Raw genomic sequence first — 72,089 nt, forward strand, 5'->3', positions numbered from 1 at the left:
AATCAAAAATTACACTTAAAAAAAACTTGTAATTTTAATAATTGCCATTGTAAATGGATTAGCATAAACATTACACCATCTAAAACAAGCTTTAAAACATCAAAACAGTTTAGGGTAATGTTTCTAGTCCATTTCCAGCAACAAATGTGCAAACTTTCATACGAGCAGAAAAAAGAAAAACGATTTTTTTTCAAGCTGTTTGCACACAAAAAAAACAACAAACAAACCTAGGCTCTGATACCACTGATGGGTTTTGAGCATTCTAACACTTCCTAAGTGTACATGCAACCCTAATAACCTTGGATCTATGTTTGTCTAATAATCATGGAAAGTTGAATTCCAAGGTTATATTCCTATCTAGCATACATGGGGAACATTTTTAACTTGAATGAAAGATATAATAACTTACCTTGTTGTTGATTATGATCCTTGAAACCTTGTGAGCCTAGCACCCCAAGTGTGATGCCTCAAATGCTTCACACAACACCAAATGCAAAGGAGTAAACTTTGAGAGAATCTTACACTTGCAAAATCGACTCTAGCCCTCTTGTTTCTTAGTGTCGCCGATTTTGGTGGAGAACATGTTGCTTATATAGTGTGTCACATCTAGGGTTACACCATATAAACCCTAATGTGGCATGACTCTTCATTTCCATGACCCATGGGTTTGTAACTCCCATGGAGCCTCCATGGAGCATCCTATGGGTGGAACCCAACTTGATAATCCATGGAGCCTCTTAGCCCACTATATAAGATATGGAAGATTTACATAATCTACCCATATATTTAATTAGTTATCTTTTGATCACTTAATTAATTCTAAATTAATTCTTGATCAAACTAATTAAATAATATTATTAATATATTAGAACTTATAATATATTAATAAACCATAAGTGTTATTTCTCTCATTTTAGTTTATCCAATTGCATGGTGCCATGCAACCCAAATGGACCATGCCGGGTCGGGTCAAGTACATACCAGAAATAGTTATGGACTTATACACCTTATCCAACAAAGGAAACCGCACTATTGCTGTCACAGAAAATCTCCATTGGCTCCTTTATAGCTGGTACACCTCCAAGGTCTCCGATGAAGTTCTTTAGCCATATAGCCTCCTTTGCTGCCTCGCTTGCTGCTATATACTCTGATTCACAAGTGGAATCAGCCACTGTCTCCTGCTTGGAACTTTTCCAAGTAATTGCCCCTCCGTTTAGAGTAAAGACCCAGCCCGACTAAGAGCGGAAATTATCCCTGTCAGTCTGAAAGCTAGCATCACTGTACCCTACAACTCTCAAGTCCTCACTGCCACCGAGGGTAAGGACCCAGTCCTTAGTCCTCCGTAGGTACTTGAGGATATTCTTTACCGCAGTCCAGTGTGCCTTGCCAGGGTTCCCCTGATACCTGCTAACCATGCTCAAAGCAAAGGCTACATCAGGTCGAGTACACGTCATAGCATACATGATCGATCCTACAGCTGAAGCATAAGGTATTCGACTCATTTCTGCTATCTCAGCCTCAGTACTAGGGCTTTGTGTCTTACTCAATCTGACGTTACTTTGGATGGGTAACTCTCCTTTCTTGGAGTTATGCATGTTAAACCTTTTCAACACTTTGTCCACATAGGTGCTTTGACTAAGTCCAATTAGTCTTTTACTCCTGTTTCTCAAAATCCTTATCCCTAGGATATAGGCAGCTTCTCCAAGGTCCTTCATAGCGAAACACTTCCCAAGCCAGGACTTTACTTCCTGCAGGGTTGGGATGTCATATCCTATGAGTAGTATGTCATCCACATATAGTACCAAAAAGCTGACTATACTCCCACTAGCCTTGATATAGACACAAGATTCGTCTTCACTCCTTGAAAAGCTAAATTCTTTGATTTTCTCATCAAAGCAAAGATTCCATCTGCGAGGTGCCTGTTTTAATCCATAAATGGATTTCTCGAGCTTACACACTCTATTGGGGTACTCTGTACTGACAAAACCCTCTGGCTGAACCATGTAAACATCTTCAGCCAACTTTCCATTAAGGAAAGCGGTTTTGACATCCATTTGCCATATTTCATAATCATGAAATGCAGCAATGGCTAACAGAACCCTAATATACTTAATCTTGGCCACTGGTGAAAAGGTCTCATCATAATCAACTCCCGGAGTTTGAGAATAAACCTTTGCAACCAGGCGTGCCTTATAAGTGTGTACATTACCATCCATGTCGGTCTTCTTCTTGAAGATCCATTTGCACCCAACTATCTTACGATCAGGTACATTGTCAACCAAGTTCCAAACTTGATTGTCATACATGGACTGTATCTCGCTATCCATAGCCTCTTTCCATTTAGCAGCCTCAGGGCCTGCCATGGCTTCTGTGTAGCTGTTAGGCTCATCCAGATTTACCAGTGTGTTATCACTGATAAGTGTCTCACCTTCTGCAGTAATATGAAAACCATAATAATGCTCAGGTGCATTCCTAACTTTGGTGGAACGCCTCAGAGGTATAGATTCTTCAGTCGGCTCAACAGGAGTTTCCTCCTCAGGTTGAGGGCTAGGGTTTGAGGTTCCTTCACCACTTGACTCTTGAATTTCCTCAAGGTCAATTTGCCTCCCACTGTCTCTTTGGCTCATGAATTCTCTCTCTCTAAATAATACTCTTCTTGCTACAAAGACCACATTATCACTGGGTCTGTAGAAGATGTAACCAAAGGATTTCTGTGGGTAGCCGATGAAAATACACCTTTCGCTTTGGGGTTCGAGCTTATCGTGAGTCTCGCGTCTCACGAAAGCCTCGCAACCCCAAATCTTGATGTGGTCTAGATTGGGAACTTTTCCAGTCCACACCTCGTGAGGTGTTTTGGCAACCTTCTTTGTAGGGACTAGATTAAGGATATGGGCGGCAGTCTCTAAGGCATACCCCCAAAATGAGATTGGTAGCGAAGCTCGACTCATCATGGAACGAACCATGTCCAACAAGGTCCGATTACGCCTCTCAGCTACACCATTCAACTGTGGTGTCCTAGGAGGTGTCAATTGTGAGACAATCCCACATTCCTTAAGATAGTCAAGGAACTCAGTACTAAGATACTCACCACCACGATCGGATCGAAGCATCTTAATGTTCCTGCCCAACTGATTCTCCACTTCTTGCTTAAACTCTCTGAATTTCTCAAAGGTTTCTGACTTATGCTTGATTAGGTAGACATATCCATATCTACTAAAATCATCAATAAAAGTCACATAGAACCGATTATCATCTCTTGTGGCGGTTCTGAAGGGTCCACACACATCCGTGTGTATGAGGTCCAACAAACCTTCACCCCTAGCACAAGTGCCAGTAAAAGGTGACTTTGTCATTTTACCAAGCCAACAAGATTCACAACTATCATCTGACTTTAGGTCAAATGACTCCAAGACTCCATCCTTTTGGAGTTGGCCTATGCGTTTCTTGCTTACATGTCCAAGACGACAATGCCATAAGGATGCTTTATCTAAGCTAGTAGAAGAGTTAATACACAATACATTATTTCCTAGACTATCTACAACAGATACAGTTTCATACACGCCATCACAAGGTAATGCTTTAAAATAAAGAACATTATTAAAGAAAGCATCAATACTACCATTATTATTATCAAAATAAAAGGTAAAACCTTGTTTATACAATGCATGAAAGAAAATAACATTTCTTGCCATTTCTGGCGAATAATAACATTTATTCAAATCTAATGTAAACCCACTATTTAGCACTAAGGAATAAACTCCTATCTTGGTGACAGGTGAAGCTTTCCTGTTTCCCATGGTCAAGTTTATCTTTCCCTGCTCCACATTCTCATTTCTTTTTAGTCCCTGCAAATCACAACATATGTGAATACCACAACCTGTATCAAGGACCCAAGACTTAGAATGAGGTGAGTTATTAGACAATATAGTGTATATACCTGCATGGTTGGGTTTTACTTTCCCATCCTTCAAATCTTGCTGGTACTTTGGGCAGTTTCGCTTCCAGTGCGACTTTTCATGGCAATAGAACCATCCAGCCTCATTAGGGTTAGCAGAAGGAGTGACAAAACCTTTCTTGGTTTTGCTTGAAGAGGCGCCTTCAAGAGTCTTACCCTTGGTACCCTTAGAAGGGTTCTTTCTCTTCTTCCCTTTGCCATGCCCGATTGCCAAGACATTGGCCGCAGTTGGAGTAGGAGTAGGAGTAGTAACAACCGACTTACCCTTTAGACCACTTTCGGTGGTCTTCAAGAGTCCTTGAAGTTTGCTGAGGGTGACTTCTTCCTTGTTCATGTGATATGTCATGCGGAATTGATCATAACACGATGGCAAGGAGTGCAAAATGATGTCTATTGCTAACTCCTCAGGGAAGTTCACATTCAGCTTCAGTAAACGGTCCACATACCTTTGCATTTTCTGCATGTGGCCCGTGATGGGTTCACCATCCTTCATTCGGGTTGTTATCATGGAGGAGCTTATTTCATATCGCTCTTGACGAGCACTTTGATGGTAGCGGTCCATCAAGTCCTGGTGCATCTCAAAAGGATAATAGTCCTCATAGGACTTTTGGAGCTCGGCTGTCATGGTGGCCATCATGATGCATGCCACTTTTGTAGCATCTCTTTCATGTACCTCGTATTCAGCAAGCTCTTCAGGAGTAGCAGTTGGCTCGGGTACCTTCAGCTCCTTGTCGAGAACATATTCTTTGTTCTCATACCGAGTGACCATCCTCATGTTTCTGATCCAATCTGTAAAGTTGGACCCATCAAAGATGACTCTCCCACAAAGATTCATGAGAGAGAAGGAGCTAGTAGGGTTTGAGCCAGAAGCATTGTTATTGGAAGACATCTGAAAAGAAGAGGGAATAGATTAGATTAGATATAGAGATAGTCCTTAACAAAACACCCAAATGTAATATTAAGGCTAGGACCCAACACAATATTTTATAACTTAGAAGAGGGATGCCGTAATCTAAGCTATAAGATATTTGAAGGTAGGTGAATGACGATTCACCAATTTCCACCATGAAAAACGAAATATTTAATTAGGTTTTAATTGGTTTAGAAACTCCTAGATTCTTTGAGATTCATTGAACTTTCTTCAATGGCATGTTTCAATCTCGAGTGTGCCCTTCAAGTTTTGTGACTGGGATGCCGAGGACTAGTTATGGACTCCATTAAAACACATAAAGACTCTTCATTAAAACACATAAAGACTCTTCATTTTTGTAACCTATGTGTTCTTTTAATGGTTATTTATAAATGTGACTTTTGGTTATCCATAACTTAAGAACTAGTTATGGACTCCATTAAAACACATAAAGATCAAGAATTAATCTAATCAATTATTAGCACATAATTTCTATGATCTTCTAAACTCATATGTTTATGAATGTTCATATCAAAAATTTCAAGAATCGTCAGTACATATACAAAACTTGAAATTTTGATACGAGCTTTTCAACAAAACTTCGATTTTCAAGTTTTTTTTTTTTTTATTTTTTTTTGCCTCAAGTATCAAATAAACAAACCTGGCTCTGATACCACTGATGGGTTTTCAGCATTCTAACACTCCTATGGTGTACATGCAATCCTAGAAACCTTGGATCTATGTTTGACTAAGATACATGCAAATAATTATTTATCCAAGGTTCTTATCCTAACTAGCATGGCATGGGGTACTTGAATCAAATAAAACTAGTAGAATTACTTACCTTGTAGTAGTAGTTGATTGCTTGGAGTTTGAGAGCCTAGCACCAATAATGTGGATGCCTCAAATGGAAGTCACAAATCACCACAAACTTGGAAACTTGAGAGAATAGTCACAAACTTCTTGAAATCGGCCCTCTTAGTTTACACACATCAACTAGTACAATTTCAAGAACCAAAGCCTCCTTTATATAGTGTGGTGGATTAGGGTTACATCCATGTAAACCCTAATACCCATGTCTTTTCATTTCCATGAGATCCATGGGTTAAAGCTCCATGGAGTATCCATGGACTTTCCATGCAAGCCTAGCCCATTCCAAATAAGCATTAGCCCACACTATATAAATACAAGAGCCCATATTTAATTAGTCATACTTTTGATCTCTAAATTAATTCTAAATTAATTATAGATCAATACTAATTAAATAATATGATTTTATATTAATATATTAATAAATCATAACTTATACTATTCTCAAACGATTATCCATAAATTGTTCGGGTGAAGTGCAACCCAAATGGACCATGCCGGGTCGGGTCAAGTACATACCAAATATAGTTATGGACTTAGACACTATATCCAACACGTTGGGCGTACACCTCGTACACAGGGCGTACGTGAAGATCATGAAAACCCTAATTTTCAGGGTTTTGGCCCTATATAAACGTTGTTATAACCTCATGTCCCCTTCCTTCTTCAGCGACCCTCTGTGAGAACGACCCCCAAGCAAACCCTAAGTGAAAGAGTGCCTTTTGGAGCCTATTGGAGTGTTTAGAGGGGTTCCTGAAGGTGAAGAGTGAAGTGTGAAGAGCTTGGAGTTGGGAAGCACCTTGGATCTATGATTTCTACCTTGATTGCCACCTCCAGGAGGTATAAAGCTTGCAACTTTACCACTCCATGTTGTAGATCTAGATTTTTGTTCTTTTAAGACACATTTTGGTCCCAAAATGGTGATTTTTTAGCATGACATGTTCTTGACCCATTCATCCATTTTTCCAAACCTTAGGAAGGGTCTTGAGTTATAAAAATGGGTTCTTAATGGTTGGTTTTGCTCCAAGCATTCTTTAGAAGGTCTTAATGTATTAAGATGTTGAGTTAAGCACTTAATGGACATGCAAAGTCATAAAGGTGGAAACTTTATGACTCTTGAGGATGATTTAGCCTTGGATCTGAAAGTTAGATGTAAGAGCTTAAGGCATTAAGCTCTTAATGAAGTTTTGAGAAGTCTAGGCGTACGCCCTGCGTAACTTGAGTACGCAGCGCGTACGAGGTCAACTCTCCCTTCTACGGTCAAGGTTTGGGTACGCCCTGCGTACCTTTAGAGTATGCCCCGCATACGCGTTCTGTGTCGACTCGGCTGAGTTGACTCAGCTAGGTTGACTCGGCTGGGTTAACTCAATTGACTTATTAATTTTGGCCTGTTTGACTTTGACTTTGACCAAGTTTAACTTAAGGGTATTTTGGGTATTTGGGATTGTGGTTGAGAAATGGTTATTTGGTTGGATAGGTGACGATTAGAGATGAGATTCGGAGTCGAGACCTCATCAGCTATTGTTCAGACTATGAGGTGAGTCTTCCTTACTGTACTTACGGGTCGAAGGCACTAAGGTCGGCCCATTGGATTGATATCCTGGTTTACCATATGTTGTTATGCTGTAGTGATCTGTTACATCTATATCCTAGTTATAGGGTGTTGCTATGTGGTAGTGATCTGTAGATCTGCCTGTTTGTTTGTTGGCTGATTATATGTTTATCTGGTATGTATATTTCGACATATTTTGAGTTGTGGTTTAGGCTTTACTGCTTTGTCCGTGAGCCAACAGACTAGAGGCATTCCAACCTGATGGTTGATTGGGCCCGAGGGTGTTCCATCCCGAGGATGACTAGACCCGTTGTATATTATCATTCCAACCTGGGGTATTCCATCCCGAGGATGACTGGACTCAGAGGTTGAATGGGCCTGGGGTATTCCAACCCGATGGTTGATTGGACTCGACATGATGTTGTATATGTTATCTGTTTGTGTGTTGGTACTTTGGGGGAAACTCATTAAGCTTTGGCTTATGGTTTTTAGTTGTTGTTTCAAGTACTTCTGATGATCACGGGAAGGTGAAGGCATGACCGTACACATCCTCTGTTTATAGCTTTATGATTTTGGGATACTCTGATATGGATAAACAATTTGGAAACGATGATTTTGTAAACATTTTATGACTATGGGTTGTTTTTAAAAAGTTTAAATTTGTTGTGATTTTATGGATGTTACAAGTTGACATTGGAGCCTTGGTTTAAGTGAATTAGAGGAAAACTCGTGTGCATCCAGTCTCAAACTAAGGAGATGAAAAGGTTTTAAAAATGATTTTTAAATTGTTTTCAAAATAATCAAGAGAGGATGCGATGTGTACGATCAGCCGAAGCCATAAAGTAGACCCCAAATTACCACACTTTTATTTGATATTGTGATTTGTTAGAACAACGTGCTAGTGATATGCTAGAGATCTTCAGGAATCGCATGATAGAATTGCCTGATTATATGATGCTTGATAACCTAGCGTTTTCCTTATATGAAATTGACATCATTACTATAGTTGCTTAGTGTGTGCATCAAAATTGTACATAACTAAGATTTTATAGCCTGAGAATGTTTGGTTTAGCCTTATTTCCTGTTCCTTGTTTGGTTTTAGGCATAGGGTATAATCAAGTATTCGACTGTCTGTGGGATCCAGTGTTATGTATGATTAGCATACACGAGTGCTATAGGGTTGGTGGAAGTTTTATGGATGAGTTATGTGGGGTCAGCCGACCAGTCGAGGGATGTCCATCCTTTCTCTAGGAAGTGAGAATATGGTGTATGCGTATTCTAGTGAGTATTGTTAGGGTTGTTGTGATGATCTTCTAAGACAAATACAGGTAGGTTTAGAAGATAGTATGGGCCTGTACTACTAGAAGCACAGGACCCGTACGCGTAGTAGGGAAGTCACAACCCCTAGGGTTTTGTTGGGAATTGGTCCCTGTGGTAGTATGTGAGTTTATGTCACACCCCCAAACCAAGGATGGCGGAAACGTTCGGGGGTGGAGGATTTCATGTATAGTATCACAACAATGAGTATAATAGTGCTCAAAGTAAATACAACCATCACAAATATAATTGAAAAAAAAAAGTTACACCAAAGTATATGTTTTCATGTTTCAAATCAATTACATTATGATGACAAAATAAACTGTTTGACGATTTAACGTCCCATCCTCAAAATGCTGTTGATTTCCTGTTTCACTGATTTCCTGAGAATACAAGTAGGTTTGAAAAAGTGTCAACAATTAAGTTGGTGAGTTCATAAGAGTTTTGTTTGAGAAAGAAACCGTTTTCTTTGTAAAAGCGACAAAGTATGTTTCCAGAAAACCCAATATTTTCTTAGTTAAGTGTGGAATGAATGCTCCTATGTTATGCGATAATGAACCCTAGAAGGACCCATAGATTCCTTCTATAATCGCCCAGCGTATATAAGTTATATAAAATTTAAGTTAAATAAACCGTTAAATATAATGGGTCTGCCCTAGGTCCACAACCAAACAAGGAACAGGAGATAGGGCGGACCCACCAATTCTAAGTCGATTGTGACTAGATTCTTATATAACTCTAGCATATACACTTAGCACTTATAGCTGAAGTCTAACAATTCTAGATGAAATAGTTTTAATAGAAATATGTTTCCAAAGAAAATCCAATATTTTCTTAGTTAAGTGAGAAATGAATGCTCCTATGATATGCGATAATGAACCCTAGAAAGACCCATAGATTCCTTCTATAATCGCCCATCGTATACAAGTTATATAAAATTTAAGTTAAATAAACCGTTGAATATAATGGGTCTGCCTTAGGTCCACAACCAAATAAGGAACAGGAGATAGGGCGGACCCACCAATTCTAAGTCGATTGTGACTAGATTCTTATATAACTCTAGCATATACACTTAGCAATTATAGCTGAAGTCTAACAATTCTAGATGAAATATAGTTTTAATATCATAAAAACCATTTTGTGTGAACCTGGTACTTTGTATTTGTACCCCTTTTTGGTATGAAACCGATACTTTGTATTTGTACCCCTTTTTGTATGAAAACCTGGTACTTTGTATTTGTACCCCTTTTCGTATGAAAAACCTGGTACTTTGTATTTGTACCCCTTTTTGGTATGAAACCGGTACTTTGTATTTGTACCCCTTTTCGTATGAAAACCTGGTACTTTGTATTTGTACCCATTTTCGTATGAAAAACCTGGTACTTTGTATTTGTACCCCTTTTTGGTATGAAACCGATACTTTGTATTTGTACCCCTTTTCGTGTGAAAACCTGGTACTTTGTATTTTTACCCCTTTTCGTATGAAAAACCTGGTACTTTGTATTTGTACCCCTTTTTGTTTAAAAACCTTTTGTAATGAATTCGTAATGTAAATGAACATAAACTATACCTATTATAGTCTATCAAAATGTTTGTAATGTATATGCAACCTAACTATACCTATTATAGTTTAGTATGTTTGTTTGTGGTGTATCAGAACCCTTTTTTATGTACGTCGAATGTATAGCAAAATATAACTATGTTTATCATGCCTTGTTTTGTACTATTGGTAATGATGGAGGATTCTTAAAATTCAGTGAGTATTTTCTGTTATACAATTATTCCACAACAAGAAACACATGTAAAATATGAAGTCATTAAAGATTAACACTTTGCTCAACATATTACAAAGTGTGTTGAAAGTTATACGTTGTTATCTAGATTTTTATCTTTCTACACTGTTTTAGAAAATCATAGAAAAATCATACGAAGTCGAAAACTGAATCCGTAAATTCTGTGAGTTCACAAAATGTGTCTAATTTATTCATAATTTTTATTATGATTTTTAGAAGTCTTTAACTTGTGTTAAAATTTTCATATTCACAGACTGGTTCGAATTCGTTTCTGAAATGATAGGCAGTTTTGTAAAAATCACCATAAATCGTAGAAAAATCGTATGGAGATGTGAAAGTAGTCATTTTAAAGGTATGAACCTGAAATATTTGAATATTAATAGTTTTGAAAGATATTAAGTTTAAGATAGTCAAAACAGTCCGTGAATAAGACTCAACTTTTCTGATGAAAGCTATTGTTTGAGTTTAGTTAAGTTTTTGGTGTTTTAACTTGTATTCCCCCCCCCCCCCCTAAAACTTGAAGAAAACATGAAAATGTAGGGGTATGAACTCACCTTATATGATTTCAGTGGGTGAATGTTGAAGAAGAGAAGTGTTCAACTCAAGAACACTTGGAGGATTGCTTGAAGATTCGAGAATCTAACACTAATGTGATGGAATTTGTGTAAGCAATCTATGATTTTGAGTAGGAGGATGTGTAATAATCATAAGAAAGATGATGATACTTACCAAATGAAGGAGAAAAGCCTTGGAGTATGCCTTGAAGTTCTCGAAATTGAGAGAGAAAGATGAGAGAGTTTGGAGTGTGATTCTTGGTGGAAAATGAGAGAATGAATGAAGTGTGAGGAGAGAGGGTGGATGTTCCAGTTCTAAGAACATGGCAAATGGCTGGAAATGATGAGAAAGTACATTGACATGACCTAGGTATGGTGGAATGAGTGTGGCTGGTCATGGAGTGGGTGTGGGGGTGGTTGCTTGTGTCATAAACTAAAGAAAAGTCAACACTCCACCTCTTGTACTTCACCCACTCTTCTTGGATAAGATTTATCCCCAAAAACGTGATTAATTAATAAATATGGGGCCTTATATGTTAAAATAAAGTTTTGGGTGAAAATCCCGCGTTAAAATAATTAAAAACAGGCCTAAAATGCAAAACTAGTCGAAAACCGGGAAGAAAAGGCTTTTCTGCGAGGCCTCTCGCATGAGGGACCGAAAGTGACCAGGTTCGGTCCTTAGAGGCTGGAACCGAAGGCAAAGGTGGACTAGGAAGCGAAATGGACCGAAGGGATCAGAAGCGAAATGGAGCGAAGGGTTCGTCTGGCAGGCGAGGTTCGGTCCGAGAGAGAAGGTTCGGGTTCGGTTCCTTGGTTCGTAGGGGCTTCGGGTCAGCAGGGTTCGGTCCCTATAGGGGACTTTCGGCTCTAAGAGGCTTCGGCCCAAAAGGATGGGTTTCGGGTCCTTAAGCCTATTTTACTCGTTTTTACCCCGTTTTAAGCGGTTTTTGACCCGGTTAAGGGTCGGGATGGCCCGAAAGACTATAAAAAGTTAAAGGAACTTTTGAGAGAGATTTGGGAGAGATTTCACATACTTGGAGAGATTTCTCATACTTAGAGAGATTTGGGAGAGATTTGAGAGAGATTCTAAATAGAGAGAGATAGAGTGAAAACGATTGAGAGAGGTTTCGTGTGTGACATTTGTGAGTGTCCGGCTTCGCAACGCAAGGTCCGTAAACCTCGTTAAGCCATGTTTAAGGGTCCTACACACTCCCGATGGGTATGCAACATTGTTTTATCGGTTTGGTTCATTACTTACCACAGTTTTAGGTTAAGGAAATTTAGATACACGAACTTTTCAATTGATGATTTCTCATTAGAATAACGAGTTGTACAGTAATTACATAACGTAAACCCTAGTATACAAGGGTTAGTTGAGTTGACCGGTTTGACTTGTTGACTTTATTTGACTTTGACTTGACCGGAAATTGACGGTTGTCACAGTTTATCTGATATCTCCCTTGTTTATTTTCAGTATGGCGGTTACGAGGCGATTTGAGACCGGATCCGGATCAGGATCAAGAGTGGGTGGCCAGGATAGGCCAGCTTTGACAGAGGATCGGGTTAGGGAGATCATTCAGGACGAGGTCGTTTCTATCATCCGGGGTCAGATACCGGAGTTGTTTGAGTCTATTAAGACCGCTATGATGGAGTTCTTTGATGATCGATACACTGCACTTTCTGAGACTGCTGTTGTTGCAGCCACCGCAACCGTTGTTTTTGTGGGGATTGGCGCTAGGAGGGCTTTCCAGTACTGGGACTTCAATGATACAAAGCCTGTTAGGAAGTAAAACGGATAACTAGCAAAACCAAAAGCACACAAGACACAGTATTTACATGGTTCGGTCAAGGAGACCTACATCCACGGGCAGGAGGGGAGTATTCTTTACTTAAGAGCTCTCAACACAGAGGTTATAAGTACAACTACACAGAGATTCGCCTAGCACTCTAGAATTCAAGATACTAAATGACCTATCATGCATCCCTATTTATACTTGAGGGATCAGACCTAAAATCCTAATGGGCGAAGCCCATTGGCCCATAGTCCCATGAAGGGTGTCAACCAATCACAATTTGCCATGAAACATCTTCTAGAACATTATTGAGCATTATCATCTTCTAGGCATACTTGGATCAACATGGCACATCAAAGGAATCAATATGGCGCATCATATACCAAGATGGTCCATGATGGCACAATAGCTTCTTCATGGCGCAACAGCAACCCTAGTTGGTGCAACAGGGATCTAAATGGCATAAGAGCATCAAGTATGGCGCACAACATCAATCTTGGAGCAAAAGCATCACCATGAGCAACAGGCACATGCATGGCTCAACAAGAAAACAAGATGGCACAATAGGAGAACAAGATGGCTCAAGAGCATCCCTCTTGACCCATCTCTTCATCATGTGGCGCAACAAGGACCCCTTGTTGCTCCATATCCCTTCCAAGTGCTCCAAACTCCTTCCAGGTGGTCCAAACCCCTTTGTACACGATCCGTTCCTTTGGTGCTTGATCAGTTCCTTTGTTTGATGATCCACTCCTCTCTTAGAAGATTTATTCCTTTGTCACATGCTCCATGAACCCCATGTGCTCTATTGAGGTCCAAGTGCTCCAAATGCTTCATCAACATGATCCAAATGCTCCAAATGCTAGAGTCACATTTAACAATCTCCACCTTGACTTGAGCATCCTCTGAACTCCACCTCGAACAAGAACTTCCTCTCCCTTCCTGCCATTCGTCCCCGAAGGGACCTACCTCATGCGAACATCAACCAAGTCCAAGCAAAGCTTGAACTTCTATGTGGGCAATGAATTTGTCAACATATCTGTTGGGTTGACCTTGGTATCAATCTTTAGTATTGAAAACTTGTCTCCTTCCAGAATATCCCGAATGAAATTCATCCTGACATTAATATGCTTCGTCTTCTCATGATACACATGATTCTTTGAAAGACTCAAAGCACTTTGACTGTCACAATAGAAGATAGGTTTCTCCACCTTCACACCAAGACTCTGAATAAGCCCTTGCAACCATATCTCCTCCTTTATTCCTTCCGTCACAGACATGTACTCGGATTCAGTTGTAGACAAAGCAACGATATCTTGTAATGTTGACTTCCAACTGATGGCACATCCGAATAAAGTGAATATGTAGCACGTCCGCGACCTACGCTTCAACAAGTCACCACCATAATCAGAGTCAGAATATCCCACAAAGTCACTCTTCGTATTTGCTCCATACACCAGGAAAACATTCGCTGTTCCCTTCAAGTATCGCAAGATCCACTTTACAGCTTCCCAGTGAGTCTTCCCTGTATTACTAATAAACCTGCTAACCACACTAACTGCATGAGCCAAATCAGGTCTGGTACAAACCATAGCATACATGAGACTTCCAATAGCACTAGAGTATGGAACCCTGCTCATGTACTTCCTTTCTTCATTAGTAGTGGGTATAGTGCTTGGACCAAGTTTAAAGTGAGCACCAAAGGAGTTCCAACTAGCTTGGACTGATCACAAGTGAAGGATTGCAGAACTTTCTTAGTGTACTTCTGTTGAGAAATACACAACCTCCCTGATTTTCTATCCCTTTGTATCTCCATCCCCAGTATCTTCTTTGCTGCTCCCAAATCCTTCATCTCAAACTCATTCTTCAGGGTCGCCTTCAAGTCATTTATTCCATCCATGTGTTTGGCTGCGATGAGCATATCATCAACATATAGCAACCGATTTATGTAGGAATCTGGTGACAATTCCTTTGAGTAAACACAATTGCCAAACTGGTTCTGAGTGTATCTATTCGAGATCATGAATGAATCAAATCTCTTGTACCATTGTCGTGGAGACTGCTTCAAACCATACATGGATTTCTTCAGCAAACATACATGGTCCTTCTTAGCATCAAGGAACCCTTCTGGCTGGGACATATAAATCTTCTCTTCTAAATTTCCATGAAGAAATGCAGTTTTCACATCAAGCTGTTCAAGATCCTTATCAAATGCACTCACCATGGCCAAAAGAACTCGAATTGTCTTGTGCTTCACGACCGGTGAGAACACCTCGTGATAATCAATTCCTTCTTTCAGAGAGAACCCTTTTGCCACCAACCTTGCCTTCAACGTAGCAGGTTCAACTCCTGGTGTCCCTTCCTTCTTCTTAAAGATCCACTTGCATCCCGCTGGCTTTGCTCCCTTTGGTAATGGAACAAGATCCCATGTTTCATTCTTTTCTAAAGATTGCATTTCTTCATTCATGGCCATCAACTAGTCATTTGCTTCTTTACTCGCCACAACCTCTTTATACAATTGAGGCTCCTCGGTGTCAATGTTTTCTCCAGTTGCTAAAGAAAAAGCAATGGAGTCAAGTTCACCTGAATTTACACATCCCACATATCTGTCAGGTTGTCGAATAACCCTCTTCGATCTTCTATTTGCTATAGATTCAGACCTATCATCTTTCCTAGCATCAACCCCACTAGACAAAGATCCCATGTGTTGCTCTTGGGTTTCATCTTGTCCAGGCTGTTCACTGCCGCCTTGCTCTTTTTCACTTATCATAACTCTGTCTGGAGTTTGAGATGCAAACTCCACCTTCTGGCTAGCACCATGATCTTTGTTCCATGCTTGACTTGTTTCACCTCCTCCCTGGTTACCCATGGCAGATTCATCAAAGGTCACATCTCTACTCATGATAAATTTAGGAGTTCTTCCTTCTTCTGTACACCACAATCGATAACCTTTTACTCCTGTCGCATATCCTAGAAATATGCACTTTATTTCCCATGGCTCAAGTTTACCATCATTCACATGAGCATATGTGGGGCATCCAAATATACGTAAACCAAAATAGTCAGAGGGTTTCCCGGTACATACCTCTTGAGGAGTCTTCAAGTCTATTGCAGTTGATGGTGATCTGTTCACCAGATAGCATGCAGTGTTAACTGCTTCCACCCAGAATTTATTGGATAAGTTAGCAAATATCCGCGTGCACCTTGCACGCTGCATGAGTGTTTGGTTCATATGTTCTGCTACTCCATTTTGTTGTGGTGTGTGCCGTATAGTACGGTGCCTCACTATACCTTCTACCTTGCAAAATTTATCAAATGGAGCATTGCAGAACTCCAACCCATTGTCAGTCCTCAAAGTCTTGACCTGTTTTCCAGTCCTTTTCTCAACCATGGTCTTCCACTCCTTGAACTTCCCAAACAACTCATCCTTCGTCTTCAGAAATTACAACCAAACCTTCCTTGAATAGTCATCAATGAACGTCACAAAGTATGAGCATCCTCCTTGAGACTTCACTGGTGAAGGACCCCACAGATCTGAGTGAACATACTCCAGGATTTCCTTGCTTTTGTGTTAACCGGTACGGAACTTCACTTTGTGATGCTTTCCCTTGACGCAAGCTTCACAAAACTTTATCTTTCCAGTAGCCTCAACACCAAGCAATCCTTGTTTACTTAGAACTAACATGCCCTTCTCACTCATGTGCCCCAACCTACGATGCCACAACTCTGTCTTGTCATCACCTTCATTCAGAGACCGTACTACCTTCTAGGATATATATCCCTTCATGATTCATCTTCCCTTTCATTATAACTATAGATCCTTTGGTCACTTTGACCCAGTCGCCTTCACCAGCGTACCTCATTCCATTCTTAGCCAATATGCCAAGAGAAATTATATTCTTTCGAAGTTTTGGAACGTACCAACAATCTAACTTCCCGACCATGCCATCATGCATCTTGATCTGCACCGTGCCATTACCTTTGATACTGCTCACCCAATCATCACCCATCTTGACTATGCCATCCCACTCTTTGAAGGAGTCGAACCTGTCATGATTATACGTCATGTGATAGGATGATCCAGAATCTAAGACCCAAGCATCAGCGGAACTTGATGTATACACAGTCAGTACATCACCATCATCCCCTTCATCAGAACTTTCCTGAACCACAGCAACAATGTTATTGCTGCTTCATTCAATCTTGGACTTCCCATTCCTCAGATGTGGACAATTTCGCTTGAAGTGCCCCTTCTCCTTACAGTTATAACATTTCAAGTTTGAGGAACCTTTAGACTTCGATTTTGAACGTGATCTCCCTATGTTTCCCCTATTTCCTCTCTTCTGTCCTCCCCCTCCCTGCAAACAAACCGGAACTGGACACCTCCTCTCCACCTGAAACTTTTGTTTTCAGTTCCTTGGACATCAGAGAGTCATTCACATCATTCACAGTAATCGTTGTCCTACCATAAAGCATGGTATCAACGAAATTCTCATATGAGTTAGGAAGCAAACATAAGAGAATGAGCACCTGATCTTCATCTTCAATCTTCACATCAACACCTTGTAGATCCAAGATGATACGATTGAAGTTATCCAGATGATCTTTCACTTGGGTACTTTCAGACATTCTGAGAGTGTACAACCTTTGCTTCTGATACAACCTGTTCATTAGTGAGTTGTTCTGGTACTTGTCAGAAAGTTTATCCCAGAGCCCAGAAGCAATTTTTTGATCCACAACCTCCCTCAGTACTTCATCTGTCAAGCTAAATAGAATGGTACTATGTGCCTTCGTCATAATATCCACCTTCTTATCAGCCGTCATGTCCTTTGGCAGTTTTGCATCTCCTTCCAGTGCCGCTGCACATCCTTGTTGAACCAGAAGGACCCTCATCTTCACCTTCCACAAAGTGAAGTCATTTGAGCCATTGAACTTCTCCAAATCAAACTTGTGAGTAGACATCTTCAATCACAGGAATACGAACCGCAGCTCTGATACCACTTGTTAGGAAGTAAAGCGGATAACTAGCAAAACCAAAACCACACAAGACACAGTATTTACGTGGTTCGTTCAAGGAGACCTACGTCCACGGGCAGGAGAGGAGTATTCTTTATTTCAGAGCTCTCAACACAGAGATTACAAGTACAATTACAAAGAGATTCGCCTATCACTCTAGAATTTAAGATACTAAATGACCTAGCATGCATCCCTATTTATACTTGAGGGATCAGACCTAAAACCCTAATGGGCCAAGCCCATTGGCCCATAGGCCCATGAAGGGTGTCAACCAATCAGAATTCGCCATGCAGCATCTTCTGGAACATTCTTGAGCATTATCATCTTCTAGCCATACTTGGATCAACATGGCACAATGTCACACCCCAAAACCGGAACGTCAGAAAAGTTCGGGGGTGGAGGACGTCATGTACAGTATCATAACAATGCAAAGCAGTAAATAAGCAACAACATCATCCATTGCATTAATAGTATAATTTCATACAAGTGTGTTCTTTAATAGTAATAAGACACCAAAAATGAATAATCAAAATAAAAGACGAGTCTTGAACATGCTCCGTCTTCTCAAAACCTGGTCATCGGTACCTATCTACTGGTGACCTGAGAATACAAGTTATTTTGAAAGCGTAGATCAGCATTTAAGCTGGTGAGTTCATAAGTATTTAGTGTCAATGTTTGTATAAGTTTGATGAAAATGTTTGTAAATGTTCAATGTAAATGTTTGTATATGTTTGAAAACTCCTAGAAAATCCTATATTTTCTACTAGTATAAAAAGTAGTCTTCTACCAAGACCCGACTGTTTTGTATGTTTGTTTCTCTGTAAAAGTGGATGCTTTTCCCAAATATGACTATAATTACCAAAATATAGTTTTATATTACCCTTTATGTGAGAAGATCACAATTTGAATATAATGGGAAAATGTATGTGTACTGCAGTATTATTTGTATTAACTACTGAAGTAACAACTACCTTAAAATCAATGGTTTAATTAAGGCAAAATGTGATAAGATTGTTACCATACTAAACTGACTATAACACGACGATGTAAGACGTCGGAAGAAATGACATTTGGCACCCGTAGACTTGCAAGTCCCACTGTAGCGAACAGCAAGGTGTAGGATAGTCAATCCAGTATAGATCTATACGCAAACTCACGCTCTCCCTCCAGGAGATTCTGGTTACAAAACGTGACATAACGAAATGGTCGATGTGTCATGAAGTAGTATCTCACATTATGTTATCTCTGAATCTTGTTATAGTATACTTGTTATAGTAATAGTATTCTATGTATAGTATTCTCTATATAGTATCATTTGTATAGTATTATCTGTCTAGTATTCTCTGTTATAGTATTCTCTGTTATAGTATTCTCTGTTATAGTATTCTCTATTATAGCATTCTCTGTTATAGTATTTGTATATGATAGTATTCTCCTAAACTATACCTATTATAGTTTACTAGTAATATCTGTAGTTTAAATAAAGGAAGGTATGCCTTTGCTACCCAAAGGTATTGAACTGATTGATAGTACTTTTATATTTACATATGTATACATAATATATAATTGATATTTAAACGACCTTCGGACAAATAACCAATACTTTCAGGCCACATCCAAACAACGAAAAGGAAATTAAGCGAGTTATCAGTCCTAAGTCCTTTAAACATTACTTATATAACTATACAGATATAGACATGCATTTGACAATATATAAGTTTAAAAAGAAGTTTTGTAAAACATTTGAAGAGTTTCATAATAAATATTGATGACTTGATGTCAATTTATAAAACGATTTAAAAGCAGTTTGATTGATAATACAGTTTGAAAGTATAAGAAATCCTTTGTCTAAAACTTAGTTATAAATCACATGTGATTGATTATATAACTAACATGTTTCCTACTTGTATTCCCCCCCCCCCCCATAAAAGCATTTAAAATCATTTAAAAGATAAGTTAAGGGGGTATGAACTCACCTGTAATGAGTGATATGGAAGTATGTTTGGAAATAGGATGTAGAGTGTCAGGTGAAACTTTGAGCAGACACAAAGATCCTAATAAACATATAATGACATATATGTGTATTTGATTAGTGTATAAGCAACTAGTTATAAGGGATAACACCCTAATAGACTAAGAAACTCTTAGATTGAAGGGATACAATCACATATGATTGCATAGCTAGGGTGTATGGTCACCCTATTGAGTTTACGGTCCAAATGGCATGACCTAGGGAGTTCACGGTCCAAGTGGTTTACGGTCCAATGACCTTACGGTCATGGAGTTTCAGGTCCAATGACCTTACGGCCATGGATTTTACGGTCCAATGACCTTACGGTCATGGAGTTTATGGTCCAAGGAGATCCAACCGTAAACACCTTGTTCTTGGCTCAAAATGATGTTTTCAAGGTGATTAACTAGTGATTCTAGTATATAACAAGCTAAGGGTAGTGTACTTACTTATTAGAAGCTTGTAAGGGTGATTAGGATCCAAGAACATTAGTGTGTGTTCTTGGTGTTCTTGGTGAAATGAAGAATACTTGAAGATCTATCAAAATGAAGAGATTTCATGGATGAAATCATGTATAATCACTAGATAATGAGATGTAACAACAAATCAAAGGAAAGAATTCTTACATTTTTGGAAGATCAAGATGAAGATCTTATGATACTTGAGAGAGTTTTCGAGATATTTGGCTTGGAAAGGAAAGAAATGATCAAAATGATCATAATTTATGCATATATAGGGAGTTTACGGTCACCATGACCATAAGCTCTAAGCTTCCTGACCGTAAACTCCTTTTGAGGAGGTTTACAGTTTGCTAGATGGTTTGGAACATTAACTGATAAATCCAAACACTGATTCCTTTGATGCACTAGGCTCAGAATGCTCAAACAGACTCTAAACAATGCTAAAAGTTAGGAGATACAAGTTTGACTTTGATTGAAGTGAATGGTTGTACAAGATAGAATTTTCGGGTTGTCACATCATCCCCCCGTTAGAGAGAATTTCGTCCCGAAATTAGAATTTAAGCAATTAAGTTACAAATAACTAAGCGAAAAGATGAGGATATTTCAGTTTCATCTGATCCTCGCGCTCCTAAGTGAATTCAGGTCCTCGCTTGGCGTTCCAGCGAACCTTCACTATCGGGATACGGCTTTGCTTCGTTTGCTTAACCTCTCGGTCCATGATCTCTACAGGTTCTTACATGAATTTGAGGCTCTCGTTGATCTCGATCTCGTCGAGTGGGATTACAAGAGTCTCGTCGGACAGACACTTTTTCAAGTTCGAGACGTGGAAAGTAGAATGTACGTTACTGAGTTCACACGGTAGATTGAGTTTGTAAGCTACAGGGCAGATTCTAGCAAGAATCTCGAAAGGCCCTACGTATCTTGGATTTAGCTTTCCACGCTTTCCAAAGCGTATCAAGCCCTTCCAGGGTGAGACTTTCAATAGAACGCGGTCTCCGACCTGGAATTCCAAAGGTTTTCTCCTTTTGTCCGCGTAGCTTTTCTGTCGGTCTCTTGAGGCTTTCAATCGTTCACGAATCTGAACGATTTTCTCTGTCCTTTCCCGAATGATCTCTGGACCTGTGAGAGTGATGTCAAGAACTCGTCCTTTAGCTAACTGGGTGTCACCCACCTCAGCCCAGCACAGAGGGGATCTGCACTTCCGGCCATAGAGGGCCTCGAATGGAGCAGCCTTTATGCTCGTGTGATAACTATTGTTGTAGGAAAATTCGACAATGGGTAAATGAGTATCCCATGCCTTCGCAAAGTCGATCACACAGGCTCGCAACATATCTTCCAAGGTTTGGATAGTTCTCTCACTTTGTCCGTCGGTCTATGGATTGTAGGTTGTACTCATGTCCAGCCTCGTTCCAAGGGAACTTTGTAGCGACTGCCAGAACCTCGAAGTGAATCTACTATCCCTATTGGAGATAATAGATATAGGAACACCATGCAGTCGTACGATCTCTCTAATGTATGTTCTTGTTAGTTTCTCCATCTTGTCAGTTTCCTTGATAGGTAGGAAATGCGCGGATTTGGTCAATCTATCGACGATGACCCAAATGGTATCAAGTCCACCCGTTGTCTTGGGCAACTTGGTTATGAAATCCATAGTAATCTGCTCCCATTTCCACTCTGGTATCTCCGGTTGTTGAAGTAGACCTGATGGTGTCTGGTATTCGACCTTGACCTTTGCGCAAGTAAGACATTTACTTACGAAGGTAGCAATCTCTGCTTTCATGTTAGGCCACCAGTATAACTTTTTAAGATCCAGATACATCTTATCCGAACCTGGGTGAACGGAATATCGAGTGTTGTGCGCTTCGGTCATGACCAAGTCTCTGAAGCCACCGTGTTTCGGTGTCCAGATCCGGTCCATGAGATATAAGGCTCTGCCACCCTTGACTTCCATGTTCTTATCCATCCCTCTTAGGGATTCACCCGCCACGTTTTCAGGTTTCAAGGCTTCGTGTTGAGCCTCTTTAATTTATGTGGACAAGTGTGAATGGATAGTTATAGTCATATATTTGACTCTCCAACCAGAGTATTCTTTCCGACTCAGGGCATCAGCTACTACATTGGCCTTGCCGGGGTGATAACGAATTTTGCATTCATAGTCATTGAGTAGCTCGACCCACCGTCGTTGTCTCATGTTGAGTTCCTTCTGATCGAATATGTGTTGAAGGCTCTTGTGGTCTGTGAAGATAGTGCTCTTTGTACCATACAGGTAGTGTCTCCAGATCTTCAGAGCAAATACCACTGCTCCTAACTCAAGATCGTGTGTTGTATAGTTGACTTCGTGTGTCTTAAGCTGATGGGAGGCATAGGCAATGACCTTTCCTCTTTGCATAAGAACACAAACCAACCCTTGGTTGGATGCATCGCAATACATAACGAAATCTTCTATCCCTTCTGGGAGGGATAATATCGGTGTAGTGCACAAGGCTTGTTTCAGTGTTTGGAACGCCTTCTCTTGTTTCTCTTCCCAGTCAAAGGCCACGCCTTTCTGGGTCAGTGTAGTAAGCGGCTTAGCGATGCTAGAGAAGTTCTGTATGAACCTGCGATAGTAGCTAGCGAGACCTAGAAATTGTCGAATTTCAGTAGGTGTAGGTGCTGACCAGTTCTCAATGGCCTTGATTTTGGAAGGGTCCACGTGAATTCCTTTTTCGCTAACAACGTGGCCCAAGAATTCGACTCTTCGAATCTAAAACTCGCACTTAGATAACTTCGCATAGAGTTTATCCGATCGTAATGTTTCAAAGACTCTTCATAGGTGTTGACTATGCTCCTCCTTACTACGAGAGTAGATAAGTATGTCATCGATGAAGACAATGACGAACTAATCCAAGTAAGGACGACACACCCTATTCATTAGATCCATGAATACAGCTGGTGCGTTGGTTAATCCGAACGTAATCACTACAAACTCGTAGTGTCCATAACGAGTTCGAAAGTCTATCTTGGGGACATCCTCCTCTAGCACTCATAACTGGTGATACCCGGATCTTAGATCTACCTTCGAGAAGTAGTTCGCTCCTTGAAGTTGATCAAATAAGTCGTCAATGCGGGGTAGAGGATATCGATTCTTGACGGTAAGTTTGTTCAGCTCTCTGTAGTCGATGCACATACGAAAAAATCCATCTTTCTTCTTCACGAACAAGACCGGTGCTCCCCATTGTGAGAAGCTTGGCCTAATAAATCCCTTCCTGAGAAGTTTGTTAAGCTGACTGGAAAGTTCCTGCATCTCTGTTGGTGCCAGACGATAAGGCGATTTGGCTACTGGGGTAGCCCCTAGAACTAAGTCGATTCGGAATTCGACTTGATGCTGTGGTGGTAATCCCGGTAGTTCTTCTGGAAAGATGTCAAGAAAGTCGCGTACTTCGGTGATATTCTGAATGTCTTTCTCTTCTTGGTTTGTATCGACGATGTGTGCAAGGAATGCATGATATTCCTTTCGTAAGTACTTCCGAGCTTGAATACACGAAATGATGTGAAGGTTCGTACTTGATTTGTCGCCGTAGATAACTAGACTTTCGTTGTTAGGGAGGTTAAGACGAACTGCTTTATCAAAACACATGATGTCGGCGCGTAGATGACTTAACCAATCCATGCCGATTATGACGTCGAAACTTTTAATTGAGACCGGCATAAGGTCGATTTGGAAAGAATGACTATCTAGAGTTAAAGTACAACCTATGTATATGCAGTTTGTACTTTCTGTTTTCCCATTTTCCATTTCTACAATGAATGATTTCTCTAGTGCACGTGGTTTTTGTTTAAGTCAGTGAGCAAATTTTTGGTTCACGAAACTCCTCTCCGCTCCACTATCGAATAGTATGCATGCATCTGAATTATCGAGGAGAAACGTACCAGTAACTACCGTAGGATCCGCTACGGCTTCCTCGTGGCCTATCGCCAGAATTCTTCCTACTCCGCTAGCATTTCCTTCCTTCGGCCAGTCTCTCTTGAAATGACCAACCTCGCCACAACCGTAGCAAGCCTGGCCCACAACAATGTCGGAGACATGGTTTATTGGCTTCGCCGGAGCTTTACAGAACCGGGCAGTGTGCCCTTTCCTGTTGCAGTTAGCGCACTGCATTTCTCGGCAGGCACCATTATGATGGAAAGTGCATTTGTTGCACTTGGGCAAATTCCCAGTATACGGCTTCCTCGGCGCAGTAGCAGTAGGCGCAATTGCGGCGTGAACAGCCACAACTTGCTGCTTCTTGGCAGAGTTCTGCGCCGACTTGCCCTTCTTGTTATCCCAGAACTTCCGCTTGTTGTCGGAGACTTTGGAGGGTTCCGAGATAGCCAGGGTTGTTGTCGTTGTCGGGGTAGGGACTCCATGATCGATGAGTCGCTGTGCCAATCGCTTGGCACTGTCGAAAGTAGTGGGGTTTGAAGCTAAGACATTCCCCTGAAATGGAGGCACTAGCCCGCAAATGTACCTCTCAATCTTCTTCCCCTCAGTGGGAATCATATTGGGACATAGTGCCACCAGATCACTGAATCTGGCAGTGTATGCCACTATGTTGGAGCCCTTCATGGTCAGGCTCCAGAGTTCTTGTTCCAGTTTCTGAACCTCGCCCCTCGGGCAGTACTCTTCAATCATCAGCCCTTTAAGAGCTTCCCAGCCCATTGCATTTTCCACTATTAAAGTTAGTGACTTAACATGGCTATTCCACCACGTCACGGCTCAATCACTAAAGGTGCATGCAGCAAATTTGACTTTGCTTCCTTCAGTACAGGAACAGATCTCAAAGATCGATTCCGTCTTCTCGAACCATTGCGACAGAGCAATGATTCCACCGATTCCATTGAAGACTCGGGGTTTACAGTTGGTGAAGTCTTTATAAGAGCACTATAGCGAGAGCACAATGACATCACCTGTTGTGTGGAATGAATGGCTGTTCCACCACCACTAGTACCCTGGTTGTTGTGGTATTGTGCCATGGCTGTAGCAACAGCCGCAGCTACCGCAGCATTAAGAGTTGCCGTATCGAACTGTGGACGGGGTGGTGGAGGTGGTTGAGTTGAAGTTATCGGAGGATCTCGCCTTGTTGACTTACGAGGAGGCATCTTTCAACTATAAGTTTAAAAGATGAGAATACTTGATAATAATCAATTAGTGGAATTTATGAATGAGTCCCATGAACTAAATCGTCATAGTTCAACAACTAGATAAGAGTATGAGTTCCATAGAGTTCTAGAATTACAAGAATGAAAGTATTTGAACAAAGATTTCTACAAAAGATTTGCTGATTGACAATATCATTGATATTAAGGATGTAATAAGTTTGGGAAAAATTGACCTAAGAGTAGGTCTTACATCATATCAAAAGTAGTAAAATTTTTGACAGCTTAGAAGTATAGTTAAAGTACTTGAATGACAGGAATATTTTACAGAAAAGTGCTTCATAGAGCACCGATACGAAAGGCTATTCCTTAAACCAAAAGAAAAGATGAGTCAGACATCTTCTACTGGCGACGGGTATTCCTCGGGCGAACCCTCAGATCTGCCAGTTGACGTACTACGTCTTGAAGATGTCGCTCATGAGCTCTCTGACGCACACGAAGTTATATGACTTCATCTCAGGATGTAGCTAGCTATTACAGCAGAGCCTCATTGGTTCTCCTAGTCCTTTCCATGGCTTCTTCGAGTTGGCGAATGCGGACCGTGTTAACGCCAGAGTTAGCGTCAATTTCCATGACTCGATCGATGGCTGCTCTACCTTGCTCATTATTCCGAGCAATCCTGCGGACCATAATGGGCAGGACTCGGTCAGCTGAGCCTCCTTCGATGAGATTGTAAAGGCTTCGGTCTCCATTGAAGGGTAATGGTTGACCCTGTTCATCACTCCAACGATTCAAGTTTGTCGCCCACAAGGGTGTGGGACCTTGAAATGCAGGTCGGGGGTTGAGATTTGGGTTTTGAACTTCTTGAGGTAGGTTGTTGACTTCTAGTTCGGAGTCAGAACCATCCGAAAAACCTTCTGCGAGGTGATCATCCAAAGGGATTGGATGATCATCTTCTGGCTCTTCATCAAGCCATCCAACATTGCCCTGATTTGGGAAGTACGGGTCTCCAGGGATATGGAATCCAGCCATGTTACCTACGCGAGAAGTAGGGGTAAAAGAAATAAATTAATAGACGAACTAATAAAGATAATTATAAGATGATCCTTATTAGTTACTCCAACATTTGCGTAGTGCATACCAGTCATATGTAACCAAAACAGGATAGACCTTCGAATAAGTGATCCTAACTCTAAGTCCACAACCAAAAAAGGAACAGAAAGTAAAGCAAAGATCACAGATTCTAAGTCTATGACACGCTAGTTACATATAATCGTAGTGTATCCACTCAGCAACTATTGACATAATAATAAAGACCTGTTTAGTTCTCAAATAAGTAACTATAGTAACACAAAATACTCCTATAGTATTTTAGGCTTATGTTCTGTTCTAATGTTATCATTGTAGTAGTGTTGGTAAGTTTTTAGACTTGTTGCAACATCACAAACATCCTTGGGCATATGCTAATCACTTCTCGGACCAACATAGTTGATCAGGCTATGTCATTCCCAGAACTGACCATACATCCCCAAGCTTACTTGTGATGTTCAACAATCATAATACTTTTGTTATGTTCTAGTATGACATTGTTCTATAGTAAGTATGTAGGTAAGTAATTATGTATACTTGAAGGGTCCAGTAAATGGTTTGGTCTAGGCTTTCATTGTATTTTGTTCGGCATGAGTCTGTAATACTGTTTATGAGTTGTATATGTGTTTTTGGTCATTATGTGTGTTTACGACCGTAAACTGTGTTTACGGCCGTAAACACGTTTACGACCGTAAACCCTGTTTACGGTCGTAAACCCTGTTTACGGTCCTGTCTAGTATAAATAGTGGAAGTGTTGGTCTTTGTGTAGTTGTTGATGCCATTGCGTTTACAGAGTGTTCTATCGAGTTGTACCTGACGTTTTTATGAATATAAACGTGTGCAAGCTCGATTTCTTTTCATCTTATTCTTCTTTCTATGATTGTTTGTTGCTTGATCATTGGTAAAGATCCTTTTCAGGACCTTACAATTGGTATCAGAGCAAAAACCGGTGTCAAAGCTTCATTCAATCGATTTTTGGGTTGTTTAAACTGATATTCTTATTGTTCGAGCCTGGTTTTAGTGTTTTAGTGGTTAAAGGAACTGAATCAACTGCAAAAACGTGTTTCTGAAGGTTTTCTGGGAGTTTACTGCCAACCGTAAACCCTGTTTACGGTTGTAAACTCAAGATCTTGAAGAACCGTAAACTGTGAATCCTCAAAAACCGTAAACCAAGCTTCATTAACCGTAAACGCTTAAACCGTAAACTCACCAACCGTAAACTCATCAACCGTAAACATAGTTTACGGTCGTAAACTGCTCAACCGTAAACATAGTTTATGGTCGTAAACCTTCAACCGTAAACTTAGTTTACGGTCGTAATCATCATCAACCGTAAACACCTTTGTGACTTTAATTTGCTTCAATTTCAAATGGAATCTCAAAGTCAAAATCATTTTCACGAACTTGATACTGTCATGGGCACTACTACGTGTATTCCAAGATTGATGTCTGCAGATGGTTTCCCTGAGTGGAAGTATAGAATTGAAAAGTACATCAAAATGAAGGACTTTAAAGTCTGGAGAAGCATACTTAGAGGACCTGTCAGAATCACTGTTACAGTTGGAGGACAGGTGATTGACAAGGCTGTTGAAAACTACACAGATGAGGAGTTTGAAAAAGTGGAAGAACAGGAAAGGGCTTTAGCCACTCTAACCATGGCATTATCTCCTGATATTGCTCAAGGTTTCCGAGAGTACACATCAGCTAAAGATTTGTGGGAAGCCCTAATTGAGGTATATGAGGGCAATGAAGATATGAAGGAGAGTCGCCATGACATGTTGAGACAAAAGTTCAACATGTTCAACTACATTCCCGGAGAGACTCTTGAGACACAGCTACAACGGTTCACAACTCTCACCACTGACATGAATATATCTGGGATTTTCTTGACCAAGTCAGAGATTAACAAGAAGCTTCTAAATGCTCTTCCTAGATCATGGGATATGAATGTTGCTGTGATTAAGAAGACCAAGGATCTAAACCGCCTTACTCTTGCTGAAATCATGGCAATCATCAAAGCTTGTGATATTGATGCCAAGCAGAGAGAAATCAACCATGTGAACTCGTACTCTACTGCGAATCTTGGAATCTCATCCAACAATGCTCTCTCATCAATAATGACTTCCTCAGGCCAAGTGTTTGCTGCTCAACAACCTCAGATTCAAACCTTTGCTGCTGCATCATCCATTCCACAAAGTCAGCCATTTGTCACTCCACAAGCTGTTCCCCATCCAAATGTACCAGTTGTAGCATCTTCCTCAAACACAAAGGGCACTCATGAAAATATGGCTCTAGCCACTGGGCTTGTTAACTGCTACAATGCTTTCGTAGCTGGAGAGCTTCCACCTCAGCTGTCATTTGCTGATCTGGATCAGATTCATCCAGAAGACGTGGAGGAGATGGATATCACATGACAGATTGCTATGGCTGTCTTTAGGGCCAAGCAGTTTGCTAAGAAGACAGGGAAGAGCAACTGGGGCATGAATGCTGACAAGAAGGTGGGATTCAACAAAGGCATGCTATGTTGTTTCAACTGCCACGAGCCGGATCATTTTGCTCGTGAGTGTCCAAAGCCTGATTGTAGGATGAACAACAACAGGACGATGGTTGCAGTGGGAAACAACCGTGCAGGTGCTGCGGTCAATGGTGAGACTGCTATGGTCGCTCAGTCTTTTGACTGGGAGGACCAGATTCAGGCTTTGAATATGTCAGGGCCAGAAAATGCTCACCTAGCTCAGATTGATGATGCTTCCTTGAAGAATGATGCAACTGATCCCGAAGCAGAGATGATGGAGCTGCAGCTTGCTCTAATGGTGTCTACTTATTCCGAGCCCAAGAAATGCGAGGTAAATCTACCGTCTTGTTCTCATGCATGTAATGAATATGTTAAACTTCTTCTTGATGAAATTCAGTTATTACGTAGAGAAGTAGAGGACCTTAGATATGAGGGCTACCAACTTAGGAAAGGACAAAAGCCCCTTAAGGCCCAATTAGAAACTAAAATAAAAGATTTTAGAAGAATTCAGGCAGAATACAGTGAGAAATGTGAACTGTATGATTATGTTAAAAGACAAAATGATGAGTTAATTACCGAGCTTGATACATTGAAAAGACAATTTGAAACTTCAAATTTTGATTTTAGAAAATTTGATGGATCAAGCGAGGTAGTTGCCAACATGATCGATCACTGCATGCAGTTTAAACGAAACCAACAAAAGGGTCTAGGATATGATAGTGTGCCTCCTCCTTATAATCATACATATCAGTATCAACCTTTATCCAAAGATGAGATTGCCAATGAATATTTTATGGTTTATGGCAAGCCATCTGGTTTCGTTTCAGGAGGATTTATAAATGTTGAAAGTACTGACGCTTCTACTTCCTCTGCAGATCAACCCTTAGATCAGGCGAAGCATGGAGTTGGAGTTTTTGTTTCTGTTTCTGTTCCTAATTCTGATATTTCTGTTTCTGTTTGTGATTCTGATGTTAAGACTGATAATGTTTTGTGTGATGTTTCTACTTCTGCTACTGTTGAATTGAATTTCTTTGATACGTTTGATGAACTGTTTTGGTAATTCTGATGCTTGTGATTCTCATGAAAAACCATCAATTCTACAAGTCACATCATCTGAGACACCCTCACTTATCTCACAACCTATTTCTCATGCATGTTCTTCTGAGAAGAGTAAGAGTGTCTGTCAAGAAAATAAATATGAGAAATGTAGTACAAGTTCAAATAATAAACAAATTTGTTTTAATTGTGATGTTGGTGGTCATATAGCTAGGAATTGTCAAAATATCATCTTTGTGAACTATATGTCACCAAGAGGAGAGAATGAATCTCGAGGAAGGTCTTTAATTAGAAAATCCTCAAGAACTCGTTCTCGAAATGATGATTGGAAAGATGATAGAAGAAGAAAAGGACGGTTTTTCAAAAGAATAAAAGGGTTTTTACTAACAAATCTCCAAATAGTTTGCCAAAACCGAACAAGGCTCCGCCAAGATCGGTTTCGTCAAAAAGCAATTCTGGGTCTTCCACTTCTAGTAGAACATCCAGAGGCTCAGTGCAAACTTATAAGAAACCTATTTCAAAACCACCTAAGAATGTTTTAAAACCTAAATATCATTGGATGCCCAAATCAATTTCCAATCCATCATTACCATCCTCTAAAGTGATTAGGAATGAGGATTCTAATTTGAAAACATTAAAGGATAAATCATAGAAAGCGAAAAGGAAACCCAGGACAGTAATGAACTGGGTTCCCAAATCTAAATGATTCCGCTCATTTTGCAGGGACAGTTGCGGAGGAATTTCGTTCGTCCTTGGTACGTCGACAGCGGCTTCTCCCGGCATATGACTGGAGACATCTCCCAATTGAGCGACATTCTATCTTTTAATGGGGGTTATGTTTCCTTCGCGGGCGGAGATGGTGGTAAGATCACTCAAAGAGGAACTGTTACAAATAGAGTGCTAAGCTTTGAGAATGTCAACTTTGCTCCCGAGTTAAAGCACAGCTTGTTGAGTGTTTCCCAAATTTGCGACAAAGGCTATTCTACCCATTTTACCGATAAAGAATGCATGATTCTCAAGCCAGGCATTGTCATCCCGGAAGAGTGGATTCTAGTCAAATCTAAGCGGGATGGGAATGCTTACATTACTGACATGAACAGCAACATCCCTGAACAAGTCACTTGCCTATTTTCAAAAGTCTCCAAACAAAACGCAATGTTGTGGCACCGACAACTTGGTCATGCTAACGCGAAAAACCTGAATCGCCTTGCTAAGAATGAGATGGTCCGAGGCTTACCTGTCAGAGACTTTATTACATTTGAGAAGTGTGTGTCCTGTGCCCAAGTAAAACATCATAGAAAACCACACCTGCCCAAGCAAGTCAACTCAATCAGTCAGGTGCTCCAACTATTGCATACGGACTTATTTGGTCCGGTCAACGTCTTGAGCATCAACAGAAGCTCGTACTGTCTAGTTGTGATCGATGATTTCTCTCGGTTTACGTGGGTCTTCTTCTTATCCAACAAAGCGGGGGTTGCTGATCTGATAAAGAAGTTCATTGTGATGATTGAGAAGCAAACCAACAACCAAGTGAAGGCGCTTCGTACTGACAATGGAACTGAGTTCAAGAATGCAGTTCTTGACCATTTTTGCGCAGAAAAGGGGATCGTGCGTCAATACAGCTCTGCTCACACGCCTCAACAAAATAGCGTTGCTGAAAGGAGAAATAGAACTTTAAAAGACGCTGCAAGGACAATGCTATGTGATTTAAAATTGCCTGTTTTCTTTTGGGCCGAGGCGATTAACACTGCTTGCTATGTGCAGAATCGTGTTCTAATCAACAAAGCACAGATGAAGACACCGTACGAGATTCTCTATGGACACAAGCCTTCAGTCAGCCATTTCTGTGTATTTGGCTGCCCTTGCACCCTTCTTCAATTGGAATCCAACCCTAAATTCAATGCCAAAGCCGATGATTGTTACTTTATAGGATATGCTGCGCGCACTGCGTATAGGGTTTACAACAAGAAGACTAAGCAGATTGTTGAATCCTATGACGTGCGCTGGTTGGAGGAGAATGAAATAGACGCTCGAGTGGGTCCTGACTGGCTATTTGATTACACATCGCTTTTCAAATCCTTAAATGTGTCTTCAGATGGTTCGAATGGATCCTCTTCTGGTTCGAAGATTGTTTCTGAAGACGAAGACGAAGAAGTTGTTTACAGACCTCCAACGGTTGAGGGGGAGTCCTCTGCTCCATCTGAGGGGGAGCCCTCTGCTCCACCTGAGGGGGAGTCATCTGATCGACCTACTAGTCCAGAGTCTAAAGTTCAAGATGGAACTCCTGATGCTGATGCTACACCTCTTACCCCTATTGAAAGAGAGTTCATGTCTAGAGATGCTTTCGCTGTCAATCCAACTTTTATGGAACTACTCTTTCCTGAAGAAATTGCTAATGAGTTTGTAGCAGATCCATCCAATGTGGATCAATCAGCAAATGATGGAGGTTTCAACATTCACACTCTTCCTGTTTCACTCAATGATATCAGCCAATACATTCCTTCAATAATTCAACGCGATCATCCGATCGATAACGTCATTGGCCAGCTGGGTGACGGAGTTAAAACTAGAAGTCAGAGTGGAGATGTAAATGCATGTCTCTATTCTTGCTTTATTTCTCAAATAGAGCCCAAGAACGTTGACATGGCTTTGAATGAGCCCAGCTGGGTAGATGCGATGCATGAAGAGCTAAATCAGTTTGAAAAGCTCGGGGTTTGGAAGCTGGTTGAGTTACCGAAGGGCAAAAGGTCTCTTGACACGCGTTGGGTCTATCGTAACAAGCAAGACGATTCTGGTGTAATAGTGCACAATAAAGCAAGGTTGGTGGTTCGCGGGTTTCGACAAGTTTAGGGTCTTGACTATACTGAGGTTTATGCTCCCGTGGCTCGATTGGAGGCTATTCGTATCTTTCTTGCATATGCTTCTTATATGAACTTCACGGTCTACCAAATGGATGTCAAGACTGCCTTCTTGTATGGCAAGGTGAAGGAAGAAATTTATGTTGACCAACCCCCTGGGTTCGTTAACTCAAAGTTTCCTAATCGTGTCTACAAGTTGGACAAGGCGTTGTATGGGTTACATCAAGCTCCTCGAGCATGGTATGCGACTCTAACAAAGCACTTGCTCAAGCATGGATACTCTCGCGGCACTATTGATCAAACTTTATTCATCAAGCATGTTGGTAATGATCAGATACTAGTCCAGATCTATGTTGACGACATTATCTTCGGGTCTACCAGTCCACAGCTTTGCAAAGAGTTTGAAGGCGTGATGAAAAAGCGGTTTGAGATGAGTTCACTGGGTGAAATGACCATGTTTCTGGGGCTTCAGGTCAAACAAAATTTAACCGGAATCCTGCTACATCAAGCTAAGTATGTGGAGGATATTCTTGAGAAGTTCGGGTTTCAAGACGCAAAACCTGCATCGACACCAATGGCTGAAAGACCCCTGCTGAATCCAGATATTGATGGCGAATCCGTAGATCATACACACTACAGGTCGATGATCGGATCGTTGATGTATCTAACTGCAAGTCGTCCCGACATCATGTTTGCAGTTTGTCAATGTGCTCGCTATCAGGCTAATCCTAAACTCTCTCATCTTATTGCTGTCAAAAGAATTTTTCGGTATATCAAAGGCAGCCCAAAATTGGGTCTTTGGTATCCGAAAAATTCTGAATTTGATTTATATGCTTTTGCTGACAGTAATTATGGAGGCTGTGAGCTTGACAGGAAATCAACATCAGAAGGGTGCCAATTCCTTGGCGATAGGCTGGTGTCGTGGCAGTGAAAGAAACAACATACCGTCTCTACCTCAACAGTAGAAGCGGAATACGTTGCTGCATCTGCCTGCTGTTCTCAAGTTATCTGGATCCAACATCAGCTGTTGGACTACAGTTTGAATTATCTAGAAACCCCAATTCACTGTGATAATGAGGCCGCAATTCAAATCACTAAATATCCGGTCCAACATTCCAAAACCAAGCACATTGATATCAAAATTCACTTTATCAGAGATTATTATGATCGTTCGCTCATTAGGCTAGAACAGGTTCCCACTGCCAATAATGTGGTGGATCTGTTCACCAAGCCTTTTAACAAATCTCGATTCGATGTGCTTGTGGGATTTTTAAAAATGATTCGTTTTGAGGATTAAATTTATTTTTGGTTAGGTTCGTTTAAATTTGCGCATTTTAGTCATTTCATTCTCACCCATGCACAAATTTAGGGGGAGAAATAAACAAAAACCAAACAAAAATTAAAAAATTAAAAATCCAAAAACATTTTGTTTCTGTTTTATTTTTTTCAGAAAACATTCAAAAAATCCAAAAACATTAAAAAATTCAGAAAAATCAAAAACTTTGTCGTTTTCAGTTTTGCTTGTTGATATAGTACTGGGAAGTGATATTATCAAGTGATAACAGGCAATCTGAGTCTGCGTAACGTACCCAAAGTTGAAGGGTCTATGCTCTGGATTTGATGCGCTGGTAGGCACGAAAGATTCTAAATGGACTTGACTAGGCAGAGTTGAACTTAAGGAATTCATAGACTTGACAGATCTTGACCTACTTAGATCCGTTTAGCCTGACAATATGATGCTTGGATAGATTGAGCAGGGAGATATATATGGGAATCTACTGGTCACATTAAAGAACCTGTACTTGGAACCGTGGATTAACTTTTCCTCGATGTGCGGATTCTGTCCTTAATTCCGGTATTGATGGGGTGACTGGAGAATTCCGATAAGTTAGGTCTGTAGAAGGTTATATTCTTTCTCTCTATCTGTTAGTCATATGTTGCCTCCTTTGCGTGATCGAAAGATCTGACCTGGAATGTAGCATATGCAACTCAATCTCTCTGCATCTTCTATCTATGTAATTCTTTCTATCTGTTAGCCATATACTGTCTCCTTTGCGTGACTCACAATCCGACCTGGTACACAGTATATGCACCATTCTACTTCTCAATCCCTCTAAAACTTCAGTTAGTCATATGTTTCACCCTCTGCGTGATTGGAAGAGATCTGACCTGGGTGTATAGCATATGTATTCTAAATCTGACTTCTCTCATAATAATTGTCTGCTCACCTAAAGTAAGGAGTACTTTGGAAGTTCCTGATTATTGGAGCATATCAGGAAGCGGGAAACATGTTCTAGTACAATTAAAATTGAACACTTACAGATTGTCTGTAGATCTCGCTGCTCAATTTAGGTTGAAAACAATATCTTTGGTCGTCGTCAGCTGAATGGTCCTTAAGGAATATTATCTAGGAACTTAGGATCACATTGTCTTGTCACTTATATAGTATGTCCTAATTTTGTCACAATCTCTCGTGTTTAAGTGGACCACAATACCGGCGATTGACCAAATTTATTCATGAAGGGAGAGGTACTGATAAACGGATAAAGGCTGTTTAAAAACTTTGATCCCAAATCACTCTTAAAGTTAGATATCATTTTATTTTTGTTAAATTTGTTCATAGTTTTCTTCTAGTTTAAATATTAGGGGAGAACTAAAAAAAAATTCTGAAAACCAAAAAAAAAAAAATTAAAATCCAAAAATAGTGTTATTTCTGTTTTATTTCTTTTTCAGAAAATATGAAAAATCAAAAAAAAATATTGTGTGCTAAGTTTTCTTTTAGTTTTGTTTTTTCTTGAAAAGTGAATTCAGGTGAAGATGAAACTCATGGAAGTTTGTGTCGAAGATTTATGATCCAAGGCTTCATCCGTGATCATCGAAGAATTCTCATTCGAAGGAGGAAGAAATGAAGATTATTCTTTCGACATTCAATCTTTCAACCCCAGAAGCAAGGTGAAGCTGCACTTGAAGATTAGGTGACGGATTGCATTGAAGCCTCCTCAATCAGTCTGCTGCTATCTTAAACCTGCTGAAGTGATCCAGAAGATTTGTTCTCTCTGACGTTCTCTCTAAAGATTCTGAAGCTGAAAGCGCTATCTTTCAAGAATCAGTACAAGAAGCCTCCTCATCCGACGTGCGTTCAAAGCCAAATTCTGAAGAAAAGCCCAACTGCTCAAGATGAAGTCATTCATTAAAGATTCATATGTTCATCTTGAAGTCATGAAGATATCAAAGAGTAAAGTTGAAGCCAAAGCTCCCAATAAAGATTAACAAGAAAGCCAACTATTTTTTAGGGGGAGCTTGTTGGGTCATTTAAGAAAAGAAAAGAAAGCTATAAACCAAGGGGGAGATTGTTGGGTCAAAAATATGGTTTATACTTTGCTTTTCTAAGCATTTATTGTTTTTATTATTTGGGCCAAAAATAGTATAGGATTAATTGTAGCTTGGACCGAGCATTGGATTATTTGTATTTTGGGCTTGGCCTTAGGTTATATATATATATATATATATATATATATATATATATATATATATATATATATATATATATATATATATATATATATATATATATATATATAAAGGGTGAGGAGTGCATGTGAGTGATGAACACATAGAATAAATGAGCTTAAGTGTGTGCATTTGAAGGTGTTCTAGAGAGAGAGAAAAGAGAGTGTGTGTTAGTGTGTGTGAATCTTGTATCCGGATCTTCATTCATATCAATACATACAAGATTCATATTATTCTTCTTCTCCTTCTCTTCAATTTGATCTGACATCATCCGTTTGATTGGGATGCTCACGATTTTCATTCCTTTACTAGGATTGATCTTACGGAGCTGTCTAAAGCTCCTTTCTCAAATCCATCAAACAATCCCAGGGCGACTCAGTTCAAATCATTTTTGGAAGATCAAGTAGCTAAGGGTTTCCCTTCAATGAAGACTGCAGAGTCTATTATCAAGATTTATCCTAGCGTCATTGATCCCAAAACAAGTCAGCCACTTCGATCAGTGATGTGGCCCGCTACTACTCAAGTAAAGCAGGTTCCCGTTCTTCAAAATTATCCAGATGGATCTCTCGCATCCATGCAATACTGGGTGTTTGATGAATCTGCTGCTGCTGCTGTCATCAAGCTTAAAGACGATTGTATCCGCTTGTATGACAAGAGGGATTTGTTTCAATTTGTCAAGTGGGACATACATCAGCTCTCCATTCATCAGATCAAGGTGGCTGAAGACATTTTTGAGCCCGTTGCAAAGGAGTACACTTCGATGGTTGCTGAGATTATCGAGAAAGAGATGTGGAACGGAGCTATGGGAAAATCTGATGTACTGGTGGTCGACAAAAGCCGAGTCCAAGCTAGCACCAAACCAAGGGGGAGAATGAAGGGTCCAGTAAATGGTTTGGTCTAGGCTTTCATTGTATTTTTTTCGGCATGAGTCTGTAATACTGTTTATGAGTTGTATATGTGTTTTTGGTCATTATGCGTGTTTACGACCGTAAAGTGTGTTTACGGCCGTAAACACGTTTACGACCGTAAACCCTGTTTACGGTCGTAAACCCTGTTTACGGTCCTGTCTAGTATAAATAGTGGAGGTGTTGGTCTTTGTGTAGTTGTTGATGCCATTGCGTTTACAGAGTGTTCCATCGAGTTGTACCTGACGTTTTTCTGAATATAAACGTGTGCAAGCTCGATTTCTTTTCATCTTATTCTTCTTTATGTGATTGTTTGTTGCTTGATCATTGGTAAAGATCCTTTTCAGGACCTTACAATACTTCTAGTTAAGTATTTTAGTACTTAAAAGTATAAACTCTTGGTCAGAGTATTTTAATCCCGTTGTGTTTATAGTTTGTATATCTTTTATGGGTTGATATACTGGATTCACTATAAACAATGCTCTGATACCAATCTGTCACACCCCAAAACCAGAACGTCGGAAACGTTCGGGGGTGGAGGACGTCATGTACAGTATCATAACAATGCAAAGCAGTAAATAAGCAACAACATCATCCATTGCATTAATAGTATAATTTCATACAAGTGTGTTCTTTAATAGTAATAAGACACCAAAAATGGATAATCAAAATAAAAGACGAGTCTTGAACATGCTCCGTCTTCTCAAAACCTGGTCATCGGTACCTATCTACTAGTGACCTGAGAATACAAGTTATTTTGAAAGCGTAGATCAGCATTTAAGCTGGTGAGTTCATAAGTATTTAGTGTCAATGTTTGTATAAGTTTAATGAAAATGTTTGTAAATGTTCAATGTAAATGTTTGTATATGTTTGAAAACTCCTAGAAAATCCTATATTTTCTACTAGTATGAAAAGTAGTCTTCTACCAAGACCCGACTGTTTTGTATGTTTGTTTCTCTGTAAAAGTGGATGCTTTTCCCAAATATGACTATAATTACCAAAATATAGTTTTATATTACCCTTTATGTGAGAAGATCACAATTTGAATATAATGGGAAAATGTATGTGTACTGCAGTATTATTTGTATTAACTACTGAAGTAATAACTACCTTAAAACCAATGGTTTAATTAAGGCAAAATGTGATAAGATTGTTACCATACTAAACTGACTATAACACGACGATGTAAGACGTCGGAAGAAATGACATTTGGCACCCGTAGACTTGCAAGTCCCACTGTAGCGAACAGCAAGGTGTAGGATAGTCAATCCAGTATAGATCTATACGCAAACTCACGCTCTCCCTCCAGGAGATTCTGGTTACAAAACGTGACATAACGAAATGGTCGATGTGTCATGAAGTAGTATCTCACATTATGTTATCTCTGAATCTTGTTATAGTATACTTGTTATAGTAATAGTATTCTATGTATAGTATTCTCTATATAGTATCATTTGTATAGTATTATCTGTCTAGTATTCTCTGTTATAGTATTCTCTGTTATAGTATTCTCTGTTATAGTATTCTCTATTATAGCATTCTCTGTTATAGTATTTGTATATGATAGTATTCTCCTAAACTATACCTATTATAGTTTACTAGTAATATCTGTAGTTTAAATGAAGGAAGGTATGCCTTTGCTACCCAAAGGTATTGAACTGATTGATAGTACTTTTATATTTACATATGTATACATAATATATAATTGATATTTAAACGACCTTCGGACAAATAACCAATACTTTCAGGCCACATCCAAACAACGAAAAGGAAATTAAGCGAGTTATCAGTCCTAAGTCCTTTAAACATTACTTATATAACTATACAGATATAGACATGCATTTGACAATATATAAGTTTAAAAAGAAGTTTTGTAAAACATTTGAAGAGTTTCATAATAAATATTGATGACTTGATGTCAATTTATAAAACGATTTAAAAGCAGTTTGATTGATAATACAGTTTGAAAGTATAAGAAATCCTTTGTCTAAAACTTAGTTATAAATCACATGTGATTGATTATATAACTAACATGTTTCCTACTTGTATTCCCCCCCCCCCCCCCCATAAAAGCATTTAAAATCATTTAAAAGATAAGTTAAGGGGGTATGAACTCACCTGTAATGAGTGATATGGAAGTATGTTTGGAAATAGGATGTAGAGTGTCAGGTGAAACTTTGAGCAGACACAAAGATCCTAATAAACATATAATGACATATATGTGTATTTGATTAGTGTATAAGCAACTAGTTATAAGGGATAACACCCTAATAGACTAAGAAACTCTTAGATTGAAGGGATACAATCACATATGATTGCATAGCTAGGGTGTATGGTCACCCTATTGAGTTTACGGTCCAAATGGCATGACCTAGGGAGTTCACGGTCCAAGTGGTTTACGGTCATGGAGTTTACGGTCCAATGACCTTACGGTCATGGAGTTTACGGACCAATGACCTTACGGTCATGGAGTTTACGGTCCAAGGAGATCCAACCGTAAACACCTTGTTGTTGGCTAAAAATGATGTTTTCAAGGTGATTAACTAGTGATTCTAGTATATAAAAAGCTAAGGGTAGTGTACTTAATTATTAGAAGCTTGTAAGGGTGATTAGGATCTAAGAACACTAGTGTGTGTTCTTGGTGTTCTTGGTGAAATGAAGAATACTTGAAGATCTATCAAAATGAAGAGATTTCATGGATGAAATCATGTATAATCACTAGATAATGAGATGTAACAACAAATCAAAGGAAAGAATTCTTACATTTTTGGAAGATCAAGATGAAGATCTTATGATACTTGAGAGAGTTTTCGAGATTTTTGGCTTGGAAAGGAAAGAAATGATCAAAATGATCATAATTTATGCATATATAGGGAGTTTACGGTCACCATGACCGTAAGCTCTAAGCTTCCTGACCGTAAACTCCTTTTGAGGAGGTTTACAGTTTGCTAGATGGTTTGGAACATTAACTGATAAATCCACACACTGATTCCTTTGATGCACTAGGCTCAGAATGCTCAAACAGACTCTAAACAGTGCTAAAAGTTAGCAGATATAAGTCTGACTTTGATTGAAGTGAATGGTTGTACATGATAGAATTTTCGGTTTGTCACACACAACAAAGGAATCAATATGGCGCATCATGTACAAAGATGGTCCATGATGGCACAATAGCTTCTTCATGGCACAACAGCAACCCTAGTTGGTGCAACAAGGATCTAAATGGCACAAAAGCATAAAGTATGGCACATAACATCAATCTTGGAGCAACAACATCACCATGAGCAACAGGTGTTGGATTAGGTGTCTAAGTTCATAACTATTTTTGGAATGTACTTGACCCGGTTGGCATGGTCCATTTGGGGTGCATTGCATTACAACACTTGGATAGACTAAATGAGAGAAAGGAAACTTATGGTTTATTAATATTATAAGTTCTAATATATTAATAATATTATTTAATTAGTATTGATCAATAATTAATTTAGAATTAATTTGGTGATCAAAAGGAGACTAATTAAATATATGGGGTTGATTGTGTAAATCATTCATTCTTATATAGTGGGCTAATGATCCATGGTTTATTAAGTTGGGCTAAAACCCATAAGGTGCTCCATGGATAGTCCATGGAGGTTATAAACCCATGGATCATGGAATATGAAAAGCCATGCACATTAGGGTTTACATGGAGTAACCCTACATGTAGCAGACTATATAAGAAGCTCTATGGCTAGCAAAATCGGGCACTAAGAAAGAACAAGAGGGCTAGCCGATTTTGAGTGAGTGTGGACTTCTCTCAAAGTTATTCCAAGAGTTGTGGTGTTATGTGAAACATTTGAGGCATCACACTTGAGGTGCTTGGCTCACAAGGTTCTCAAGGAATCTAAGAAACAAGAAAGGTATGTTCTCCTACTAGCTTTTATGTTTCAAAGTTCCCCATGCCATGCTAGTTAGGTTAAGAACCTTGGAAAATCAAATTTGCATGTATCTTAGTAAAACATAGATCCAAGGTTTCTAGGGTTGCATGTACACCTTAGGAGTGTTAGAATGCTCAAAACCCTTCAGTGGTATCAGAGCCTAGGCTTGTTTTCTTGATACTTGATGCAAATTGTTGAAAACACTCAAGATTTCTCTGAGTTAACTCGCCGAGTCCATGGGGGGACTCGACGAGTCCATGTGTTATTTCATCCTACTCGTCGAGTAGGTTTGTGCACTCGACGAGTAGAAGGCCTTGAATGCAGATTTTCGAGTTTTGCTGCTGGAAATGGACTAGAAACATTACCCTAAACTGTTTTGGTCTTATAAAAATTGTTTTAGATGGTGTAATGGTTATGCTAATCCATTTAGAATGGCTATTATCAAAATTTCAAGTTTTATATGTGTTTATAAGATTCTTCAAATTGTTGATATGAATGTTCATAGGCTTATGAATTTTGTTAGATCATAGGAATTATTTGCAAATTGTTTGTTAGTTAATTCTTGATCATTATGTGTTTTAATGGAATCCATAATTTGTCCTCAAGTTATGGATTACCTAGAGTCACTTCTTTTAAAGTCCATTTAAGAACACATAAGTTACAAAAAATGAAGAGTCTTCCTTTTATGTACCATTAACTCATAAGTTATGAAGTTGAAAAGTTTTGAATACTTATAAAACTTGCCCTCAAGTTTTGGAACATTAAAAGTCACTTTAGAAAACTTTAGTTCCAACCCCTAGAATTTTAAAAGTTAAAATTCAACCCTTATACTTTATAGTATTATAAGTTAATAATATATATGTATAAGATCAAGTCGTTTTACCGTTAGCAAGCCTCATTCACGAAGCCGGTCTATAAGGGGTATAAGGTTGTTGCCTATAAAATGGCAGCTTAATGGGTGTCCACTCTCACCCACCGCTTCCTTGACTGGTGGAGGGTCGTTAGCCGAACGGGTAGGACAATGACTTTAATCCTCATTAAAAGTATGATGGTTATAAAGTAACTAAATGTTTTATAAATTCCCAATCTTACTTACTTTAGAAAAATGTGAATATGGTGCTAACCCATGAAATTACACTTTGCACTTTGCTTAAGTCGTTAGTGGAGCATATGTGGTTAATCGGTACACTAACCTGGACTTAACAAGGTAGGAAAAGGGTGGCTTAAGGTTTATCATAGATCGGTGGAGCGCGTGTGGTTAACCGGCACATCAATTAGGTGATAAACATTAAGAATACCAAGTAATTTGCATGGTTAATTCACACCTTGTTCTGTGGTCCTCGGCATCCCAGTCACAAAACTTGAAGGGCACATTCAAGATTGAAACATGCAATTGAAAAGTTCAATGAATCTCAAAAGAATCTAGAAGTTTCAAAACCAATTAAAACCTAATAATTTATTTCATTTTTCATGGTGGAAATTCGTGAATCGTCATTCACATACCTTCAAATATTTTATAGCTTAGATTACAGCATCCCTCTTCTAAGTTATAAAATATTGTGTTGGGCCCTAGCCTTAATATTACATTTGGGTGTCTTATTAAGGACTATCATTATATCAAATCGAAACTTGTCCTTCATTCTTTTTAGATGTATTCCAACAATGCTGCTTCTGGCTCAAACCCTACCGGCTCCTTTGATGGGTTTTGAGCATTCTAACACTCCTATGGTGTATATGCAACCCTAGAAACCTTGGATCTATGTTTTCTCTAATATACATGCAAATTTGATTTTCCAAGGTTTACATCCTAACTAGCATGTTATGGGGAACTTGTAATACAAAAATCAAGTAGAATAACATACCTTTTAGTAGCTTGGATTCCGTGATGACTTTGTGAGCCTAGCACCCCAAATGTGATGCCTCAAATGCTTCACACAACACCACAACACTTAGAATAACTTGAGAGAAGCTCACTGTGACACAAAATCGGCTTGCCCCCTTCTTCTTACACTTAGTGGTCCGATTTTGCTAGTCAAGAGGTCCTTTTATAGTTGTGTCACAAGTAGGGTTACCACATGTAAACCCTAATTGACATGGCTTTTCATTTCCCATGATCCATGGGTTTATAACCCCCATGGACTATCCATGGAGCACCTTATGGGTTTTAGCTCAACTCCATAAACCATGGATCATTAGCCTACTATATAAGAATGGATGATTTACACAATCAACCCCATATATTTAATTAGTCTCCTTTTGATCACCAAATTAATTCTAAATTAATTCTTGACCAATACTAATTAAATAATGTTATTAATATATTAAAACTTATAATATATTAATAAACCTTAAGTCTCATTTTTCTCATTTTGTCGATCCAAGTGTTGCAATGTCATGCAACCCAAATGGACCATGTCGGGTCAGGTCAAGTACATACCAAATATAGTTATGGACTTAGACACTATATCCAACAGTCTCCCACTTTGATAAGTCTAATAACTATTGTTGCAGATATGACTTCAGGATCTGACTAGCAATCGTAGCTCTTTCAAAGTCTCTCAGAACTGAGATGATGATGATGATACGCCATTGAAGATAAGTGATCATATAATCCTCTGCTCTCAAGATATCAGCCGGACAAATACATGGAACATGGTCTTACTTATTGTCCAGCATTTCTTTCTCGATCTCTGATCTGTTTGACATAGAACTAAATTGAACACCTCAATTAGGTTCTGACCGGGCCCGATACATAGGTCAAAACAAAATCATCGAGGGGCCCAGATATCGCTCCTAATCCTAGAAGGAACAGATAAACTTCGACTCATATGCTTGTACTGACTACTTTTTGAATTATGCACAAAAGCACGTTTTATAACATCACGTTACCAATGCGTTTTCGTACAATCAATGTATAACCAATTCATAGTCAACAACTCATATCTCTAGGTTTGAAGATTTATATGATATTACCGTCTCACGATCACTCGAGATAAATTCCAAGAAGTGATACAAGTGAGCGTGGGTTGAGTCCAATACTCAGACCTTATGAGCACTCATGAATGTTAAAGCAACCATTGCTATGTCTAATACACCTTAGACAATCTACAAACCCAATTAATGACAGTCTTAATTCAATACCTACTTCCAAAGTATGACTGACTGTGGAGAGTTTGAATAATATAATTATTCTGAAAGTCAAAACATGCAAAATTGAAACAATAATAAACGATTAACATAAGATAGTAACACTTTACTCATAAATAAATAACAACTTTTATTTAATCATCAAATGTTAATTACATTTTACAAGTTTCAAAAAACTATCTAATTATTAAAACTAATATCATCCTTCAGCCCGATGCGCCTCGCATGCTGTAAATGCTTAACCCAACTCAGTCCCTTCGTGAGGGGATCTGCTGGGTTCTCATCTGATGATACCCTCTTTGCCACGAGGAGTCCTTCTTATATTCGATGTCTAATGAAATGGTATTTTCTGTCAATGTGTCTGGATCTCCAGTGATCCCTTGGTTCCTTAGCTAAAGCAACCGCACTTTCACTGTCACAGAAAATTTCCATTGGCTCTTTTATAGCCGGTACAACTCCAAGGTCTCCAATGAATTTCTTTAGCCATATCGCCTCCTTTGCTGCCTCACTTGCTGCTATATACTCTAATTCGCAAGTTGAATCAGCTACCGTCTCCTGCTTGGAACTTTTCCAAATAATTGCTCCTCTATTTAGGATAAAGACCCAGCCTGACTGAGAGCGGAAATTATCCCTATCAGTCGGAAAGCTAGCATCGCTATACCCTACCACTCTCAAGTCATCACTGCCACCAAGGGTAAGGACCCAGTCCTTAGTCCTCGCAGATACTTGAGAATGTTCTTTACCGTGAGCCTTGCCAGGGTTCCCTTGATATCTACTGACCATGCTCAAAGCAAAGGCCACATCAGGGTGAGTACAAGTCATAACATACATGATTGAGCCCATAGCGGAAGCATATGGAACATGACTCATCTCAGCTATCTCAGCCTTTGTAGTCGGACTCTGAGTCTTACTCAGTTTGGCGTTACTCTGGGTCGGTAATTCCCCTTTCTTGGAATCCTGCATACTGAACCTCTTCAGCACCTTATCCAAGTAAGTACTCTGACTAAGTCCAATTAGTCTCTTACTCCTGTCTCTCAATATCCTTATCCCTAGGATATAGGTAGCTTCCCTAAGGTCCTTCACAACGAAACACTTTCCAAGCCAGGACTTAACCTCCTGCAAGGTTGGGATGTCATTTCCTATGAGTAGTATGTCATCCACATACAACACCAAAAATCTAACTAGACTCCCACTAGCCCTAACATATACACAGGACTCATCCTCGGTCCTCGAAAAGCCAAACTCTTTGACTTTCTCATCGAAGCAAAGATTCCATCTGCGAGGTGTTTGTTTCAATCCATAGATGGATTTCTCAAGCTTACACACCTTATTAGGGTACTTTGTACTGACAAAACCATATGGCTGACTCATGTAAACATCCTCAACCAACTTTCCATTAAGGAAAGCGGTTTTGACATCCATTTGCCATGTTTTATAGTCATGAAATGCAGCAATGGCTTGCATAACCCTAATAGACTTAATCTTTGCTACTGGTGAAAAGGTCTCATCATAATCAACTCTCGGAGTTTGAGAAAAGCCCTTTGCAACCAGTCGCGCCTTATAAGTGTGTACATTACCATCCATGTCGGTCTTCTTCTTGAAGATCCATTTGCACCCGACTGTCTTACGACCTGGTACATTGTCAACCAAGTTCCAAACTTGATTGTCATACATGGAGTGTATCTCGCTGTCCATAGCCTCTTTCCATTTAGCATCCTTAGGGCCTGCCATGGCTTCCGTGTAGCTGTTAGGTTCATCCAGACTTACCAGTGTGCTATCACTGATAAGCGTATCACCTTCCGCAGTAATATGGAAACCATAGTAATGGTCATGTGCATTCCTAACTCTTGTGGAACACCTCAGAGGTATGGGTTCGTCAGTCAGATCAACAGAAGTTTCCTCCTCAGGTTGATTGCTAGGGTTTGAGGTTCCTTCACCACTTGACTCTTGAATTTCTTCAAGGTCAATTTGCCTCCCACTGTTTCCTTGGCTTATGAACTCTCTCTCACGAAAGACTCCTCTTCTAGCTACAAAGACCACATTCTCACTAGGTGTGTAGAAGAGGTAACCAAAGGATCTTTGTGGGTAGCCGATGAAAATACACCTCTCACTTCGAGGTTTGAGCTTATCATGAGACTCACGCCTTACGAAGGCCTCACAACCCCAAATCTTGATGTGGTCCAAATTGGGAACTTTCCCAGTCCACATATCATGAGGTGTTTTGGCAACCTTTTTAGTAGGGACTAAATTCAGGATATGGGCGGCAGTCTCTAAGGCATACCCCCAGAATGAGATTGGTAATGAAGCTCGACTCATCATGGAACGAACCATGTCCAACAAGGTTTGATTGCGCCTGTCAGCCACACCATTCAGTTGTGGTGTCCTAGGAGGTGTCAATTGTGAGACAATACCACATTCCTTAAGATAGTCAAGGAACTCGATACTAAGATACTCTCCTCCCCGATCGGATCGGAGCATCTTGATGTTCCTGCCCAGTTGATTCTCCACTTCCTGCTTAAACTCTTTGAACTTTTCAAAGGTTTCTGACTTATGCTTGATTAAGTAGATATATCCATATCTACTATGATCATCAGTAAAAGTCACATAATAGCGATTAGCATCCCTTGTGGTAGTTTTGAAGGGTCTACACACATCAGTGTGTATGAGGTCCAACAAACCCTCACCCCTCTCACAAGTACCAGTGAATGGTGATTTTGTCATTTTTCCAAGTAAACAAGACTCGCAACTATCATCCGACTTTAGGTCAAATGATTCCAAAACTCCAGCCTTTTGGAGTTGGCCTATGCGCTTCTTGTTAACATGTCCAATATGACAATGCCACAAATATGCTTTGTCTGAACTATTTGAAGAATCAATACACAACACATTATTTCCTAGATTATCTACAACATTCACAGCTTCATATACACCATCACAAGGTAATGCTTTAAAGTAAAATACATCATTGTAATAAACATTAATAGCACCATTATCATTATCAAATGAAAAAGTAAACCCTTGTTTGTACAAGCCATGAAAGGAAATAATATTTCTTGCCATTTCAGACGAGTAACAACATTTATTCAAATCTAACATTAACCCATTATTAAGCAATAAAGAATAAACTCCGATCTTGGTAACAGGTGATGCTTTCCTATTCCCCATGATTAAGTTTATCTTCCCGTGCTCCACTTTTTCACTTCTTCTTAGGCCCTGCAAATCAGTACAAATGTGAATACCACAACCTGTATCAAGCACCCAAGACTTAGTATGAAATGATTTATTAGATAATATAGTGTAAATACCTGCATGGGTGGGTTTAACTTTCCCATCCTTTACATCCTGCAAATATTTGGGGCAGCTTCGCTTCCAGTGCCCCTTTTCCTGGCAGTAGAAGCATTGTGCTTCCTTTGGGTTTGAAGAAGAAGGAATGGAACCTTTCTTGGTTCCACTTGAAGAGGAGCCATCAAGAGACTTTCCTTTGGTACCTTTAGAAGGGGTCTTCCTCTTCTTCCCATTTCCCTGCCTAATTGCCAGAACAGGAGCAGTAGTAGGAGTAAAAGTAACAACTGATTTACTTTTAAGGCCACTTTCAGCGGTCCTTAAAAGTCCTTGAAGCTTACTTAGTGTGACTTCCTCCTTGTTCATATGATAGGTCACACGAAACTGATCATAACTTGGAGGTAAGGAATGGAGAATGATGTCAATCGTCATGTTCTCATGGAAGTCCACATTAAGCTTCAATAACCGGTCCACGAACCTTTGCATTTTCTACAAGTGACCGGTGAGGGACTCTCCCTCCTTCATCCTAGCTCTTATCATGGAGGAAATGATTTCATACCTTTCCTGACGAGCACTCTGATGGTACCTATCCATCAAATCCTGGTGCATCTCAAAAGGGTAGAAATCTTTATATGATTTATGGAGTTCGGCTGTCATTGTGGCTAACATGATGCAAGACACCTTAGTGGCATCTTTCTCATGGGTAGTGTACTCAGCAATCTCCTCAGGAGTAGCAGTCGACTCATCGATAACCTTTAGCTCCTTATCGAGGACATTCTCTTTGCCCTCATAGCGAGTAATCATTCTGATTTTCCTAATCCATTCATTGAAATTGGAACCATCAAAAGTGACTTTCCCACACAAGTTCATTAGGGAAAAGGAGCCTGTAGGGTTTGAGCCAGTAGCAGTGTTGGAAGACATCTGAAAGAAAGAAAGACAAGTTTTATTAGATAAAGAGTCCTTAATAAGTCACCCAAATGAAATATTGAGGCTAGGACCCAACAAACTATTTATAGTTGGAAGAGGGATGCCGTAATCCAAGATATAAAATATTTGTAGGTAGGTAAATGACGATTTACCAATTTCCACCACAAAAACGAAATAGATTATTAAGTTTTATTGGATTTGAAATTCCTAGATCTTTTGAGATACATTGAACTTTCAATGGCATGTTTGAATCTCGATTGTGCCCTCTCAAGTTTGTGACTGGGATACCGAGGATCACAAACAAGGTGTGAATAACCATGCAAATTGACTTGGTACCCTTAACTTTTATCACCTAATCGACGTGCCGGTTAACCACACACGCTCCACCGATCTATGACAAAATTAAGTTACCCTTTGCCACTCATACTAGTCCTTTTTAGTGTGTCGGTTAACCACACACGCTCTACTAACGACTTGGTAAGGTACAAAGTGTAATTTCATGGGTTAGCACCTTTTCACATTTTCCTAAAGTAACTAAGATTGGGAATTATTAAAGTATAGTTACTTTATAATTTCATTATACTTTTAATGAGAATTTAAGGTCCTATCCTACCCATTCGGCTAGCGACCCTCCACCAGTCAAGGAAGCGGTGGGTGAGAGTTGACACCCATTAAACTGCCATTTTATAAGCAGTAACCTTATACCCCCTTATAGACCGACTTCGTGAATGAGGCCTACTAACGGTAAGACTGACTTATTCTTATACATATCTATATATTTAAACTTTTAATATAATAATAGTATAAGGGTTGAATTTTAAACTTTTAAAATTCTAAGGTTCAATTTGGAAATTAAAGTATTAGGGTGTAAGACTTTACAAATTCCAAAACTTGAGAGCAAGTATTGAAACAATTCAAGACTTTTCATTTCATAACTTATGAGTTTAATGGTCCATTAAAGTGAAGACTCTTCATTTTATGTAACCTCTTATTTTTTAATAACACTTTTACAGAAGTGACTTTTGGATATCCATAACTTGAGGACAAATTATGGACTCCATCATTAGGCATTAAGATCAATAATCATACTAACAAGCAAGTTACACATAACTCCTACGATCTTCTAAAACTCATAAGTATAAACATTCATATCAAACAATTTCAAGAATCATATTAACACATATAAAACTTGAAATTTGATAATAACCACTGAATATGGATTAGCATAATCATTACCACTTCAAAAAACAGATTGTATAAGTCCAAAACAGTTTAGGGTAATGATTCTAGTCCATTTCCAGCAGCAAAACTCGAAAATCTGCTCACAGGGCCTTCTACTCGTCGAGTGCATGAACCTACTCGACGAGTAGAATGAATTTACTCATGGACTCGTCGAGTCCCCCCATTGACTCCACGAGTTCATATGAACGGTGAACAATTTTCGACTTTTTCAAGCAGTTTGCATCAAGTATACAGAAAACAAGCCTAGGCTCTGATACCACTGATGGGTTTTGAGCATTCTAACACTCCTATGGTGTACATGCAACCCTAGAAACCTTGGATCTATGTTTTCTATAATATACATGCAAATTTGATTTTCCAAGGTTTACATCCTAACTAGCATGTTATAGGGAACTTGTAATACAAAAATCAAGTAGAATAACATACCTTTTAGTAGCTTGGATTCCTTGATGACTTTGTGAGCCTAGCACACCAAATGTGATGCCTCAAATGGTTCACACAACACCACAACACTTAGAATAACTTGAGAGAAGTTCACTATGACACAAAATCGACTTGCCCCCTTGTTCTTACACTTAGTGGTTCGATTTTGCTAGTCAAGGGCTCCTTTTATAGTTGTGTCATAAGTAGGGTTACCACATGTAAACCCTAATTGACACGGCTTTTCATTTCCCATGATCCATGGGTTTATAACCCCCATGGACTATCCATCGAGCACCTTATGGGTTTTAGCCCAACTCCATAAACCACGGATCATTAGCCCACTATATAAGACTGGATGATTTACACAATCAACCCCATATATTTAATTAGTCTCCTTTTGATCACCAAATTAATTCTAAATTAATTGTTCACCAATATTAATTAAATAATATTATTAACATATTAGAACATATAATATATTAATAAACCTTAAGTGTCCTTTTTCTCATTTTGTCTATCCAAGTGTTGCAATGTCATGCAACCCAAATGGACCATGTCGGGTCGGGTCAAGTACATACCAAATATAGTTATGGACTTAGACACTATATCTTGTTGGATAAGGTGTCTAAGTCCATAACTATTTCTGGTATGTACTTGACCCGGTTTGGCATGGTCCATTTGGGATGCATGGCATCATGCATTTGGATAGACTAAAATGAGAGAAATAACACTTATGGTTTATTAATATATTATAAGTTCTAATATATTAATAATATTATTTAATTAGTATTGATCAAGAATTAATTAAGTGATCAAAAAGGTGACTAATTAAATATATGGGTTGATTGTGTAAATCATCCATACTTGTATAGTGGGCTAAATGCTCCATGGATTATCAAGTTGGGCTAAGACCCATAGGATGCTCCATGGATGCTCCATGGAGGTGTAAACCCATGGATCATGGAAATGAAGAGTCATGTCACATTAGGGTTTACATGGTGTAACCCTAATTGTAACACACTATATAAGCAACATAAAGCTCACCAAAATCGGCCACTAGAAAGAATAGAGAGGGCAAGCCGATTTTAGAAGTGCTCTACATTTCTCTCAAGTCATTCCAATAGCATTTGGTGTCGTGTGAGACATTTGAGGCATCACACTTGGGGTGCTAGGCTCACAAGGTTTTCAAGGAATCCAAACTACTACAAGTTATGTTTTCTAGCTTACTTTTACATTAAAAGTTCCCCATGTATGCTAGATAGGATTATGAACCTTGGAAAATCAATTTTGCATGTATCTTTGCAAAACATAGATCCAAGGTTTCTAGGGTTGTATGAACACCTTAGGAGTGTTAGAATGCTCAAAATCCTACAGTGATATCAGAGCCTAGGCTTGTTTGTTTGATACTTGATGCAAAATAGCTGAAAAAGTCGAAATTCTTGCTCTCTGCACAGGGGACTCGCCGAGTCCATGGGGGGACTCGACGAGTCCAAGCGTATCTTCAACCAACTCGGCGAGTCAGTTCTTGGACTCGACGAGTTGGCCAGGCAGAGTGCAGATTTTCGATTTTTGCTGCTGGAAATGGACTAGAAACATTACCCTAAATTGTTTTGGTGTTATAAAACTTGTTTTAGATGGTGTAATGGTTGTTCTAATCCATTTACAATGGCTAATATCAAAATTCCATGTTTATATGTGTTCATATGTTCTTGAAATTTTGATATGAATATTCATGTTCTTATGAGTTCTTGGAAAATCATAGGAATTATGTGCTATTGATTGGTAGTTAATTCATGATCATGATGTGTTTTAATGGAGTCCATAACTTGTCCTCAAGTTATGGATAACCAAAAGTCACTTTGTAATAAATCCATTAAAAGAACACATAAGTTACAAAAAAAATGAAGAGTCTTCATTTTTAATAAACAATAACTCATAAGTTATGAATTGAAAAGTTTTGTAAAGTTACAACCCCTAGAATTTTAAAAGCTAAAATTCAACCATTATACTTTATAATATTATAAGTTAATAATATATATATATATATATATATATATATATATATATATGTATAAGATCAAGTCGTTTTACCATTAGTAGGCCTCATTCACGAAGCCGGTCTATAAGGGGGGTATAAGGTTGTTGCCTATAAAATGGCAGCTTAATGGGTGTCCACTCTCACCCACCGCTTCCTTGATCGGTGGAGGGTCGTTAGCCGAACGGGTAGGACAATGACTTAAAAATTATCATTAAAAGTATAATGATTATTATAAAGTAACTAAATGTTTTTATAAATTCCCAATCTTAGTTACTTTAGGAAAATGTGAATAAGGTGCTAACCCATGAAATTACACTTTGCACTCTGATTAAGTCGTTAGTGGAGCGTGTGTGGTTAACCGGCACACTAACTTGGACTTAACAAGGTAGGCAAAGGGTGACTTAAGGTTTTTCATAGGTCGGTGGAGCGCGTGCGCCTAACCGGCACATCGATTGAGTGAAAAACATTAAGGGTACCATGTAATTTGCATGGTTACTTCACACCTTGTTTTGTGATCCTCGGCATCCCAGTCACAAAACATGAAGGGCACATTCGAGATTGAAACATGCCATGGAAAAGTTCAATGAATCTCAAAAGAATCTAGGAGTTTCTAAAAACCAATTAAAACCTAATAATTTCGTTTTTCATGGTGGAAATTGGTGAATCGTCATTCACCTACCTTTCAAATATGTTATAGCTTAGATTACGGCATCCCTCTTCTAAGTTATAATATATTGTGATTGGATCCTAGCCTTAATATTACATTTGGGTGTTTTATTAAGGACTATCTTTATATCTAATCTAAACTTGTTTTCTTCTTTTCAGATGTCTTCCAACAATGCTGCTTCTGGCTCAAACCCTACCGGCTCCTTCTCTCTCATGAACCTTTGTGGGAGAGTCATCTTTGATGGATCCAACTTTATGGATTGGATCAGGAACATCAGGATGGTCACTCGGTATGAGGACAAGGAATATGTCCTTGACAAGGAGCTTAAGGTACCCGAGCCGTCTGCTTCTCCTAAGGAGGTCGCTGAATATGAGGCACATGAAAGAGATGCTACCAAAGTGGCATGCATCATGTTGGCCACTATGACAGCAGAGCTCCAAAAGTCCTATGAGGACTACTATCCTTTTGTGATGCACCAGGATTTGATGGACCGCTACCATCAGAGTGCTCGTCAAGAGCGATATGCAATCATCTAGTCCATGATAACAACCCGGATGAAGGATGGTGAACCCATCACGGGTCACATGCAGAAAATGCAAAGGTATGTGGACCATTTGTTGAAGCTAAATGTGAAATTGCCTGAGGAGTTAGCAATAGATATCATTTTGCACTCCTTACCATCGTGTTATGATCAATTCCGCATGACATACCACATGAACAAGGAGGAAGTTACCTTCAGCAAGCTTCGAGGACTCCTAAAGACCGCTGAAACATGTCTTAAAGGTAAGTTGGTTGTTACCACTCCTACTCCTACTCCAAACTCCGCCCCTGTCCTGGCAATCGGGTAATGTAGAGGGAAAAAGAGGAAGAACCCTTCGAAGGGTACCAAGGGTAAGATCCTTGATGGATCCTCTTCAAGTGGAACCAAGAAAGGTTTCACCACTTCTTCTTCTGACCCAAAAGAGGCTGAATGCTTCTATTGCCATGAAAAGTCGCATTGGAAGCGGAACTGCCCAAAGTACCAGCAAGATATTAAGGATGGGAAAGTGAAACCCACCCATGCAGGTATTTACACAATATTGTCTAATAACTCACCCTATTCTAACTCTTGGGTCCTTGATACAGGATGTGGAATTCACATATGTTCTGATTTGCAGGGACTAAGAAGAAGTGAGAATGTGGAGCATGGAAAGATAAACTTGATCATAGGGAATAGGAAAGCTTCACTTGTCACCAAGATTGGAGTTTATTCTTTGTTGCTAAGTAGTGGGTTTACATTAGATTTGAATAAATGTTGTTACTCGCCTGAAATGGCAAGAAATATTATTTCCTTTCATGCTTTGTACAAACAAGGGTTTACCTTTTCTTTTGATAATGAAGTTGGTGGAATAAATGATTTCTTTAATAATGTTCTTTATTTTAAAGCATTACCTTGTGATGGTGTGTATGAAGTTGTGTCTGTTGTAGATAACCTAGGAAATAATGTGTTGTGTATTGATTCTTCTAATAATAATAACTTGGATACAACATCATTATGGCATTGTCGTCTTAGACATGTAAGCAAGAAACACATAGGCCAACTCCAAAAGGATAGAGTCTTGGAGTCATTTGACCTAAAGTCAGGTGATAGTTGTGAATCATGCTTACTTGGAAAAATGACAAAGTCACCCTTTATTGGTTCCTGAGCAAGGGGTGAAGGTTTGTTGGATCTAGTGCACACAGATGTGTGTGGACCCTTCAAAACTGCCACAAGGGATGCTAATCGTTATTATGTGACTTTTACAGATGATTATAATAGATATGGTTATGTCTACTTAATCAAGCATAAGTCAGAGACTTTTGAAAGGTTTAAAGAGTTTAAACAAGAAATCGAGAATCAATTGGGCAGGAACATTAAGATGCTTCGATCTATCGTGGTGAGTTCCTCGACAATCTTAAGGAATGTGGGATTGTCTCACAATTGACACCTCGCAGGACACCACAGTTGAGTGGTGTGGCTGAGAGGCATAATCGAACCTTGTTGGATATGGTTTGTTCCATGATGAGTCGAGCTTCTCTACCAATCTCATTCTGGGGGTATGCCTTAGAGACTGCCCCCCATATCCTTAATCTAGTCCCAACATAGAAAGTTGCCAAAACTCCCCATGAGATGTGGACTGGAAAAGTTCCTAATCTAGACCACATCAAGATTTGGGGTTGTGAGGCTTTCGTGAGGCGTGAGACTCACGATAATCTCGAACCTCGAAGTGAGAGGTGTATTTTCATTGGCTACCCACATAAATCCTTTGGTTACCTCTTCTACAGACCCAGTGAGAATGTGGTTTTTGTAGCAAGGAGGGGTGTCTTTCGAGAGAGAGAGAGTTCATAAGCCAAGGAAACAGTGGGAGGCAAATTGACCTCGAAGAAATTCGAGAGTCGAGTGGTGAAGGAACTTCAAACCCTAGCAGTCAACCTGAGGAGGAAACTCCTGTTGATCCAATTGACGAGTGTGTACCTCTGAGGCGTTCCACAAGGGTTAGGAATGCACCTGAGCACTACTATGGTTTCCATATTACTGTGGAATGTGAGACACTTATCAGTAATGAGACACTGGTAAGTCTGGATGAACCAAACAACTATGCGGAAGCCATGGCAGGCCCCGAGTCTGCTAAATGGAAAGAGGCAATGGACAGCGAGATACAGTCCATGTATGACAATCAAGTTTGGAACTTGGTTGACAATGTACCAGGTCGCAAGACAGTTGGGTGCAAATGGATCTTCAAGAAGAAGACCGACATGGATGGTAATGTACACACGTATAAGGCGCGACTGGTTGCAAAGGGTTTTCTCAAACTCCAGGAGTTGACTATGATGAGACCTTTTCACCAGTAGCAAAGATTAAGTCTATTAGGGTCCTATTAGCCATTGCTGCATTTCATGATTATGAAATATGGAAAATGGATGTCAAAACCGCCTTCCTTAATGGAAGTTTGGCTGAAGATGTTTACATGTGTCATCCAGAGGGCTTTGTCAGTACAGAATACCCTAATAGAGTGTGTAAGCTTGAGAAATCCATCTATGGATTGAAACAAGCACCTCGCAGATGGAATCTTTGTTTCGATGAGAAAGTCAAAGAGTTTGGCTTTTCGAGGAGTGAAGATGAATCTTGTGTATATGTCAAGGCTAGTGGGAGTATAGTTAGCTTTTTGGTACTGTATGTGGATGACATACTACTCATAGGAAATGACATCCCAACCTTGCAGGAAGTGAAGTCCTGGCTTGGGAAGTGTTTCGCTATGAAAGACCTAGGAGAAGATGCCTATATTCTAGGGATAAGGATTCTGAGAGACCGGAGTAAAAGACTAATTGGACTTAGTCAGAGTACCTACTTGGATAAGGTGCTGAAGAGGTTCAACATGCAAGATTCCAAGAAAGGAGAGTTACCCATCCAGAGTAACGCCAGATTGAGTAAGACTCAGAGCCCGAGTACCGAGGCTGAGATAGCAGAAATGAGTCGAGTACCTTATGCTTACGCTGTAGGATCGATCATGTATGCTATGACTTGTACTCGTCCTGATGTGGCCTTTTCCTTGAGCATGGTCAGAAGATATCAGGGGAATCCTGGCAAGGCTCACTCGACTGCGGTAAAGAATATCCTCAAGTACCTGCGGAGGACTAAGGACTGGGTCCTTACCCTCAGTGGGAGTGATGACTTGAGAGTTCTAGGGTATAGTGATGCTAGCTTCCAAACTGATAGGGATAATTTCCGCTCTCAGTCGGGCTGGGTCTTTACCTTAAACGAAGGAGCAATTACTTGGAAAAGTTCCAAGCAGGAGACAGTGGCTGATTCAACTTGCGAATCAGAGTATATTGCAGCAAGCGAGGCTGCAAAGGAGGCAATATGGCTGAAGAACTTCATTGGAGACCCTGGAGTTGTACCAGCTATAAAGGAGCCTATGGAAATTTTATGTGATAGTGAAAGTGCAGTTGCCTTAGCGAAAGAACCAAGGGATCATGGGAGATCCAGACATATCGACAGAAAATACAATTTCATCAGTCATCGAATAGAAGAAGGACTCCTCGTGGCAAAGAGGGTATCATCGGATGAGAACCCAATAGATCCCCTCACGAAGGGACTGGGTAGGGTTAAGCATCTCCTGCATGCGAGGCGCATAGGGCTGAAGGATGATATTAGTTTTAGTAGTTAGATAGCTCGGAAATTTGTAAAGTGTAATTGACATTTGATGATGAATAAAAGTTGTGTTTATTTATGAGTAAAGTGTTGCTATCTTTTGTCAATCGTTTACTATTATTTCTTTTGCATGTTTTGACTTCCAGAATAGTTATGTTATGTTGTTTCATATTATTCAAATTCTCCACAGTCGGTCATATGTTGGAAGTAGGTATGAATTAAGACTGTCATGGGTTGGCTTGTAGAGGTCTAAGATGTTGGACATAGCTACAACACTCATGAGTGCTCATAAGTTCTGACTATTGGATTCAACCCACACTCACTGGTATCACTTGATGGAATTTATCTCTAGTGATCGTGAAACGGTAATATCATATAAGTCTTCAAACCTAGAGATATGACTTGTTGACTATGAGTTGGTTATACATTGATTGTACGAAACCACATTGGTAACTCGATATTATAAAACGTGCTTTTGTGTGTGATTCAACAAGTAGTAGAACAAGCATATGAGTCGAAGTTTATCTGTTCCTTCTTGGATTAGAAGCGATATTTGGGCCCCTCGATGATTTTGTTTTGACCTATGTATCGGGCCCGGTCAGAACTAAATTGATGTGTTCAATTAAGTTTTTTGTAAAACAAATCGGAAATCGAGAAACAAACTGCTGGACAATGAGTAAGACAGTGTTCCATGTATTTGTCCGGCTGATATCTTGAACATAGGATTATATGATCACTTATCTTAAATGGCGTATCATCATCATCTCAGTTCCGAGAGACCTTGAAAGAGCTACGATTGCTGATCGGTTCCTGAAGTCATACTTGCAGTTATAGTTATTAGACTTATCTAAGTGGGAGACTGTTGGATAAGGTGTCTAAGTCCATAACTATTTCTAGTACGTACTTGACCCGGTTTGTCATGGTCCATTTGAGTTGCATGGCATCATGCATTTGGATAGACTAAAATGAGAGAAATAAAACTTATGGTTTATTAATATATTATAAGTTCTAAATATTAATAATATTATTTAATTAGTATTGATCAATAATTAATTTAGAATTAATTAAGTGATAAAAAAAGGTGACTAATTAAATATATGGGTTGATTGTGTAAATCATCCATACTTGTATAGTGGGCTAAATGCTCCATGGATTATCAAGTTGGGCTAAGACCCATAGGATGCTCCATGGATGCTCCATGGAGGTGTAAACCCATGGATCATGGAAATGAAGAGTCATGTCACATTAGGGTTTACATGGTGTAACCCTAATTGTAACACATTATATAAGCAACATAAAGCTAACCAAAATCGGCCACTAGAAAGAATAGAGAGGGCAAGCCGATTTTAGAAGTGTTCTACATTTCTCTCAAGTCATTCCAATAGCATTTGGTGTTGTGTGAGACATTTGAGGCATCACACTTGGGGTGCTAGGCTCACAAGGTTTTCAAGGAATCCAAACTACTACAAGGTATGTTTTCTAACTTACTTTTACATTAAAAGTTCCCCATGTATGCTAGATAGGATTATGAACCTTGGAAAATCAATTTTGCATGTATCTTAGTCAAACATAGATCCAAGGTTTCTAGGGTTGCATGAACACCTTAGGAGTGTTAGAATGCTCAAAATCCTAAATATCCAACATCCTTCTCTCTCATGAACCTTTGTGGGAGAGTCATCTTCTATGGTTCCAACTTTATGGATTGGATCCGGAACATCAGGATGGTCACTCGTTACGAGGACAAGGAATATGTCCTCGACAACGAGCTTAAGGAACTTCATGAGTCATCTGCTACTCCTAAGGAGATCGCTGAATACCGAACTCATGAGAGAGATGCCACCAAAGTGGCATGTATCATGTTGGCCACGATGACAGCCGAGCTCCAAAAGTCCTATGAGGACTATTACCCTTTTGAGATGCACCAGGACTTGATGGACCGCTACCATCAAAGTGCTCGTCAAGAGAGGTATGACATCATCTCCTCCATGATAACAACCCGGATGAAGGATGGTGAACCCATCACAGGCCACATGCAGAAAATGCAAAGGTAAGTGGACCGTTTGCTGAAATTGAATGTGAACTTCCCCGAGGAGTTGGGAATGGACATCGTTTTGCACTCCTTACCTTCGTGTTATGATCAATTTCGGATGACGTATCACATGAACAAGAAGGAAGTTACACTCAGCAAACTTCAAGGACTTTTGAAGACCGCGGAAAGTGTTCTTAAAGGTAAATCGGTTGTTACCACTCCTACTCCTACCGTGGCCCCTGTCTTGGCAATCGGGCAAGGTAAAGGGAAGAAGAGGAAGAGCCCTTCGAAGGGTACCAAGGGAAAGTCCCTTGATGGCTCCTCTTCAAGTGGAACCAAAAGAGGTTATGTCACTCCTTCTGCCAACCCTAAAGAGGCCGAATGCTTCTATTGCCATGAAAAGTCGCACTGGAAGCGAAACTGCCCAAAGTACCTGCAAGATGTTAAGGATGGGAAAGTGAAACCCAACCATGCAGGTATTTACACTATATTGTCTAATAACTCACCCTATTCTAATTCTTGGGTCCTTGATACAGGTTGTGGTATTCACATATGTTCTGATTTGCAGGGACTAAGAAGAAGTGAGAATGTGGAGCATGGGAAGATAAACTTAATCATGGGGAATAGGAAAGCTTCACCTGTCACCAATATTGGAGTTTATTCTTTGTTGCTAAGTAGTGGGTTAACATTATATTTGAATAAATGTTGTTACTCATCTGAAATGGCAAGAAATATTATTTCCTTTCATGGTTTGTACAAACAAGGTTTTACCTTTTCGTTTGATAATGAATGTGGTGGTATTAATGCTTTCTTTAATAATGTTCTTTATTTTAAAGCATTACCTTGTGATGGTGTATATGAAACTGTGTCAGTTATAGATAACCTAGGAAATAATGTGTTGTGTATTGATTCTTCCACTAGCTTGGATAAAGCATCATTATGGCATTGTCGTCTTGGACATGTAAGCAAGAAACGCATAGGCCAACTCCAAAAGGATGGGGTCTTGGAGTCATTTGACATAAAGTCGGATGATAGTTGTGAATCTTGTTTTCTTGGGAAAATGACAAATTCACTCTTCACTGGTACTTGTGATAGGGGTGAGGGTTTGTTGGATCTCATACATACTGATGTGTGGACCCTTTAGAACCGCCACAAGGGATGCTAATCGCTCTATGTGACTTTTACTGATGATTATAGTAGATATGGATATGTCTACTTAATCAAGCATAAGTTAGAAACCTTTAAAAAGTTCAAAGAGTTTAAACAGGAAGTGGAGAATCAGCTGGGCAGGAACATTAAGATGCTTCGATCCGATCAAGGTGGTGAGTATCTTAGTACAGAGTTCCTTGACTATCTGATGGAATGTGGGATTGTCTCACAATTGACACCTCCCAGGACACCGCAGTTGAATGGTGTGGCTGAGAGGCGTAATCGGACCTTGTTGGACATGGTTCGTTCCATGATGAGTCGAGCTTCGCTACCAATATCATTTTGGGGGTATGCCTTAGAGACTGCCGCCCTCATCCTTAATCTAGTCCCTACAATAAAAGTTGCCAAAACACCTCACGATATGTGGACTGGAAAAGTTCCCAATCTAGATCACATCAAGATTTGGGGTTGCGAGGCTTTCGTGAGGTGCGAGACTCACGATAAGCTCGAACCTCGGAGCGAGCGGTGTATTTTTGATCGGCTACCCACAGAAATCCTTTGGTTACCTCTTCAACAGACCCAGTGATAATGTGGTCTTTGTAGTAATGAGAGGAGTCTTTCGAGGAAGGAACCTCAAACCCTAGCAATCAACCTGAGGAGGAAACTCCTGTTGATCCGACTGAAGAGTCTGTACCTCTGAGCTGTACCACGAGAGTTAGGAATGCACCTAAGCATTACTATGGTTTCCATATTACTGCGGAAGGTGATACACTTATCACTGATAGCACACTGATAAATCTAGATGAACCTAACCGTTACACGGAAGCCATGGCAGCCCATGAGGCTGCTAAATGGAAAGAGGCTATGGACAGCAAGATACAGTCCATGTATGACAATCAAGTTTGGAACTTGGTTGACATGTACCCGGTCGTAAGACAGTTGGGTGCAAATGGATCTTCAAGAAGAAGACCGACATGGATGGTAATGTACACACTTATAAGGCGTGACTGGTTGCAAAGGGCTTTTCTCAAACTCCAGGAGTTGATTATGATGAGACCTTTTCACCAGTAGCAAAGATTAAGTCTATTAGGGTTATGTTAGCCATTGCTGCATTTCATGATTATGAAATATGGCAAATGGATGTCAAAACCGCTTTCCTTAATGGAAAGTTGGCTGAGGATGTTTACATGAGTCAGCCAGAGGGTTTTGTCAGTACAGAGTACCCTAATAGAGTGTGTAAGCTTGAGAAATCCATCTATGGATTGAAACAAGCACCTCACAGATGGAATCTTTGTTTCGATGAGAAAGTCAAAGAGTTTGGCTTTTCAAGGAGCGAAGATGAATCTTGTGTATATGTCAAGGCTAGTGGGAGTATAGTTAGCTTTTTGGTATTGTATGTGGATGACATACTACTCATAGGAAATGACATCCCAACTCTGCAGGAAGTGAAGTCCTGGCTTGGGAAGTGTTTCACTTTGAAGGACCTTGGTGAAGCTGCCTATATCCTAGGGATAAGGATTTCGAGAGACATGAGTAAGAGACTAATTGGACTTAGTTAGAGTACCTACTTGGATAAGGTGTTGAATAGGTTCAGCATGCAAAATTCCAAGAAAGGAGAGTTACCGATCCAGAGTAATGTCAGATTGAGTAAGACTCAGAGCCCAAGTACAGAGGATGAGATAGCTGAGATGAGTCGAGTACTGTATGTTTCCGCTGTTGGCTCGATCATGTATGCTATGACTTGTACTCGTCCTGATGTGGCCTTTGCTTTGAGCATGGTCAGCAGATATCAGGGGAACCCTGGCAATGCTCAATGGACTGTGGTAAAGAACATTCTCAAGTCCCTGCGGAGGACTAAGGACTGGGTCCTTACCCTCGGTGGGAGTGATGACTTGAGAGTAGTGGTGTATAGTGATGCTAGCTTCCAGACTGATAGGGATAATTTCCGCTCTCAGTCAGGCTGGGTCTTTACCTTAAAAGGAGGAGCAATTACTTGGAAAAGTTCCAAGCAGGAGACAGTGGCTGATTCAACTTGCGAATCAGAGTATATAGCAGCAAGTGAGGCATCAAAGGAGGCTATGTGGCTAAAGAACTTCATTGGAGACCTTGGAGTTGTACCAGCTATAAAGGCGCCTATGGAGATTTTATGTGATAGTGAAAGAGAAGTTGCCGTAGCCATGGAACCAAGGGATCACGAAAAATCCAGACACATCGACAGAAAATACCATTTCATCAGACATCGAATAGAAGAAGGACTCCTCGTGGCAAAGAGGGTATCATCATATGAGAACCCAGCAGATCCCCTCACGAAGGGACTGGGTAGGGTTCAGCATCTTCAACATGTGAGGCGCATAGGGCTAAAGGATGATATTAGTTTTAGAAATTAGATAACTTTGAAATTTTTAAAGTGTAATTGACATTTGATGATAAATAAAAGTTGTTGTTTATTTATAAGTAAAGTGTTGCTATCTTTTGTCAATCGTTTACTATCATTTCATTTTGCATATTTTGACTTCCAGAATAATTATGTTATGGTATATCATATTATTCAAATTCTCCACAGTCGGTCATATGTTGGAAGTAGATATGAATCAAGATTGTCATGAAGTTGGCTTGTAGAATGTCTAAAGTATTGGACATAGCAAGAGTTGCTACAACGTTCATGAGTGGTCATAAGTTCTGAGTATTGGATTCAACCCACGCTCACTTGTATCACTTCATGGAATTTATCTCGAGTGATCGTGAGACGGTAATATCATATAAGTCTTTAAAGCTAAAGATATGAGTTGTTGACTATGAGTTGGTTATACATTGATTGTACGAAAACGCATTGGTAACTCGATGTTATAAAATGTGCCTTTGTGTATAATTCAACAAGTAGTAGAACAAGCATATGAGTCGAAGTTTATCTGTTCTTTTTTGGATTAGAAGCGATATTTGGGCCCCTCGATGATTTTGTTGTGACCTATGTACCGGGCCAAGTCAGAACTAAATTGATGTGTTCGATTAAGTTCTATGTCAAACAAATCGGAAATCGGGAAACAAACTGCTGGACAATAAGTAAGACATTGTTCCATGTATTTGTCCGGATGATATCTAGAACAGAGGATTATATGATCACTTATCTTAAATGGTGTATCATCATCATCTCAGTTCCGCGCGACTTTGAAAGAGCTACGATTGCTGATCGGTTCTTGAAGTCATTCTTACAGTTATAGTTATTAGACTTATCCAAGTGGGAGACTGTTAGATTAGGTGTCTAAGTTCATAACTATTTTTGGAATGTACTTGACCCGGTTGGCATGGTCCATTTGGGTTGCATGGCATTGCAACACTTGGATAGACTAAATGAGAGAAATGACACTTATGGTTTATTAATATATTATAAGTTCTAATATATTAATAATATTATTTAATTAGTATTGATTAATAATTAATTTAAAATTAATTTGGTGATCAAAAGGAGACTAATTGAATATATGGGGTTGATTGTGTAAATCATTCATTCTTATATAGTGGGCTAATGATCCATGGTTTATTAAGTTGGGCTAAAACCCATAAGGTGCTCCATAGATAGTCCATGGAGGTTATAAACCCATGGATCATGGAATATGTAAAGCCATGCACATTAGGGTTTATATGGAGTAACCCTACATATGGCACACTATATAAGAAGCTCCATGGCTAGCAAAATCGGGCACTAAGAAAGAACAAGTGGGCTAGCCGAGAGTGAGTGTGGACTTCTCTCAAAGTTATTCCAAGAGTTGTGGTGTTATGTGAAACATTTGAGGCATCACACTTGTGGTGCTAGGCTCACAAGGTTCTCAAGGAATCCAAGCAACAAGAAAGGTATGTTCTCCTACTAGCTTTTATGTTTCAAAGTTCCCCATGCCATGCTAGTTAGCTTAAGAACCTTGGAAAATCAAATTTGCATGTATCTTAGTAAAACATAGATCCAAGGTTTTTAGGGTTGCATGTACACCTTAGGAGTGTTAGAATGCTCAAAACCCTTCAACAGGCACATGCATGGCTCAACAAGGCCATGCATGGCTCAACAAGAAAACAAGATGGCGCAAGAGGAGAAGAAGATGGCGCAAGAGCATCCCTCCTGACCCATATCTTCATCATGTGGTGCAACAAGGACCCATTGTTGCTCCATATCCCTTCCAAGTGCTCCAAACTCCTTCCAGATGCTCTAAACCCCCTTGTACACGATCTACTCCTTTTCCACTTGATCAGTTCCTTTTGTTGGATTAGGTGTCTAAGCCCATAACTATATTTGGTATGTACTTGACCCAGTTGTAGCATGGTCCTTTTGGGTTGCCTTCACCGGAGCAACTTGACTGGATGATTAATGGAGAAAGAGGTTATTATGATTAATTAATATATTATATGAATAATATATTAAAGGAGAAATCATATTTGTTTAATTAATATTGGTCATGAATAAATTAAGAATTAATTTTGTGGTCAAAAGAGATTAATTAAACTTTGGGGACTGAAATTGTAATTATTGGATAGTTTCAAAGTAGGTTGAGAAACCCTAGGGATAGGTTGGACGAAATCCTTATGGATAGCCCATAAGATTTCATCCAAGGTAGGGATCCAGAAGATTCTTATGGGCTGCTTGGTGGCTAAGTAACCGGATAAGGACTCTGACTGAAACCCTAATCTCACACCTATATAAAGGACCCATATGCTTCATATTTCGGCTACCACTTGAACCCTAGAGATCCAAGAGCCGATTTTGAGCCTTTCCCCTCTCTCCAAGATCTTCCAACCTGCTTTGGTGTTTGTGATTCATTAGAGGCATCGCATTTGAGGTGCTAGGTTCTCATAAGCTAAAGATCTTCAAGCAACAATCAACGGTAACATTCTTACTAGTTATTTATGTTGAATTAAAGTTTTTTTGTATGCTAGATTAGGGTTTGCAAGTCTTGGACATTATTGCATGTACAAATAGAAAAACTAGATCCAAGCATGTAGGGTTTGCCTAAACACCATAAGAATGTTGTTTTGCTCAGAACCCAACAATGGTATAAGAGCCTAGATCGTTTCTCTTTTGTATTTGATGCATATATAACTTGTTCAAGCTCAAAACTCGAAAAATTATGCTTCTGACTAATGGACTCGTCAAGTCACCAGATGAACTCGACTAGTCCATTTCTGTGACTCGGCGAGTCGGCTCGTCTGGTGGCTGATTTTTTGGGATTTTGACTAAAATTGAGTTGGGATAATTACCAAAACCGATTTTAACTGATAAAACTCGAATTTTTCAATATGGTATTGATTATCCCAAATTCAATTGAAGGATAATTGTCAAAAATAAGATAATTACTTGTTTTATAAGATAAATGTGATTATTTGTATTTTGATTTGAATTATCTTGTTAAGGAAAAGATTAGGTCAAATTATGTGATAAATATTAATAATAAGATTAATTAATAACTTTCAAATTTGATCTAAAAGATGTTTTGAAAAGTTTCAAAACTTGCCCTCAAGTTTTGGAATTTAAAATTTTTGATTAAAAGTTTAATTTGAAATATTTAAATTCTAAACCCTAGAATTTTACAAGTTTAAAATTCAACCCTTATACTATTATAATATTATAAGAATAATGATTTTATATATATATGTATAAGATTAATTCTAGTCTTACCGTTAGTAGGCCTCATTCACGAAGTCGATCTATAAGGGGCGTATAAGGTTGCTGCCTATAAAATGACAGTGTAATGGGTGTCCACTCTCACCCACCGCTTCCTTGATTGGTGGAGGGTTGTTAGTCGAACGGGTAGGATAGGGCAAATAATTCCTCATTAAAAGTATAATGATTAATAAAGTAACTAAATGTTTTTATAAAAAAATTTCCAATCTTAGTTACTTTAGGAAAAATGTGAAATGATGCTATTCCATGAAATTACACTTTGTACCCTGCAAAGTCGTTAGTGGAGCGTGTGTGGTTAATCGGCACACTAATTTGGGACTAGCAAGGGTGGCAAAGGGTAACTTCATGTTTATCATAGATCAATAGAGCGTGTGTGGTTAACCGGCACATTGATAAGGTGATTTGTAACATCGAGAGTACCAAGTATATTTAAATGGTTATTCACACCTTGTTTGTGATCCTCGGTATCCCAGTCACAAACTTGAAGGGCATATCGAGACTAAAACATGCCATTGAAAAGTTCAATAAATCTCAAAAGATCTAGGAGTTTTCAATACATTTAACACTTAATTTCTTTTTCGTTTTTCATGGTGGAAATTAATGAATCCTCATTCACTTACCTTCAAATTATTTGCATTTTAGATTATGGCATCCCTCTTCTAAATTGAAAATAATGTTGTTGGATCCTAGCCCTAATTTTTCATTTGGGTGTTTAATTGGGGATTCTTATCTAATCAAACTTTGTCTCTTTTCTAAAACTATTTTAGATGTCTACTTCGAACAACAACAACGCTTCAGGCTCGACCGCTTCCGGCTCATTCTCACTCATGAACTTGTGTGGGAGGGTGATTTTTAATGGGACCAATTTCAATGATTGGATCCGCAACATCCGCATGGTAACCCGCTACGAGGACAAGGAGTATGTTCTCCATAAGGAGCTGAAAGAGGTTAATGTCAACACTGCTACTCCCGAAGAAATCGCTGCTTTCGAGGCTTACAAGCGAGATGCTACGAAAGTCCATTGCATCATGCTCGCGACCATGATCGCCGAACTCCAAAAGTCCTACGAGGACTACTACCCCTACGAGATGCATCAAGATATGATGGATAGGTACTATCAAAGCACGAGGCAGGAAAGGTACATGATCATCGCCTCGATGATCACTACCAAAATCAAGGATGGAGAGTCCGTCACGGCCCACTTGCAGAAAATGCAAAGGTATGTGGACCGCTTGCTGAAGTTAAATGTTAACTTCGATGAGGAGCTAGCCATAAATATCATTCTACACTCCTTACCTCCTTGTTACAACCATTTCCATATGACCTACCACATGAACAAGGAGAAGGTCACTCTAAGCAAGCTTCAAGGCCTGATAAGGACTGCTGAGAGTAGTCTGAAAGACAAACTCGTTGCATCAACTCCTACTACTGATGCCCCTATTTTGGCTATTGGGCAAGGAAAAGGAAAGAATAGGAAGGCTCCTTCTAAGAGCCACAAGGGTAAACCCCATGATGGATCCTTTTCTAATGGAACCAAAGTTGGCTCTGTTGCTCCCTCTTCTAACCCAAAGGATGCAGAGCGCTTTTACTGCCACGACAAAGGGCATTGGAAACGAAGCTTCCCGAAGTACTTACAAGATATCAAGGATGGGAAGATAAAGCCATCCTTCGCAGGTATTTATACTATTCATTCTAACAACTCATCACATGTTATGTCTTAGGTCCTCGATACAGGATGTGGTTTTCACATTTGTTCTGATTTGCAGGGTCTAAGAAGAAGTAGGGATGTGGAGCATGGGAAGATAAACTTGATCATGGGGAATAGGAAAATGTCGCATGTCACCAAGATTGGAGTTTACTCTTTAGTGCTTAGTAGTGGGCTAGGTTTAGATTTGAATAATTGTTGTTACTCGTTAGAAATGACACGAAACATTATTTCTTTTCATGGTTTGTATAAACAAGGTTTTAAATTTTCGTTTGATAATGAAAAAGGTTCTACTAATGCTGTTTTGAATGGTTCTTTCTATTTTGAAGCATTGCCTTGTAATGGTATATATGAAATTGTGATGGTTGTAGACACTTAGGAAATGATGTTTTGCATATCGATTCTTCCAATACTTTGGACAAAGCATGCTTGTGGCATTGTCGTCTTGGACATGTCAACAAGAAACGCATAGCCCAACTCCAAAAAGATGGAGTGTTGGAGTCATTCGACCTTAGGGACTATGACGTGTGTGAGTCTTGTTTACTTGGAAAGATGACCAAGTCATCCTTCAATGGCACTTGTAAAAGGGGTGAGGGTTTATTGGATCTCATACATACCGATGTATGTTGGCCCTTTAGATCCACCATAAGGGATGTGAACCGCTTCTATGTGACTTTCACCGATGATTATAATAGATATGGCTATATCTACTTAATCAAGCACAAGTCAGAAACCTTTGAAAAGTTCAAAGAGTTTAAGCAGGAAGTGGAGAATCAGTTGGGCAGGAAAATTAAGATGCTCCGATCCGATCGAGGTGGTGAGTACCTTAGTCTTGAATTCCATGATTACCTCAAGGAATGCAGAATTATTTCGCAATTGACGCCGCCTAGGACACCGCAGTTGAATGATGTAGCTGAGAGGCGCAATCGAACCTTATTGGACATGGTTCGTTCCATGATGAGTCGTGCTTCATTGCCTATCTCATTTTGGGGGTATGCGTTAGAGACTGTCGCCCATATCCTTAATCTAGTCCTTACTAAGAAGATTCCCAAAACACCTCACGATATGTGGACAAAGAAAGCTCCCTTATTGGCACATATTAAGGTTTGGGGTTGCGAGGCTTTCGTAAGATTAGAGACTCGCGATAAGCTCGAACCTCGTAGTGAGTGGTGTATTTTCATCGACTATCCATAGAAGTCCTTTAGATATCTCTTTATAGACCGAGTGACAATGTTGTCTTCGTTGCGAGGAGAGGGGTTTTCCGAGAGCGAGAACTCATAAGCCAAGAGGACAGTGGGAGGAAAATTGATCTTGAAGAGTTTTAAGAATCAACCGATGAAGGAACCTCTAACACTGGAAACTCCTGTTGAACCAATTGACGAATCCCTACCTCTTAGACGTTCCAGTAGAGTTAGTGTTCCACCTGTGTTGTATGGTTTTCATATAACAAGTGAGGGTGATACGTTTATTAGTGATAGTACACTAGTAAATTTGGATGAACCTAATAGCTACAAGGAAGCCATGGTAGGCCCGGAATCTGCAAAATGGAAAGAGGCTATGGACAGCGAGATTCAGTCCATGTATGACAATCAAGTTTGGAACTTTGTTGACAATGTACCAGGTCGGTAGACGGTCGGGTGCAAATGGATCTTCAAGAAGAAGACCGACATGGATGGGAAAGTACACACTTATAAGGCGTGATTGGTTGCGAAGGGCTTTACTCAAACTCCCGGAGTTGACTATGATGAGACCTTCTCACCAGTAGCGAAGATAAAGTCTATAAGGGTCATGCTAGCCATAGCTGCGTTTTATGATTATGAAATATGGCAGATGGATGTCAAAACCGCTTTCCTTAATCGGAAGTTGGCTGAGGATGTTTACATGTTTCAGCCAGAGGGTTTTGTAAATGCAAAGCACCCTAATAGAGTGTGTAAGCTTGAGAAATCCATTTATAGATTGAAACAAGCGTCTCGCTGATGAAATCTTTATTTTGATAAGAAATTCAAGGAGTTTGGTTTCTTACGAAGCGAGGATGAGTCCTGCGTATATGTCAAAGCTAGTGGGAGTATAGTTAGCTTTCTCGTTTTGTATGTCGATGACATACTGCTCATAGGAAACGACGTCCCAACCCTGTATGAAGTTAAGTCCTGGCTTGGGAAGTGCTTCGCTATGAAGGACCTTGGAGAAGCTGCTTATATTCTTGGGATAAGGATAGTGAGAAATAGGAGTAAACGACTAATAGGACTTAGTCAAAGTACTTACTTGGATAAGGTACTAAAGCCTTTTAGTATGGAGAATTCCAAGAAAGGGGGGTTACCAATCCAAAGCAATACCAAGTTGAGTAAGACTCAAAGCCCGAGTACTAAAGCCGAGATAGCAGAGATGAGACGAGTACCTTATGTTTCTGCAGTTGGCTCGTTCATGTATGATATGACTTGTACTCGCCCTGATCTGGCCTTTGCTTTGAGCATGGTCAGTAGATATCAAGGGAACCCTGGTAGAGCACATTGGACCACAGTCAAGAATATTCTTAAGTACCTTCGGAGGACCAAGGAATGGTTTCTTATCCTCGGTGGGAGTGATGACTTAAGGGTGCGAGGGTATAGTGATGCCAGTTTTCAGACCGACTGAGACAACTTCCGTTCTCAGTCAGGCTGGTTCTTTACCCTGAATGGAGGAGCAGTGACTTGGAAAAGTTCCAAGTAGGAGACCATAGCTGATTCAACATGCGAATCAAAGTACATAGAAGCGAGCGAAGCGTCAAAGGAGGCGATATGGTTGAAGAACTTCATCGGAGACCTTGGAGTTGTACCAGCCATAAAGGAGCCTATGGAGATTTTATGTAATAATGAAGGTGCGGTTGCCTTGACCAAGGAACCGAGGGATCATGGGAGATCCAGACATATCGACAGGAGATATCACTTTATTAGACATCGGGTAGAAGAGGGACTCCTCGTAGTAAAGAGGGTATCATCAGAGGATAACCCAACAGATCCCCTTACGAAGGGACTGAGTAGGGTTAAGCACTTGCAGCACGCTAAGAGCATTGGGCTGAAGGACGATATTAGTTTTAGTGATTAGATAGCTTTTAGAAACTTCTAATAGATAAATTGTAATTTACATTTTGATGATTAAATAAAGGAGTATTATTTATGAGTAATGTTACTGTCTTATGTCAATTATTTACTATTGTTTCATTTTGCATGTTTTGACTTCCTGAATAATAAGATTATTTAAACTATCCACAGTCGATCATACGTTGGATGTAAGTATGAAAGAAGACTGTCATGAATTGGCTTGTAGATTGTCTAAGTGTTTAGAAATAGCAAAGGTTTCCTGCGACGTTCATGAGTACTCTTGAAATAAGATTTTAGTATTGGATTAAACCCGCGCTCACTTGAATCACTTCATGGAATTAATCACGAGTGATTGTGAGATGATAATATCATATAGTTTGTAAACCTAGATATATGGTTTATTGTTTGCAAGTTGGTTGTGCATTGATAATGCATAAACGCATCAGTAACTTGATGTTATAAAACACATTGTTGTGTATGATTTGATGAGTGAATAGTAAATGCATATAAGTCGAAGTTTATCTGTTCCTTTTATCATACGAGGGTAAAAGCGATATCTTGGGCCCCTCGATGATTTAGTTTGACTTATGTGTCGGGCCTGGTCAGGACTGAGTTGATGTGTTCAATTAAGTTCTATGTCAGATGAACCAGAGATCGAGAAACAAACTGCTGGACAATAAGTATGACTATATTCCATGTGACTGTCCACACGATATCTTGAGAACGGAGGACTATATGATCCCTTATCTAATGGACGTGTCAGAGTTCGACAGCGGCTTTTGAGAGCTACGATTCCTAATCAGATTTTAAAGTCATACTTGCATCTATAGTTATTAGACTTATCCAAGTGGGAGACCGTTGGATTAGGTGTCTTAGCCCATAACTATATTTGGTATGTATTTGACCCGGTTGTAGCATTGTCCTTTTGGGTTGCCTTCACCGAAGCAACTTGACTGGATGTTAATGGAAAAAGAGGTTATTATAAGTAAAGTGTTGCTATCTTTTGTCAATCGTTTACTATCTTTTCATTTTGCATATTTTGACTTCCAGAATAATTATGTTATGGTATATCATATTATTCAAATTCTCCACAGTCGGTCATATGTTGGAAGTAGATATGAATCAAGATTGTCATGAAGTTGGCTTGTAGAATGTCTAAAGTATTGGACATAGCAAGAGTTGCTACAACGTTCATGAGTGGTCATAAGTTCTGAGTATTGGATTCAACCCACGCTCACTTGTATCACTTCATGGAATTTATCTCGAGTGATCGTGAGACGGTAATATCATATAAGTCTTTAAAGCTAAAGATATGAGTTGTTGACTATGAGTTGGTTATACATTGATTGTACGAAAACGCATTGGTAACTCGA

This window comes from Lactuca virosa, chromosome 5, assembly GCF_052849685.1.
Source record: "Lactuca virosa cultivar CGN04683 chromosome 5, Lactuca_virosa_CGN04683_v6, whole genome shotgun sequence".
In the NCBI taxonomy this organism is placed as follows: Eukaryota; Viridiplantae; Streptophyta; class Magnoliopsida; order Asterales; family Asteraceae; genus Lactuca; species Lactuca virosa.